General features: G+C 43.6%; 1 protein-coding gene across 1 annotated transcript; it reads left to right on the top strand.

The window, feature by feature from the left end:
• Positions 1-16,879: 16,879 nt before the first annotated feature.
• Positions 16,880-58,675, top strand: LOC126100515 (fatty acid-binding protein, muscle-like). The gene is made up of 3 exons (XM_049911126.1): positions 16,880-17,016; positions 53,221-53,492; positions 58,288-58,675. The coding sequence occupies exons 1-3, from the start codon at positions 16,938-16,940 to the stop codon at positions 58,399-58,401; spliced, it is 465 nt and encodes a 154-aa protein (XP_049767083.1). The 5' UTR covers positions 16,880-16,937; the 3' UTR covers positions 58,402-58,675.
• Positions 58,676-72,089: the final 13,414 nt, after the last annotated feature.

The raw sequence follows: 72,089 nt of genomic DNA, 5'->3' as shown, positions 1-72,089 counted from the left end.
TGCTTTTATCATTTAAAATACATTTACCTTTGGAGAAGTCTATAATGCAGTCCTTCTCGCTCATAATATCTATTCCTAATATGCAATTAGTCACAAGGTTTTGTACAACCAGGAATGGCCATTGTACGGTTCCATTACCTATTTTAACGTTTAGAAAAACTTGCTTCGTAACCCTACATGACTTATTACCTAGTGCAGTAGTTATTTTACAGTTTTGGGCAGGAAACTCAGGCACAGGTTCCAATTCACACATCTTTTTATAAAAATTAAGATAAAACGCTCACAGCTGCACCTGTATCTAGGACAATAGTAGTTGGAATCCCACCTACTACACCAGTAGTGGATGCTAAAACAATTTCATTTGTGTTTAAACGACATTGTGTACTGTCTTGTAAAAGTTCATCTGATATATTGTTATTGTGGTTGTATCTTATAAATAAAACAGGTAGTTTTTGTTTAGAATTACTCGGCATATCATTATTCTGTTGTTCAAGTGTGGTGTCAAATAACTGATTAACATTGAAGCCGCCCCCCAAGAATTCTTCAGCCACGACCTGGGGCAAAGTAGTGACTGTTTCTAGTTTGTTGGATTAGCATTTGTACTAGGTACTGACACAGATTGAGGTTGTGCATCAGGTGTCATTTCTATTATATTCACATTCGGATATTGCCTATTATGATCTCCAAACTTTTGCGGTTGTTGTTGCTGTTGCGCATTATAACTTACCTGTCGGTCGTAAGGTATGCTCCAATTTTGTCCTGGTGGCTGCTGTGGTAAAGCAGAGTTTGAATGAAAGTACTGATCGTTACGAGTCCAACCTTGATGCTGTCTTGGCTCGTAGTTATTATTATTTCTATTTCTGTTTGTGTTTTTGTTATTACCTTTGTATCCGTTGTTACCGTTGTAGTTATTACCGCGGTGCCTTTTGTATGGATTGCCGCATGAAGTGTTATTACTGTTGTAACTATTGTTTGTATTGGAATACGCGTGTTGATTTTGATTTCCGTACTGAGACGGCATGTGAGTTTGCTGTTTTTGTTGTACCGCGTATCCAACTGTGGGCGCGCCAGAATTGTGTTGGCAAGCCTGCATGTTTTGCATACCACTAGTGTAAACATTGTGGCTGCTGTTTTGCCGCGCGAAGCGCTGGTCTTCAAGTAACATGTCAACCGAATCTAAAGCTGTTAAAAAATAATCTGAATCGTCATCCGGGATATGTAGAAGTTTTTCTTTAATGTTGAAAGGCAATTTGGCCTTCAACGCACGGAGTATATCACGCGTTGCGACTGGTTCGTCTAAAAAGTGTCCCATGTTCAAGTATTTTTCAAAATATCTGCGTAAGTTGCCATTTTTACTGTTAAAAGTTTCAGGTTCTAAAATTTGTCTTCTGAGTCGCTCCTGGACGGATTGCGACCAGAATTTGTTCAGAAAAGCACGCTCAAACTCACTGTACGTGGTACATACGTCAGCTTGACTGTATGCCCAGACAGCTGCATCGCCTTGGATGTAACCGACAATATATGAAATCTTTTTCCGGTCACTCCAAGTGCGTGGAAATGCGTTACTAAAAGATTTAAGAAAAATCACCGGATGAATGGTTCGTTTTTCTGGGATAAAAATCTGAAATTGCCTGTGTTTCATTAAGCTTTCGTCTTCCTTTGCATTATGATATGGATTTGTCCCACTGTAATTACTGCTATGTCCAGCTGGCGAGTAATTACGATAATGTTGCTGTGGTTTACCATGATAATAGCTTGTGTTTGTGTTTGCACATCGTGGTATGTGTTGTAGTCGTGGTGCGTTTTGTTCTTGTGTATTTGTCGTGTGCGGAATGTGTGTATCATACTCGAATGTATATTGGTTTCTGAACTGTACATTTTGACTGATATTTTCGTTACATTCAGACTGTGGTCGATCGGTGAATTGTCCCATGGGTGCAGTGACGGATTGTACTGCGTCACTGATCAGCTGTTTGTTATTAGTAATGTATTGCGCTACGGAGTCGTGCACAATTGTTGGTAAATTTTCACGTAAGCATGTATCAAAATGTTTATCTTTGTTCACTACCCAATCATTAAATTCTTTATTAATATTTTCAAAATGAGCTGTGGCATCAGTTTGTAAGATGTCAGTCAGGTGTTGTTCAACATTGTCAAATTTATTCTGTACGTCAGTAATTCGTTTTTCAAGGTTGTCATGTAGTGAAGGATATGTTTGAATTTGTTCAGTAAGAACTTCACACGTGACATTAAGGTTTTTTATTTGTGTCTGTAAAAGTGCTACGTCAGTTGTAGTCTTTTCTTGTCTCGTATTAAGCTGGGAAAATTTAGTACTGAGTTCAGTCATCTGTTTGGTCAGTGTGGCGTCTATAAGTTCCACACGTTTACATAAAGTGTCATTACCTGTCTTGAGTGCTATGAGGTCAGATTTAATTGCGTCATTTTGTGTCTTTAAGGTTGCCATGTTTTCGGCGTTCTGTTTGATTAACATTTGTAACATGTCGGCAATGTTTACCGTTTGCAAGGTCTCTGCCCCCGCCGCGTCATTAGACGTGACGTCATGCATTAACATGGGCTCTGATTGACACTTTGAAATTTTTGTGGTGGACGGCCTATTGTCAAAATTTTCGTCAACACTTGCGTCAATGTTTGATGAATCGTCACTACCGGTTGCTGTCGTAAAGTCATTTTCTAACACTTGTCTCACGTCCGAGTCGGATTGCGTCTGAATAGTACGTCCTTGCTGTTCCATTTTTGCGTATTGTTTTCTAGTTATTACCATGCCACACGTGAAATATGTTTCAAGAAAATATTTGACACTGATTTTAAAATAAAATGCAGTTGAGCATGAATCGCTCGTAGCAACAATGGCTGTCTATTAATTTAAAAATATAAACTGAATTTGAGATTATTGGTAATGGCTGCTGTCCATGTTACTACGTATCGTACAGAAGTCGGCCATATTGTACACTCGTGTATTGGTATTGTTGCATACGTTATTGTTTAGGGAAAAGTACTGAGAATGAAATTTATCACTGAAACTGTTATGCGGAAAAGAAACACTACAGAATTTACTGAAAAGCTAATACACTGAATTATACGTCTGGTCAAGCCTGCCAATGCAAGGATGCTGCGTCTTACCTTATTTTGCTGGAAGCTTCTTTGCGTCTTCCGGCAAAATTTCAGAATTGCAATGTCTTCAAATTTTGTTATCTCTCATACATTGACGTCCAGGTCCAGAAAGTTGATTTTTTACATGAAACAAAGAGAACAATGTAACAAATGACAAAATAACAAGTCCGACACGCAGTCGCCAATATAAAATAAATAAAATAAAATCAAATAAAATATTAATTATTTTAATGTTAATTATTCTGTATGATGGTGATTGTAATTGTAATTGATATTTGCTTATCTGGATAATTATTCGGTATCAGACGCTTGACAATGGCTTTTTCGTAAAGGCAATGTTACTCGTAGTTGACCGTGAAATAAAATTGAAATAATCGGACTTCGTAGTTAAATCGTTTCCAAAGACTGCTGCGGTAGGTGCGGACTCATAATCTAAATCTCAATATTACAATAATTTGCCAGCCATGCCAAAACGTCGTACAGAGGTGATTGTCTACTAAACATAAAAAAGTTACACTGTTAGTTAAATCAGATATATTCAATGAATAAGCCTACAGTTCATAATCCTACTTACTTTTATAAATATAAATTCTTTACAGAATCGAGTGCCTAGTGTGGTTGCAACTCGCAGTAATTTTCTATAACATGAAATATGGCGGTGTGCCAGACAATAAAATAAAATACGTGCTTCTCGCACCACTTCAACCAGAGCTCTCCTTTCTTAATCAAACATACGAGTAACGTAATTGTGCTTTTGTTTTATCAGCGACACAGCGCTGCAGTTGTGTGCCATAGGCTTTATTTATTTGTCACTGATTATTTATTTAATTAATATTTCGCGTTTCCGAGGAAACTCACGCTCGGCATGCAAATGTGCCTTTATAGAGACACGATGTAGAACAGACAGACACCACACAGAATGTTTAGAAGGGGACTCACCAAAATCAAGCAACCTCATGGGAATAAAATACTGTTATATCCACGTTGCCGTTCCTGGATCACGCTAAAGGTACTTTCTAACTAGAAATTGAAACTGCTAAATACATTGTATTGTACAAACAAATTTGTAACACTATCCAGCGAGCTCTGAAGACATAAATAAAGGGAGGTCCACCCTCACATCCTGCTTGCTCTTGTCACCAGCAAATGGCTGCTCTGGAGTAAAACGAGCACGTACTACCACCAGCAGATGGTTGCAGTGTAAAATCGATCAACGTCCGATTAACTAACCGCAACTTCTTACTTCCACTTCCAGAAGGCTGCACAGTTGCAAAACGCAGCAGAATTGTAAATTAATTATTTTCCACATACAAGACATTGAAAAATTCTAACATTTCTGTAACATATGTCTAAAGTGCAACAAACTGCATTTTTTTACACTGAGTTAATATATTAAAAATTGCTGTGAGACTCAAATCAAGTGATGTGACATCATAATATTGCGAAAAATACGCCTAAATTGTAAAATAAAGCGTTAGTTAATTTGTACATATGAAAATATTCGCAAATTAGTGCCCGAAATTCTGAAGTAACTAATCTACAGCTAACATCTGAGAATGTAGGCTCAGTAACTGCATGTCGTAAAACTAACCTAACGAGGGTTACAACAGCAGAAAAAAATACATATTAGCTAAAAGAAATTCGACGCTAACGGCTAACCAGGCAGACTCAAACTGACAAATTAGGCCAACTATTAGCCGGCCAGTGTGGCCGAGCGGTTCTAGGCGCTTCAGTCTGGAACCGTGCGACCGCTACGGTCGCAGGTTCGAATCCTGCCTCGGGCATGGATGTGCGTGATGTCCTTAGGTTAGTTAGGTTTAAGTAGTTCTAAGTTCTAGGGGTCTGATGACCAGATGTTAAGTCCCATAGTGCTCAGAGCCATTTGAACCATTTTTAGGTCAACTATTGACGTAAATCACAACAAAATATTTCTGCATTCAAATTGGTTTGAAGCATCGCTTTATGAGGGAGAAAAATAATACATCCTATTACTCACATAAAAAATACGAACGACGTTACTGAATCAAAAAGTGCAATTACTACAGATGACATACACCTACTATAGCCGGCCGGAGTGGCCGTGCGGATCTAGGCGCTACAGTCTGGAACCGCGTGACCGCCACGGTCGCAGGTTCGAATCCTGCCTCAGGCATGGATGTGCGTGATGTCCTTAGGTTAGTTAGGTTTAAGTAGTTCTAAGTTCTAGGGGACTGATGACCACAGCAGTTAAGTCCCATAGTGCTCAGAGCGATTTGAACCATTTTTGAACTTACTATAGATTTTGTATAATAACCACAGCCTGCATTCAAACTTACAGTAATAAAAACACAACAGAGTAGTAATTAATTATCTTGCATAGCTAATATGTTGCAGTATTCTGAAGCGTCTGAAAAATACATAGGTGATGCAAAAAGCACGATGTTTATATCCACATATCTGCCAAATTAGTGGCCAAAATTCTAAAGTATCCTAATACTAATAACAGCTAACATTTGGAAATGTAGGCGTAATAAATCGATGACATAAAACTGACCTGACCAGTTTTACAACAGCAGAAAAAATTGCGTGAAAGAAAAAATACGACGTGGTTAAATATACACGCTTAATCTTTTGCAACCAATTATGGCTAATCTTGACGTGTCCCACAGAACAGTATTTCCACGTTAAATTGTTCTGAAGAAGTATTTTAGGAGAGATAAAGATAATGCATTATGTTAATCACTGGAACAAAATATAAACGACATTACTGATTGGAAATAACTCCTATTGTTGCAAATGACACAGACTTACAAGAGGCTAAGTAGTTAGGCTAAGCAGTTTGCAATCAGAACTGCAAATAAATTCTCCAAATTCGTTACTGTGAGACTTGGTGTCATGGCGAACCTACGTTTTCTCCTACGTGGGAACGGCAGTGTGAGAGCAAGACGAATACTGGAAAAAATAGCAATGAAGCACTGGAAACGATTTCGAGGAAATGTGAACATCCTGTGGCTATACCATATGAAGTGGAACTAGCCGACGTCCAAATGGATGTTCTAACGGAATAGCTGCCTGAAATTTGGACATAACTCAATATTTGACCGAGATTTTGAAGAAAGTGGAGCTGTGCCTACCAAGTATCAAACTACGACTTCGGTTTGGGAGAAGACTGCCAGGGAAACATCAATGTGATTGTGGACAACGATAGGACGAAATAGACTGCTTAACGTGAGTGGCCTCTAATTGTAAAGATATACACTCCTGGAAATGGAAAAAAGAACACATTGACACCGGTGTGTCAGACCCACCATACTTGCTCCGGACACTGCGAGAGGGCTGTATAAGCAATGATCACACGCACGGCACAGCGGACACACCAGGAACCGCGGTGTTGGCCGTTGAATGGCGCTAGCTGCGCAGCATTTGTGCACCGCCGCCGTCAGTGTCAGCCAGTTTGCCGTGGCATACGGAGCTCCATCGCAGTCTTTAACACTGGTAGCATGCCGCGACAGCGTGGACGTGAACCGTATGTGCAGTTGACGGACTTTGAGCGAGGGCGTGTAGTGGGCATGCGGGAGGCCGGGTGGACGTACCGCCGAATTGCTCAACACGTGGGGCGTGAGGTCTCCACAGTACATCGATGTTGTCGCCAGTGGTCGGCGGAAGGTGCACATGCCCGTCGACCTGGGACCGGACCGCAGCGACGCACGGATGCACGCCAAGACCGTAGGATCCTACGCAGTGCCGTAGGGGACCGCACCGCCACTTCCCAGCAAATTAGGGACACTGTTGCTCCTGGGGTATCGGCGAGGACCATTCGCAACCGTCTCCATGAAGCTGGGCTACGGTCTCGCACACCGTTAGGCCGTCTTCTGCTCACGCCCCAACATCGTGCAGCCCGCCTCCAGTGGTGTCGCGACAGGCGTGAATGGAGGGACGAATGGAGACGTGTCGTCTTCAGCGATGAGAGTCGCTTCTGCCTTGGTGCTAATGATGGTCGTATGCGTGTTTGGCGCCGTGCAGGTGAGCGCCACAATCAGGACTGCATACGACCGAGGCACACAGGGCCAACACCCGGCATCATGGTGTGGGGAGCGATCTCATACAATGGCCGTACACCACTGGTGATCGTCGAGGGGACACTGAATAGTGCACGGTACATCCAAACCGTCATCGAACCCATCGTTCTACCATTCCTAGACCGGCAAGGGAATTTGCTGTTCCAACAGGACAATGCACGTCCGCATGAATCCCGTGCCACCCAACGTGCTCTAGAAGGTGTAAGTCAACTACCCTGGCCAGCAAGATCTCCGGATCTGTCCCCCATTGAGCATGTTTGGGACTGGATGAAGCGTCGTCTCACGCGGTCTGCACGTCCAGCACGAACGCTGGTCCAACTGAGGCGCCAGGTGGAAATGGCATGGCAAGCCGTTCCACAGGACTACATCCAGCATCTCTACGATCGTCTGCATGGGAGAATAGCAGCCTGCATTGCTGCGAAAGGTGGATATACACTGTACTAGGGCCGACATTGTGCATGCTCTGTTGCCTGTGTCTATGTGCCTGTGGTTCTGTCAGTGTGATCATGTGATGTATCTGACCCCAGGAATGTGTCAATAAAGTTTCCTCTTCCTGGGACAATGAATTCACGGTGTTCTTATTTCAATTTCCAGGAGTGTACAATAAACTTATATGTCATATCACAGGTCTTGGTTTAAACAAAGTTAAAGGTAACCGTCTTATAGATTTTTTAATGTGTCCGGACACGCGACTACGAGAAACTTTTACATCTACCTTGGCTAAGGACCTTGGTATTACCAGGCTGGAGGCTGCAACATACGACTATAGAACGAATTGTGCTTTTGACTCTGTGCAAGACTTTTAAGTGTATTATACTCTGACAAATGGTATTTGCAATAAGCTCCACTGTGCTCTTGGCCAATCGCACCCATGTGGTGCCAGTGAACTAATAACTTAAGGCACAGCTACTGTGCGGTGCTTAATAACGTTCTGCTAGTTGTCTACTGGGGTAATAAGAATACCCGAAAATTGACTAGTGTACAAATAATCCTTCTTGCCTTTCAAGAGGGTGAAAAGCTTACAAATTACGCTGTGTCGGCATAAACTTTTAATTCTTTTCCCGTAAACTCCATGGAGATTCTTAACACTGACTCCGACAAAGACCAAAAAAATTTCACAGACATGCTATACTAAAGCAGGGGAAATATATTTCTCTTAATCCAGGACACCTGTTCTCCACAATACAACAAATACAGATGTTGCCGAATTAGGACTGTTTCTCACAAACAATTTTATTCCGTGAGTCCTATGAAACAAGTAAATGTATTGCACAGATTTAAAAGATTTCCCTTTATCGAAATTACGTCTTTATCTGCTGTCCTTGCGGTGTGTGTACGAAAATAAAAACTAGAAATGGAAGAGATCGAAGTTTAAAAGAAGAAAAATAGGGTATATGGCGAAGACAAATGCCATAAAGGAAGAATATAAACTGCATTTGGAAAAAGGAAAAGCTATTGCAGATGTGCAGGTAAGGCTTACATATTGCCTACAGTGAAATCTGACTATAAATGGGTAGTATAAAATACTTGCATTTTCTGTAAACAGCACTGGTAAGTAGTTCAAATGGTTCAAATGGCTCTGAGCACTATGGGACTTAACTTCTAAGGTCAGCAGTCCCCTAGAACTTAGAACTACTTAAACCTAACTAACCTAAGGACATCACACACATCCATGCCCGAGGCAGGATTCGAACCTGCGACCGTAGCGGTCACGCGGTTCCAGACTGAAGCGCCTAGAACCGCACGGCCACATCGGCCGGCCGGTAAGTAGTCATGTGTTGGGGTCCTAGGCGAAAATGATGGATTAGAGCACGTTTCCCACATGAAAGGACACAGGAAAAGCCTGTTTATAAAGATCCGTTCACACATGGATTTGTTTACAAAGAATGGTTACATTGTTCCTAAATGCGCTGGTCTGGATGTTGTGCACCTAACAACGTAACAACCATTTGCAGAGCTTAAAACCAACGGAATAGCAGCTTGTTATGGCTGCGGAGCACCACATATAGACTAACAATTTTTCTGTATGCAGAGATGACAGCAGGCTGATGCGGAGCGCTTCCGAATTACGGTTACAAGCTGCTACTCCGTCAGTTTTAAACTCTGCAAACGGTTGTTATTTGCAACTTATATGTATTCGGACAAAATACCACAGCATTCAAAATCCAAATAAAAAGATGTAATAGAATCTTATGGCTGAGAACCGGTTGGATTGTGAGCTTTAACCCTTCCAAGACTCCGTAAGTTTTGTCCAGACACAGTCTAACAGTATTTACGATGTGCTCAACTCGACTTCGTGTCAATCGCTTTTCATAAACTTTCCAGACCTGCGACTGTATGAAACTTTTTTATGTCTATCTAGGCTAATAAGCGTGGTATTACCAGGCTGGAGACTACAGAATAATCGATCTTTTGTTTCACCTCTGTGCAAGACTCTTTATGTACGACTTGTAGCTTTCTTTACAACTACTCTATTGTGGAATAAAATTGTGTCACTTTGGCAATTAGTGGTAATTCCGCACAGCTATTGCTGCTTAATCACATTATTTTGTCTTTGTTTCCCATGCATTGCGGCGTTGATATCTTCGTCTCTGCAGACTGGCACTGTCATCTTCTTACACTTCAATGTTGAGGTGCCATACCTCGTAATATATGCAACCATTTTGTTTGAGCTTTGCTTGTTGGAAGTCCTAACACGGACGATGTGGTTGGGGGCTTTATATTAAGCGTCAAAATTATGGATTGGTAGAATCTCTAACGACATTTCCAGATGTAATCCACTAATTTTTTACAACACGACGATTTCCACACCTATATATCTATACGATATAGAGAATAGCATCGTTTTAATAGGTTTAGTGGCGTTTGTTTAGCGTTTATAGCCATGGAGGATAGTCATACAAAGTCCTGCGTTAGGCGTTTGGCCTATTATGATAGTTCTTCGGGTCTGCAAGGCGTACGAAATCGATCTTTCGTATGACTTTGTTTATATTACGATAAAACAGACAATTTAGATGCGGTAATATCTAATTTGTGCTCTTAAATTGTTACACGTCTCCGAGTATACGATCAGTAGTTTTTTTTTTCAAGACGCAAAAATGTTCTTGATGACTAGTATCTTTCTTTTCAACTACTCTGTCATGGAACATAATTACGTCACTTCGACAATTAATGGCAATACCCCGCTGTTCTAATCGCGTTATTTCATCTCTGTTTCCTGTGTATTATGGCGTTGATATTGCAAGATAACGTTAATAAAGTAAGAGATCCTGGTTGGCGACGCTAATTGCAAGATAGCGAAAACTATTTATATAAAAGGTGATCCTGCAGGGTACGCTAAATTGCAAGATAACACTTGACAGGGAACGCTAAAATTAAAGTTATCCTGGCAGGGTACCTTAAATGGAATGCTTACGAAATTTTATCCTTCTGACAGGGTCCGCTAAATTGAATGTTTACTCTTTGCAGTTGACCCAAAAATGCATGATATCCTAGTAGAGTCGTACACAATGAAAGTTAACACTTGGATTGGGTATATTAAAGTGATGATTTGATTGAGAAGGCAGAAAAAATTTAGTTTACTGACAACATTTATTTTTCCACACACAAAATACAAAAGAAACAAAGAGGTCTAATTAGACCTAAACAGATTATTTTCGTATATCGTAAACGACTAACAGGTGGCTTAAGACCACGATGGACAAGGATCCTGGGTGGCAGAGGTGAGTTAAATACACTGGCCCTAAAAAAATTTGGATAACGCGATCTTTAATTGTTCTGACGCTGAACAGACTTTGACAGTTCAATCTACATTTGGCTATGTGGGTGCAGCTGAGAGCAAGTGGCGATTGGGGTTTGTACGCCTGGACAAGGCCAGAGCAGCAGTACTTTACCCTGTTTGCGTGGTGCAGCGATGTAACTTGCATCTGGTGAGTCGTGTGCGGCAGTGGCGAGTCGTAAGGCAGCACCTGTGAGTAGATAGCGCCACGAAAGAAATGGAAAATCCCACTTTCTAGCGATCAGGCAGACGGATCGCAATTTACTCTCTACTAGAGCCCTGAAATCACGGAAGATTCCAGTGTGTGACACACCCTTTCGCTGGTCGTACCAAGGACCAATTCGGTTCACTTATACCGCAGAGCGCCCAAGGATGCCGAACGTCGAGACTGGTAAACAAAATCGAATAAGTGTGCCCTCGGCAAACGAGAAGTCCGGTACAGTGAAAACTTCACCACAGGCTCCCCAGTCTAGCTTCTCGCAAGTTGAGTCAGTCTTAGGACAGGTCCCAACCACACCTGCAAGAGCTTCGACCAGAAGTTGCTTCCAGACCAAAATCCAGAGCCAGAGTGCCTCTCAGACCGAGCCAGAGTGCCTCGCACCTCTCCAGATAAAAAATTCCCGTTTTTCCGCACAGTATACGAACGACAACGCGTTCCATTCCGTCTTCAGCCAACCACCGAACCTTAGAGGCGCTAAATTTCCCCTCCTACACTCCAGCACAAACTCACGACCAACCAGCACAAGAGTTAATGAACTGCGTCTCTGAAAAAAAAAGAAGCCGCCAATTGCTGACTTTTTTAAGTTTTCGCGGTAGGAGAAGGTGTTTTTCTCTGAAGTCGCATCGCTTCTCACAGCAACAAGCGAACAGATACAATCTTGCAGATCTTTATCTTACAGGTCTTAATTGCCTGTGCCTTCGAGCAAGTTAGTCCTAGCTATGAAGTGTAATAAAGTTTCTGTCTTTAAAAGTTTCCCAGAGGCCAGAGTTTCCTCTACGACCAAGGCGGCAGATGGAAGTGGGTCACAGGCCCCTGTGCAGTTTCGGCAAACACGAAAACTTGTAAATTTTTATTACGCGTGGTCACAGACAAAGATTGGCGTGGTGCAGTCCACAATGCCCGGTTTACAACCCCAGTGTGTAGAAGCGTCCTTTCAGTCCGTGCCCTCAGCCCAGCTTTCGGCTATTGCCGAAGCAAGTAAAGCGGACATTGTCCTGCTGGAAACCCGTCTCGACTAGGGGGTGCTTTGTCGGCCCCTATGCGACTGTGGGCCTGTCCGCCAGATTTACTGAGTGATGGGTCGCCGCCAGTTGCTTTCAACTTCCAAACATGCCGTTTCTACGAACTAAGAACCATAAAAATACCTCATGCTTTTAGCTCCATCAACGCCTGCTCAGGCTGTTAACTTTCTGGTGTCTCGCACAAGTTGCGTAACGTTATAACAAAATCGTTCTGAAAAATAGGTGAGACAGTAATTTGTACTCTCTCAATATCTTCGTCTCTGCAAACTGGCACTGTCATGCTGCCACGCTGCATTGTTTGGGTACCATACCTTGTAATATTTACAGCCAGTTTGTTTGAAATTTGCTTTCTGAAAATCCAAACATGAATCATGTGGTTGGGTCCTTGACATTAAGCGCATATTTCGGCTGTAGCAGCATCAAGGGCTGGTAGAATCTCTAACATAGTATCCGGCTGTGACCTATGCTTTAGGACACAGGACCTGTGGCTAAGTCGTGTCTCCGCAATATCCTTTCTTTCAGGAGTGCTAATTCTGCAAGATTTGCAGGAGAGCTTCTGTAAAGTTTGGAAGGTAGGAGACGAGATACTGGCAGAAGTAAAATTGTAAGGACGGGGCGTAAGTCGTGCTTGGTGGCTCAGATGGTAGAGCACTTGCCCGCGAAAGGCAAAGGTCTCGAGTTCGAGTCTCGGTCCGGCACACACTTTTAATCTGCCAGGAAGTTTCACACCTACATGTTTGTACGTTACGGAGAAGAACTTTATTTTTATACATGTTGCCCGAGCTATCGACTGTGACGCTGTCTTTCGAAAGGCCACATCTCTCACTGCTACTCCCTTTGGTCGTCTTCAAAAACGATTCAAATGGCTCTGAGCACTATCTGTGGTAATCAGTCCCCTAGAACTTAGAACTACTTAAACCTAAATAACCTAAGGACATCACACACATCCATGACCGGGGCAGGATTCGAACCTGCGACCGTAGCAGTCGCGCGGTTCCGGTTTGGTCGTTTTTCTCGTTTGTTTATATAAAGCGCAGTTCAAGTGATATTTTGTGATAAAGCACCTTATCGCTACGCTTCGTAACACAACAGTGGCGTTGTGCATGTGTTTGGGCAGTGTACATAATTACAGATTTTATTTTTACGGTCTGTAAGTTCCCGAAATGCTGCTGGGCAGACTGAATACACATGTTACGTATTTAATAACTTGTGCAACGTAAACTTTACATTTTTCAATGCATTTTAGAATACTGTGACCACTTATATTCGTAGCAAATACAGTCTGTGAATGTTTGAGAAGCCTTATCACTGCAGTTCTGTTTGCAAACTGCTGTTATTCTACATAGTCTCCTGTAGGCCTGTGTCATTTGAAGTAATAGGAGCTTTTTTCAGTGAGTAGCATCGTTTATATTATTCTAGTGGTCAACACAATGCATTATCTTTCTATGCGCTCCAGTCCGGAGCCGCGCTGCTGCTGCGGTCGCAGGTTCGAATCCTGCCTCGAGCATGGGTGTGTGTGATGTTCTTAGGTTAGTTAGGTTTAAGTAGTTCTAAGTTCTAGGGGACTGATGACCACAGCAGTTGAGTCCCATAGTGCTCAGAGCCATTTGAACCATTATCTTTCTGCTGCCTAAAGTGGTACATCAGAACAATTGAAATGTGGAAGTATTGTTTTGTGGCACACATCAAGAATAGACCTAATGAGTTATAGCACATGAAGCCTATCTGTTTGCCTGCTTAGACAACATGTATTTTTTCTGCTGTTATAAGCCTAGTTAGGTTGATTTTACAACATCGAATTATTGGGTCTACATTCTCAAATGTCAGCGATTATTAACATCGGGGTACATACTGTATAACTTTGGATACTAATTTGCCAAACACTTGTATATGTGCAAATTAACTTGAACTTTATTTTACAATGTATGTGTACTTTTCACAATATTGTAGCATCGCATTATTTCATTTGAGTCTCACAGCAATTTTTAATGTATTAATCTGAATCAGGTTCTGCATAGTCACTGTAAAACATCGCAATTTGTTGTACTGTCTAGAATTTTTTAACATTTTAGAATTTTTAACATTTTAAAATTAGAGCCGGCCGAAGTGGCCGTGCGGTTAAAGGCGCTGCAGTCTGGAACCGCAAGACCGCTACGGTCGCAGGTTCGAATCCTGCCTCGGGCATGGATGTTTGTGATGTCCTTAGGTTAGTTAGGTTTAACTAGTTCTAAGTTCTAGGGGACTAATAACCTCAGCAGTTGAGTCCCATAGTGCTCAGAGCCATTTGAACCATTTTAAAATTATTTATCATCTTACATGTGGAAAATAATTAATTTACGGCTCTGGTGTAGTTTTTAAGTGTGCAGGCATCTACTGATGGCAGTTAGAAGTTGCAGCAAGTCAGTCGTACAGTGCAGCCATTTGCTGGTGGTTTTAGGTACTCGTTTTCTCCTGTACATCCATCTGCTGGTGCGAGGAGCAAACAGGCTGTGAAAGAGGATTTGCCTTATTTACGTTTTCAGAGTTCTTGGAATAGTACTTCAGGTAAAAGATTCATTTTCAACAAATAAGAATTCTTGTTTCATTATTTTTATTTTACAACAAATTTTGGTTTTTTACTGTGTGTAGAGAAATACGCTATCTACTCGTTCCAACATTCCCTGACGAATGGTGTGTAACTTCAAATCGAAGTTACCAATATGAGAACGTTTTGGAAGACAATAACGCAAACACAGTTGCAGAGCGGCGGGGCGCGGAGCTCAAGGTGCATTGTGCCGGATTTGCGGAAGTGTAGCGCACAGTGGGTGGGAGTTCTCGTGTTAGCAAAATATGATATGCATGTGAACAGTAGTCGTGTGACATTTACACGAATGCTGTGTGTATATGTGTGTGTGTGGGGGGGGGGGGGGGAGGGTGCTTCATGCAAAACTTGCACAAATGCAGGGTGGGAGGCCCTTCCTCCTTAACTTAGTCACGTGGCGGAATGTCATGATTCCAGGAACGATCTTGGAGATAAGGAAGTGTTGATGCTGACGTCAGCGAAACATGACTTGTACAGTTGTCTCAGCTGTGATATGACACCAGATGTGTAACCTGATAATGCTTTATCTGATCAGTTCCTGAATTACATTTCTTATTCTAACAGTTCCTCGCCAGTTTTATCCCGTCCGTCCAGTAGTCATTTGACTTCCCCTTACAGCATCATGAGCAAAAGCTGAGGTCACTGTTAATATTGTATACAAGGCTATTGATATATAACATGAACAACAAGGATCCCAGCAGACTACGCCAATGCCTGAAGTAAGTTCTACTTCTGTCAATCACTCTCCATCCAAGACAACATGTTGCGTCCTCCCTGCCAAGAAATCTCAATTTAATCACCAATTTGTATTGATATACCACACTTTTGTTACTAAACGTTGGTGTAGTATTGAGTCAAATATTTCCTGAAAGGTTGGATATACAGCATCCACTTGACTCGCTTGAGCCATGGCTTTCAGGGTGTCATTTGAGAAAAGCTCAAGTTTGGTTTCGTATGCACAATATTTTCGGAATCCAAGATGATTGGCGTATAGAAGGTCATTGTGTTCGAGACAGAAGATGTAGAAGAGAATTTTAAGATATCATGACTAGGAAGAAGGTGTCAGGCAGCTGGTAACAAATAAGAGTAGAGGACAATGCACTGGACACTGATATTTTATATCTAATTGGACAGAATAGCGACTATGCTGTTATTCTTTTCTTGTTAACCAGATATAATAGTTCACAGGATCTGTAAGAGCTGTAGTTCTACTTGCAAGGGAGCGTTAGATTATATGAAATACCAAAGAACGATAGCAGGGTTGGAGCATAGGTATCGCCGAAAATGTCCTCTTAATATTACCTCATTCTGTTTAAAAGTTAATATCTTTAAAAATGCGTCTAGCTGTTTCAGAAACAATTCGAAATCGCCATCTGAAATCCAGTATGCATAAGCATCTGTAAGGGGCAGGTAGGGGGGGTCGAAGGGGGGGGGGGGGGCGATTGGCAGAGGGAGCACTTACCGCCCCCACTCTCATCTTCTGCTCCTGGAATGTGGAGTACAGAGATCTTTTTCTCATTCATTACAGAACTGTCATACACTTCTAGACTTGAACGGGCAACGATCAGTTGTCTGGATATAATGAATTTTGTGTGTCGCATATAAAATTTATTTTCTTAATTGATTATGTCATTTATATAAAAATGGCAATTTTATTGTATTGTGTGCCTTCATTTCTCTTCCTCCTTTCTGGTTCGTGCCCTCTAAAAAAACTACAAATTCTAACCTGAAGTCGTCACTGCACGTGGGCATAGCGAAATGAAGCAAAAGTACACGATTATTAACAGTAACTGGACAAATGAGTAGCAGTAAAGTACCTATATCTCCATACTGTTCATTCTGCCGCCTGCAATTCATCAGAGTGCTTGGGAATCACGAGCGATCAGCGATAGATAATTGATGACAGATCGCGCTGCATGGCGACGAATTGCAACGGCCCTTTATGACGGTAAAGTCGGACACTCCGGCTCAGCACTTCTGAAGTCTACCAATGTGCACTCAAATTATCCCCGCCACTCCGGCGCGAAGCTACTCCACGAAAAAGTGTCAAGGTCAGTGGCCGGAAGTTTGTGGCACCAGTCGCTCTCTCACCGTGTACGCGCGCAGTCGAGTTTTGCAGTTTGTCGCCAAAGTGTACATACTAGAGATGTATCTCGAAGAATTTCTAGGTCGCAGGTACAAATTAGTGAAGAGTGAAAACTTCAATGAGTACATGAAAGCGATCGGTAAACGGCGAAATTGGTTCATTCTCTGCGAAAATGTTACTAACTGCTTACACATCTGTTTTTCAATAACTACTTCTTGCACCTGGATTTTTCATTAATTTTTCCTGGCAAAACTAATCGAGTAAATGGAATGGCTTTTACGAACTCATTCTCATTGCTTTCATAAACAATCACCAACCTGTTTTCATATCTTGAGTAATTTGTCAGTGTCTAGCTTCACTCCAGTATCTGTAGTTCGTGCGGTATTTACTTCTTTTATGTTGCTTCATTTGCATTTTGCACATATTACTTGCTACTGTTAATAAAGTTACAGAAAGATGCCTTAAGAAACGGTAGTAAAAATGTATCTATATTACGGAAAAAAGATAAATTATTTCTATAATTTCTTATGTGTACTGAGACAATTGGATTTACACTAAAAGTTCAGTGTCAAACAGCTGCCGACGGTATTTACAGACAACACTAACTTAATACCACGATACAGCCGGTAACGCACGACGGAATTATATCGTTGAATTCTGCACAGAGGTATGTTCTTCATTCATATTTTCGGGCACAAAACACACATCCTCCTTAAAAAAAACTTAACAGATTATTTACCAAACAGCCAATACGCGCTAGTATTACGTTTCTCGTCCGTGATGTGTAACGTGCACCCAAATACATCGAATCCAAGATGGCCAGGTCGTCAAAGCTGCTGACTTTTAACGAAGTCCACTGACGCGCCGCGTGCGGAGTGTGGCGCTCACGTCGCGTGAGGTCACACTGACGGCACGTATCCCCTCCACGAGGAAGCTTTGTCGCGAGCTATGCTCGAAGAAAACAGCGACTCCTGGGAATTTATTAAAAACACAGCAAAAGTCACTTTCGAAAATGAGGTTTCAGGATTCTAAAGTAGCAGAGCTAAATAAAGTGTAAACATTGACAATTTACAGCGGTAAATGGAGGAAATTAGCAACTGAGGAAGCCAAAGGATGGCTTATTACAAATGACAATCAAGTAGAAACACTGAATTGAAATGTGGTGCTGATAATGAAGGAAGGATTCGACAATTTTCACGATTACTTATGATAAATGTACTGGTATAACTACTGGCACTTTGGAAACACACAGACGAAATTACAAATTTAACATAAATAAAAGTCATCATGAAGACAATCTAAGTGGAATAACAATAAATAGCTATAAAAATATAGATGTAATTGCCATTCACTGTCGCTGGACGCATGGTCGGACGACCCAAGATTTTAAAACAGAAAAGTTAGTCGTTACTCTTGCAGAGAAATTCCACAATTATTTCGTTTCGACAGCAAATGACACCAGAAGACCATAACTCGTAGAGAGCCTATAAAGACAAGGAGTGGTCAGTCGTCTGATGCTTGCTATGCTTTTGCCCGAATGGGCAAGTGATGTACGATTAAGAAACATCGTAAGTTATCGTAATAAAATAAGAGAGATCAGAGCTCGTACGGAAAGATTTCGGTGTTCGATTTTCCTACGCGCTGTTCAAGATACGAACGGTAGAGAAACAGGCTAAGGTGGTTCGATCAATCCTCTGCCAGGCATTTACTTTTGAATTGCAGAGTAATCCTGTAGTTGTAGATAACCAGTAACAACGACAAAAACACTACCCTGGGCTATATTGGTATGCCTTACTGTCATTTATTCCTGACGTGGAATGCAGCTCCAGTGACATCGACCGGAAAGACCTCTACCAGGTAGTTAGCTAAATAGAAAAAAAACTTGACATTAGTTATTATGATGCAGGAATCTTTTTAGGTAGAAAGCTCGGAATCGATAGACAGTAAAGGACAAAAATAAGAATATTTAGTTCTAGTGAAATTAATGCTTTCAAGTATGCGGGGATTCGCATTCGCCTCTTACGCGAACAACTATTTTTTTAATGCCCAGACTGGTTTCACTACCTTAGGGCCAACTTCAATGTGCACTATATTCACTTTCATTCTCTGGCAAAGAGTGTTCTGAATGACCCTCTGTACGTTATTGTACAGCTTGTTGCACTTATTTTTGTAGTTCATGTCACCTGCACTCTCATTTGTTATAGAAATAAACGTACAAGCATGATACAGTACATGCTTTTGAAGAATTGCACTTGCAAGTTACATACTTCTGAAATTCAAAAAACACAATGTCTGTGTTGCTACTGTGTAGATGAGGACAGCATATTACTAAATTAATCGTGGCTAGCTCTACTGGGTAATTCAGGTACTCCTATCGCAGTTGTTTTTTTACGCAACCCGCAATGTTACCGTAGATTGCGGAAACTACGCTCGAGATTTTCATATTCTCTTCCACGTTACCCATAAACTGTTAGTACTACAGAAATAATGAACAGGGCCTTTTTGTATGAAATACAATGTAGTTAGATTTTGTTCTAGGATATGTTTTCGAAAATGGTTCAAATGGCTCGGAGCACTATGGAACTTAACATCTGAGGTCATCAGTCCCCTAGAACTTAGAACTACTTAAACCTAACTAACCTATGGACATCACACACATCCATTCCCCGAGGCAGAATTCGAAACTTCGACTGTAACAACAGCGTGGTTCCGGACTGAAGCGCTTAGAACAGCTCGGCCACAACGGCCGGCGATATGTTTTCGCTAGAGGCCGTAGTTTATGAGTTATTCAAGAAAAACGTACAAAGATGACACTGAAACGCACTCCTGCTCCCACACTCAGCCCCAAGCTGACTCGAAATACAGCTCCAGTTATATCGACCGGAAATACTTGGACCAGGAAATGTTTATGTCACTCCCTCCTATTACTGCACATATATTTCAGAATGCACAAATTATTTCTTACATTCGACCCTTTTTGGTCTGCATTAACTGATCTTACTACGCCACCAGCTTAGTTGAGCATTACAAATCCTAAAATTGACGATTGTGGAAATTTTACCTAACAATTTTGTGTATTTTAAGAGCATAAAATAAACGATTACGTCGTTGTATTCTCCAGGCCTTCTGGCTACGAAACATTGTGCTTGCAAAGATTATACGCTACTGGCCATTAAAATTGCTACGCTAAGAAGAAATGCAAATGATAAACGGGTATTCATTGGACATATTCATTATACTAGAAGTGACATCTGATTACATTTTCACGCAATTTGGGTGCATAGATCCTGAGAAATCAGTACCCAGAACAACAACCTCTGGCCGTCATAACGGCCTTGATATGCCTGGGCATTGAGTCAAACAGAGCTTGGGTGGCGTGTACAGGTAAAGCTGCCCATGCAGCTTCAACACGATACCACAGCTCATCAAGAGTAGTGACTGGCGTATTGTAACGAGCAAGTTGCTCGGCCACCATTGACGTTTTCAGTTGGTGAGAGATCTGGAGAATGAGCTGGCCAGGGCAGCAGTCGAACATTTTCTGTATCCAGAAAGGCCCGTACAGGACCTGTAACATGCAGTCGTGCATTATCCTGCTGAAATACAGGGATTCGCACGGATCGAATGAAGGGCAGAGCCACGGGTCGTAACACATCTGAAATGTAACGTCCACTGTTCAAAGTGCCGTCAATGCAAACAAGAGGTGACCGAGTTGTGTAACCATTGGCACCCCATACCATCACACCGGGTGATACGCCAGTATGGAGATGACGAATACACGCTTCCGATGTGCTTTCACCGCGATGTCACCAGACACGGAAGTGACCATGAAGCAGTAAACAGAACCGGGATTCATTGGAAAAAATGACATTTTGCCATTCGTGCACCCAGGTTCGTCGTTGAGTACACCATCGCAGGCGCTCCTGTCTGTGATGCAGCGTCAAGGGTAACGGGAGCCATGGTCTGCGAGCTGATAGTCCGTGCTGATGCAAACGTTGTCGAACTGTTCGTGCAGATAGTTGTTGTCTTGCAAACGTCCCCATCTGTTGACTCAGGGATCGAGACGTGGCTGCACGATCCGTTATAGCCATGCGGATAAGATGCCTGTCATCTCGACTGCTAGTGATACGAGGCCGTTGGGATCCAGCACGGCGTTCCGTATTACCCTGCTGAACCCACCGATTCCATATTCTGCTAACAGTCACTGGATCTCGACCAACGCGAGCAGCAATGTCGCGATACGATAAACCGCAATCGCGATAGGCTGCAATCCGACCTTTATCAAAGTCGGAAACGTGATGGTACGCATTTCTCCTCCTTACACGAGGCATCACAACAACGTTTCACCAGACAACGCCGGTCAACTGCTGTTTGTGTACGAGAAATCGGTTGGAAACTTTCCTCATGTCAGCACGTTGTAGGTGACGCCACCGGCGGCAACCTTGTGTGAATGCTCTGAAAAGCTAATCATTTGCATATCACAGCATCTTCTTCCTGTCGGTTAAATTTAACGTCTGTAACACGTCATCTTTGTGGTGTAGCAATTTTAATAATGGCCAGTAGTGTATTTGGATCGAACTGTCAGATTGTACGTAATGTTTAGAGAATTCGTTTTTCGTTCATTAACCTCTCGAGCAGCTCTAAATTAATATTGTTAACAAAGCGTAATAGCCCAATCAACAGAGACCAAAAAAGTTCAGATATCCGGAGTATTTCGTATAGGTGGAGAGCCACGAACAACATACTAGAAATGCTCACTGCTGTGGGAAGACTGTGAGTTGGTTGGTGCTGCGTTTTTGCGTCACTTTTGTACGTTGGCCTCCAGAGGAAACGTATCCCAGTACAAAATTTAACTCCGTTAAATTTTCTACAAAAAAGATTCTGTTCATTTTTTCCTGTGAGACTAATAGTTTGCGCATGCGAGCGAGAGAACGTGAGCCGGCCGGTGTGGCCGAGCAGTTCTAGGCGCTTCAGTCTGGAACCCCGCGACCGCTACGGTCGTAGGTTCGAATCCTGCCTCGGGCATGGATGTGTGTGATATCCTTAGGTTAGTTAGGTTTAAGTAATTCTAAGTTCTAGGGGACTGATGACCTCAGATGTTAAGTCCCAGAGTGCTCAGATCCATTTGAACCATTTTTGTTAGAGAACGTGAAAATCTCGCGCCAGGCCCATAAAGCCCAGCTGCAACATTTCGGGCTGCTTAAAACGACAGTGGTGGGGGCAGCTGAATCAGCCTGTGTAATAATGTAAAGTATATCCTACACAGCTTACTTGAAAATGAGAAATGAATGAAAGTACCTACTGAGGTGCTTTATCACGTTTGGCCATTAAAAAGATCAGTTGTGCCTCTTGATGTTTTCGCGGCGTATTTAATCCATTAAATTTCCGAAGTGCAGCCGTATAAACTATATTTCTTCTTTTTGTAACATTTCGGCCGGCTGGAGTGGCCGAGCGGATCTAGGCGCTACAGTCTGGAACCGCGCGACTGCTACGGTCGCAAGTTCGAATCCTGCCTCGGGTATGGATGTGTGTGATGTCCTTAGGTTAGTTAGGTTTAAGTAGTTCTAAGTTCTAGGGGCCTGATGATCTCAGGTATTAAGTCCCATAGTGCTCAGAGCGATTTTGTAACATTTCAGCCGTATGCTTTCCCGCCATCTTCAAAGTGAACCGACTGAAGCTAGCACGCTACACTTTATCGAAAGCTGACTCATACGGAATTGCAGGCATTGGAAACACTGCGAGAAACACATACATGCTCGAACTTAAATGCCAGTTCTAGGCAACCCGGCAGTGACGCTGTTGTATTTGATCACGAACGACTCTTGTACAATGTCCAATGTACGTTATGTCAGTCGTGGTCACAACAGTGTTCTCTATAGTTGGGAATGCATTATGTCGAAGCTTAGTGCATTCAAATGTAGGCAAATTGTTGGGGCTCGTATGGTGGGTGTTTCCGTAATCAGGATTGCCGAAGTGTCTGATGTTCCAAGAGGCACTGTATCGAAGATTCATACCTCATACAGGGAGAGCGGAATCACACACTCCATTGAGTCACAGCGCGGACGATTGTGGGCGTTCAGTGACTATGATAGACGGTCGTGTGACAAAAAATTAGATAACAGACAGTAGCTGCGAAAGTCAGTACAGTATTGAATGTCGCACTCGCGAACCCTGTCAGTATCAAAACAACACGAAAGGAGCTCCACAATCTGGGAATTACAGGGCGTGCTGGAATTTCAAAGTCACACATCGGTGACGTAAGTGCCCATAACAGTAAAACGCGGTGCCGAAGCCATAAAACCTGGACTGTGCATCAACGAAAGAAAGCTATTTGGCCGAATGAGCCTTGTTTCACACTGTTTCCAGCTTCTAGCCGAGTTTATACCTGGCGCACGCCGTCCCAAGTCATCAACGCAGACTGCTTGCTTCCAAGAGAGAAACATGGCAGGAGCTGGGTGATGATTTGGGCAGCCATATCGTTGTATTCCATGGGCCCCAAGGTTTCTCGGTAAGGTTGCATTACTGCCAAGCATTATGTGACCATTTTGGCTGATCAGGTCTATCCAATGGTGCAATGTTTGTTCCCCTATGGTAATACTGTTTTCGAAGACGACAGCTCGCATTATCCAGGACTAGTTTAGTGAGCACGAGAGTGAATTTCCACAACTCTCCTGGCCACCACAGTCACAAAATCTCAGTATTACCCATTCTTCGTGGTCCATCGCCATCATTGTTTCCTGAACATGCGACTACCGTGCAGGAAGAATGGTCTAAGATTCGCTTGAAAACCATCCCGAACCTCTATATACGGAGAGAATTCAATAGTGGTTGCAATAAAGAAGGCTTTATTACTCTGCTTGCCATTAAAATTGCTGCACCACGAAGATGACGTGCTACAGACGCGAAATTTAACCGACAGGAAGAAGATGCTGTGATATTCAAATGATTAGCTTTTCAGAGCATTCACACAAGGTTAGCGCCGGTGGCGACACCTACAACGTTCTGACATGAGGAAAGTTTCCAACCGATTTCTCATACACAAATAGCAGTTGACCGGCGTTGCCTGCTGAAACGTTGTTGTGATGCCTCGTGTAAGGAGGAGAAATGCGTACCATCACGTTTCCGACTTTGATAAAGGTCGGATTGTAGCCTATCGCGATTGCGGTTTATCGTATCGCGACATTGCTGCTCGCGTTGGTCGAGGTCCAATGACTGTTAACAGGATATGGAATCGGTGGGTTCAGGAGGGTAATACGGAACGCCGTGCTGGATCCCAACGCCCTCGTATCACTAGCAGTCGAGATAAAATAAATGTCATGTGACGAGGGCCTCCCGTCGGGTAAACCGGTCGCCTGGTGCAAGTCTTTCGATTTGACGCCACTTCGGCGACTTGCGTATCGATGGGGATGAAATGATGATGATTAGGACAACACAACACCCAGTCCCTGAGCAGAGAAAATCTCCGACCCAGCCGGGAATCGAACTCGGGCCCTTAGGATTGACAGTCTATTGCGCTGACCACTCAGCTACCGGGGGCGGACAGCAGTCGAGATGACAGGCATCTTATCTGCATGGCTGTAACGGATCATGAAACCGCGTCTCGATTCCTGAGTCAACAGATGCGGAAGTTTTCAAGACAACAATCATCTGCACGAACAGTTCGACGACGTTTGCAGCAGCATGGACCGTCAGCTCGGAGACCATGGGTGAGGGTACCCTTGACGCTGCATCACAGACAGCAGCGCCTGCGATGGTGTACTCGACGACGAACCTGGGTGCACGAATATCAAAACGTAATTTTTTCGGATGAATTCAGGTTCTGTTTAGCATCATGATGGTCGCATCCGTGTTTCGCGACAACTCGGTGAACGCACATTGGAAGCGTGTATTCGTCATCGCCATACTGGCGTTATCAGCCGACGTGATGGTATGCGGTGCCATTGGTTACACGTCACGGTCACCTCTTGTTCGCATTGACGGCACTTTGAACAGTGGTCGTTACATTTCAGATGTGTTACGACCCGTGGCTATACCCTTCATCCGATCCCTGCGAAACCCTGCATTTCAGCAGGATAATGCACGACCGCATGTTGCAGGTCCTGTACGGGCCTTTCTGGATACCGAAAATGTTCGACTGCTGCCCTGGCCAGCTCATTCTCCAGACCTCTCACCAATTGAAAACGTCTGGTCAGTGGTGGCTAAGCAACTGGCTCGTCACAATACGCCAGTCACTACTCTTGATGAACTGTGGTATCGTGTTGAAGATGCATGGGCAGCTGTAACTGTACACGCCATCCAAGCTCTGTTGACTCAATGTCCAGGCGTATCAAGGCCGTTATTGCGGCCAGAGGTGGCTGTTCTGGGTACTGATTTCTCAGTATCTATGAACCCAAATTGCGTGAAAACGTAATCACATGTCATTTCTAGTCTAATATATTTGTCCAATGAGTACACGTTTATCATCTGCATTTCTTCTTGGTGTAGCAATTTTAATGGCCACTACTGTAGTTCTTGTTTTACGACGCGTTTCGCCTGTATTTAAAGGTATCTTCAGACAATCGACCTACGGGTAAATAATCATCTCATGAAATGAGGAGCCAAACGTATAAAATTACACCCAGGCAAGAATGGGCCAAGTGGACGTATAACTCTGAAATACGGATCAAGGCCGATACTCGCAAATTTTAACTCTATGAAGATTTTCAGTAGTGTGATTGCACACTACCATAATGCTAACACAGTAGAACTCTCATATAGTAAGATGAAAAGTGACTTTTTAAACATACAGGTTAATTCAACAGCAGAAAAAAATTATCGTATGGAGACGACGTCCTTTATGCACAAAATAGTGCTTGTTTACATCTGTCATATATGAACAACCTTACGTAATAACACTCGTCTGACTAGAAAAGCTGTCGTTAAAAATAGGTTGGGTCCTGGGAAAACCAAGTGATTTTGTGTTCTCCATCGAAGACAGCAGCGCTTCAGCGTTCTGTCAAAGATGGCTTGATGCTCCAAAATGCTGATGTTTATTGGATCCCTTGCGAGTCCAGCCCTTCGTATATCACGCATGCGACTCATACGGTCCAGGAAGGATACCTGGAACACTGTGGATGCACACGCCTCTTTCAGCCCAATAAATTGGATGTGGCAGAGCACTGTATCGATACTTGCTACTATATTCGGTGTGAAAATGACGAAATTCTACCGTCGATCTCATTTTTTGGGACACGATGGTGAAAGAAGCAGTTAAAGTTTGTTTGGAGAAGAATTTATTCAACAAAGATAGCGTCTTCAGTCTAGACAAATCGTCCAAACCAACGCTTTCTTTAACAAACTCGCGAAGAGCTCGCTGCAATGCACTTAATTATGACACATCGATATCCCAGCATGTATCGACCGCGAATTCACAGATTCAATTGATGCATACTCTTTGCTGCCGATCACCGTTTCGCGCGCTTGTATTTTGTGTGGCTTCAAACGACGAAACTAGTGCTGCAGCATTCTATAGCTTTAGTCAGCTCACTCTGAAGACGGCCGAAATATTATAAAGAAAAGACATAAATATTATGCGGCTGCACTCCCGAAATTATATGGACGAATTAAAAAGATCAATTGTTTGTCTCGAATGAAAAACAGCCCACAGTTGCACAAACTATGTTTATTTTAAACCTTGACCATGGTTTCTGCTATAATAATATAGCCTTCTTCAGAAGTCATACACACTAATAAATGACAAGTGTCTTAGCCGAGCGACATTTTTCATTTATTAGTGTGTATGACTTCTGAAGAAGGATATATTATTGTAGCAGTAACCATGCTCAAGGTTTAAAATAAACATAATTTGTGCTACTGTGGGCTGCTTTTCATTCGAGACAATTTCGTAACTGTTGCTGTTGACGCTGCCATGATGAAAATAATCAATTGTTTGCTTGATATGTGCACCGGAATTCCCATACTTGAGGAGCAATATTTAGCTTTCTGCATTTTTTGTAGCTGTTTAGAGCATAGCAGGCATCGTAAGTGCACGTATGTAAAGACCGTCTGGCAAGCGGAATAACTACTCACGAAGGGAAGAATGTTCACTCCACCAAAGTGACAGTCTCTGTTTTAGTCTGACGAGAAGTGAAATCGAAGCTTGATTGGAGTCTCCAGCATCAAAGGTGACACCTTGGATCTTTTATTTTGTTTTCTCGTGATTTAAACGCGAGAAGAGTGCCTGTAGCTTCTTCACCCAAGGAGGGGTGGTCCGCCTCCGTTGGAATTGGGGAAGACCCACTACTGCCCAATAGCCGTTTTATACAGTTGCTACGAAGTCAAAGAACCTTCATCATAGATTTAAGCTAAGTCAAAACCTAACTGAAAAGAAAAGCAGCACGAACCAAACATTAGTATATGGGGAGCAAGATGAGAAACTTTCAAAGATTTTTGAAATTAAAATTTTTCCAACCGATCTAAGAGAAAACCTTGGAGGTTTTGGACTTAACGAAAATCAGTAAGCGGACTGAAATCGTTTATTCAGATCCACTGCGACCATGCTAACACCGAAACTAAAGATGACAGATAAAAGCCGTAGCTAATCCTGAAAATATTGCAAAATAATTTATTCCTTCAATCATTGCGCCAACACCGAAATAGCAGGTATTAAGACATGTGGTCATGGAGAAGAGCAACTACAGGTGCTTAATAGTGGAGTAGCTTCTAGAACGGATGAGATACCTGTAAGATTCTACAGTTATTATGTAGAAGAACTCACTTCCCTTCTAGCAGTAGGCCGGTGGAGTAGTTAAGGGTGTTTATCGACTGAAAACAAAAGGAAGGTCATTCCCGTTCTCAAAAAGGGTCGAAGCACAGGGTGACGTCAGTTTGTTAGAGAATTATGGAATATGTTTTCAGCTCACATATACTGACGTTTTTGAAGAACGGAAATCTCATCTACGAAAATCAACACGGGTTCCTAAAAAGAGATCTTGCGAAGCTCATCTGGTTCTGTTCGTCCATGAGATCCAAAGCGCCATAACATCAACACCCGTGTTGCTGCAGTGACTAGATAGGCTTTTGCTACAGTTCTGTTCTGCCGACTAGTGAAAAAAAAAAACAAAAAAAAAAAAATACGAGGGCGAGTATCTGACCACATACAGCATAGTTCAATGCGTCGCTCTTAAAAACATAGTAATTTCAGGAGTGCCCCTAGGAAGTATGATAGGACCATCACTGTTAACTGAATAGAAGATGAGGCAGCTAAGACAGGCTACCCCAGGTACATGCAGAATGGATAAATATATCGAGGTGTGGTTTTCGATAAGCTTTAGCGAACAGTATGGCGAATTTCCTGACTGTGGCAAGGATTTTTATCGTTTATTGGCGCCAGATTATGAAACCGATTTTGTGTGTTTCTAATGGAACTATATGGGGCTACTCTTTCCTTAGCGTTTCAAAGAAGCTTCAAAAAGAACTTCATCAACATTACAAACGCGGGATTTGATCAAACAGTAGCAAGGTAACTGTGCCGCAAACCTCTTTCCTATTGTGAGGGTAAGAGGGGTCCACAAACATCTGCCCTATTATGCTAAATGTAAGCAAATTCGTAACTCTGGTATACTTCTTGTGTTTACTTGTGCGCTTGAAGCCCATTAGTCTGTATTCTACTGTTGTACCAATCAGAGACTTGCTATTAAAACTATTGAGAAATTCGCAATATGTATGACACTCTTAAAAGTCAGTATTGTTTATGGAGAATTTTGCCAAACTATTACAGCAGCGGTGAGGTTGTATGCTGAAGAGTATCCACATCGAACCATGCACTCGTAAGCTGTCTTCGTAAACATATAAAAAGTTCTAGAAATTGGAAGTGCGGAGAATAAAATATGCCAAGGAAAAAGATGAGTGAAAATAACATTTTAGCAGCAGTAACATACGACGCAAATGTCGCTAAGAGGCATCTCGAAAATACGAGATAATGGAGGTAGAGAGTAAAAATTGACACACGCTCTTTAAATGAGATGGGGTTTTATTGAATCAAAAATGTGTACAAAAGCAATAATTAGCATAACAATTTATTTACAACAAATACTCAAGATGTTAAAAAACTTCCTGGCAGATTAAAACTGTGTGCCCGACCGAGACTCGAACTCGGGACCTTTGCCTTTCGCGGGCACTTGCCCGCGAAAGGCAAAGGTCCCGAGTTCGAGTCTCGGTCGGGCACACAGTTTTAATCTGCCAGGAAGTTTCATATCAGCGCACACTCCGCTGCAGAGTGAAAATCTCATTCTGGAAACATCCCCCAGGCTGTGGCTAAGCCATGTCTCCGCAATATCCTTTCTTTCAGGAGTGCTAGTTCTGCAGGTTCGCAGGAGAGCTTCTGTAAAGTTTGGAAGGTAGGAGACGAGGTACTGGCAGAAGTAAAGCTGTGAGTACCGGGCGTGAGTCGTGCTTCGGTAGCTCAGATGGTAGAGCACTTGCCCGCGAAAGGCAAAGGTCCCGAGTTCGAGTCTCGGTCGGGCACACAGTTTTAATCTGCCAGGAAGTTTCATATCAGCGCACACTCCGCTGCAGAGTGAAAATCTCATTCTGGAAACATCCCCCAGGCTGTGGCTAAGCCATGTCTCCGCAATATCCTTTCTTTCAGGAGTGCTAGTTCTGCAGGTTCGCAGGAGAGCTTCTGTAAAGTTTGGAAGGTAGGAGACGAGGTACTGGCAGAAGTAAAGCTGTGAGTACCGGGCGTGAGTCGTGCTTCGGTAGCTCAGATGGTAGAGCACTTGCCCGCGAAAGGCAAAGGTCCCGAGTTCGAGTCTCGGTCGGGCACACAGTTTTAATCTGCCAGGAAGTTTCATATCAGCGCACACTCCGCTGCAGAGTGAAAATCTCATTCTGGAAACATCCCCCAGGCTGTGGCTAAGCCATGTCTCCGCAATATCCTTTCTTTCAGGAGTGCTAGTTCTGCAGGTTCGCAGGAGAGCTTCTGTAAAGTTTGGAAGGTAGGAGACGAGGTACTGGCAGAAGTAAAGCTGTGAGTACCGTGCGTGAGTCGTGCTTCGGTAGCTCAGTTGGTAGAGCACTTGCCCGCGAAAGGCAAAGGTCCCGAGTTTGAGTCTCGGTCGGGCGAACAGTTTTAATCTGCCAGGAAGTTTCATATCAGCGCACACTCCGCTGCAGAGTGAAAATCTCATTCTGGAAACATCCCCCAGGCTGTGGCTAAGCCATGTCTCCGCAATATCCTTTCTTTCAGGAGTGCTAGTTCTGCAGGTTCGCAGGAGAGCTTCTGTAAAGTTTGGAAGGTAGGAGACGAGGTACTGGCAGAAGTAAAGCTGTGAGTACCGGGCGTGAGTCGTGCTTCGGTAGCTCAGTTGGTAGAGCACTTGCCCGCGAAAGGCAAAGGTCCCGAGTTCGAGTCTCGGTCGGGCACACAGTTTTAATCTGCCAGGAAGTTTCATATCAGCGCACACTCCGCTGCAGAGTGAAAATCTCATTCTGGACTCAAGATGTTGTCCATCATTCAACAGTACCTGTAGTAGAGGTGTGAGCAGCACTGTAAAGCATATCAATAGATCTGGTGAGAAGCTATCGTCGGATTTTGTCTTTTAGCATTTCTAATTAGGTCAGACGGTCGCGGTGGACTTGAAACTTCAGGTAACCCCACAATGAATAATCGCACGGATTGAGGCCTAGGGACCTGGGAGTCCAAGTATGACGGAAATGGTGGCTTAGCATACGACCCTTACCAAACGATGTGTGCAAGGGGTCTTTCACACGTGTAGCAAAGGGGTTTGGAGTGCCATCCTGCAGGTGTTTATCAGCCAGACTAGGGATGATGCGATCCTGTAACATACCGGCGTACCTCGTACCTGTCATGCTGCCAGTTTGAAAAGCAACATACCGCACATCTTCGAAGAAAAAGGATCGGACTACGACTGGCGTGGTATATCCACACCAGACCGTGATTTTTTCATCATGCAGTGGGGTTCCACGATAGTTCTAAGATAGGTAGCTTATATTCTGCAGTTGTGCGTATTGACACACCCTCGGAGTGTGAAATGGGCTTTGGTCAGTCCGCAACACGTTAGACAACCATTCGTAATCTTCCCCCATTTTTCGAAGTGCCTACACCACAAGTGCTCTCGGAGTCACAAATTCGGTGGCGAAATGTTCATAATGATGCTGGATGTGGTATGGATAGCATTGGAGGGTACACCTTACTTCTCTGGTGTGATGTGCGACTTCACCATGTACATATAAACCCGCTAATGTTTCCACTTCCTTCCGAACTGTCCGAGCAGCTGCAGCACTTGTGTCTGGTCGCCTACTACTTTGACGATCGTCTAAACAACCCGTGGCTTCGATCTTTATGATCATCTTCTTCACAGCAACACCTGAGTCGTAAGGCTGCAATAGCGGATTCTCCTTTCTGATAGTAAAACTTCTCTATCTGCGCCTTTTCCAACATACCGCTATCGCTGGCGAATCTGATTCCCTTTCTTTTTTTCCTTTATTGTGATTTCATTCCCCTGCCCCATATAGGCAGGGGAGGGCTGGCAGTGGCACAATCCGCCGTTCTTCAGCCCAGTGACATTACAATCAAAAAAGAGGCAACTATACATATAAACTAGCGAAGACATGCACTACGGGACATAAGAACATAATAGGCGGAAAAAAGGTTAAAATAAACACTGGCATGGAGACGTTCATTGTGGGAGAAAAGTCGACAAAGTTAAAAAAACACAGTGGGCGATTCGTGGGGCATATAAAATACTGAAACGTCTCTGTGAAATCGTTTCATAAGACGGTTGTCGAATTCGGTACAACTTATTCGCTTTACTACCTGGTTTTAGCTCAATTCATGAACTCTTCCAGAAAGACTGAGCACTCGAACAAGGCATACTGAATATTATATGAGTGTTTTAATGTGGGGTTTCTGTTTTGTTTAGTGGGAAACGCTGAGTTGGTCATCGTCTGCAGGGAGCAGACGATGTTGCTTCTCGTTCAAGGAGAGCACAGGATGACCAACTTAGGTTTCGAATACCTGAACAGAGAGGTTTACCCATCTTAGTCGAAGGTTGTTTTTGTGTGTGAGGTTGGTGACGGAGGGCTACCCCTCTGGTAGCTTCCGCTGCACGGAGAGCTAGGTAATCTCTAAAGAGAAGGCGGCGCTCTTCGGTGAACGCTTGGTGAGTACGAATCGTAGCTCTTAAGGGGGGTTTCAGGTGATACGAAGCAGGTTGAATTAGGACTTCGTTATGTTTAACTGTTGAAATACTTAAGAACTTCAGCTGAACTGAAACGTGTGAAGCGAGTTATTTTTCCGGATGTACCATAATTATATTGCTTTAAATAGGCAATTTTTGGGTGGTTGATCTAAAAGTGTGGAAGTTACTTTGTGAATTTTAAACAACGATGAAGTAGAATTTCAAACAGTATATCTGATTAGGAAAAACTGGTTAGGATCACTTCAACCGTACGTGAGTGTAACACTGTGTCGAAGCGAGTATGATTTGTAATCTTATATTTTGTGGAAGTTGCTTTTGTCTTTGTGTGTCGATTTTGTACCACGTGTTTCGTAATCAATGACTCTTCTGGTCCACCACGGCACCGCAATAGGTTTTATTTTAACAGTTTGCTTGTTTAATGAGCTATAATTTCTGCAAGAATATCTGTTCTTTCGTGCGCTTTATACAAAGCAGCTGAACAGTTTGATTCGGAATGCACCACGTGCTCTATTTCGGCCGTTTTCAAGCAGCAGACGCAGTTAGTATGTTTAATAATTATCGCACAACCTCGTGCATTGATTAAACCCCTGTCCAGAATAGTGCATGCGTAGAAACGTAGTGCGAATCTCACTGAGATATTTTTATGGTATGAATGCAAAGGAGATGATAGTATCATTATCTCCCACCCCCGTTTTGTGTGTTTCTTCTTGCTGTAGTTAAATTGTGCTCTGTTTCATTCTCACGTAATTCTTACTTAAATATTTGTAGTCAGGCAACAGTTATGTGTAGTTAGGATGTGCAACAAAATACTTAGATACAATAAATAATCTGTGTGAAAGATAAATTCTGTAGTGTTGATCTTGCCCACGTACTCTGATTTCCAATCCTGAATTAATCAAGTTGCTTCATGAACGACATGGAGTGCTATTTATCTGGCTACTTAAAGAAATTTGCATACTTGTAATTAAATTTTTAAAGTAATTAAACTAATAATTTTCCAGCTCCGTTTTGTTCTAAATGGTTAGGAAGGGCTTAGGCTGTTGGCGACCCTGAATTTCTGAATTTTATCATTATTTGTGTGAGAGTAGCAGCTAAAAATGCGAAATAAGGTATATGGCTCGATGGCAAACGTCGTAAAGATAGTAATACGTTACAATACACTGAAGTTACACACACAAATGTTGGCCACGGTATTATAACAGTCCAGAACAAAGACACTTTAAAACTAGTGTAAAAGACGGAGTCCACACGAAAGAATAAAAACTGTCGGGAGGGACCTGCCAAGGGGGAGGAGGCCTGGGAGAAGGAAAAGAGGATGGTGCAGCATGGGAGAGAGGCTGGAGGGGGTGGGATGAAAAGAAGAGATGGGTCGGGAGGGGGGAGGGGGTCTCCGAGGGGCAGGAGACGGGTGGGGTGTGAGACGGAGAGCGAAAGCAAGTTAGGAGGCAGCGGAGAGACACAGAAGGGGTGTACTGGGAAGGGGGGCGGGAGGTGGAGTAGGAAGGAAATCTGCTCAGGGGAAGGGAGGAGGAGGGGAGAGGGAGCCCTGAGGAGTGGTAGAGGGGGAGGTAAAGTTAGGGTTAGTAGGTGGGGTAGATATCAGGCGAAGCTGTTAGAAGTTGCGTTGCGAAAGGAGGTGTAGACTCTCTCTCTCACTGCAGGTCACTTTATACACGATTCTTATGCGGTGCCTTTTAAGCGTTGCTGTCCAGTGCCATCTATTGGTCAGTTTGTGCACTCGTTTTTGTTTTCAATAAAATCCCATGGTATATCAAGTATAAGCACCAATTTTTTCACATACATTAATTTTCATATGTTAACGGACATTTGGTCACCCTCAGTGTCTTAGCTGGCTCATCCTGCATATAAATGATCTAGTGGAAGACGTCGGAAGTTCTATGACGCAGTTTACTGACGAAGCACCTGTCTATAAAGCATGGAAAGAAGGAAGATTGCAGTTAATCGTCCCGTCGACAGCGCGGTCATTAGAGAGGGAGTCCAATTACGAAAGAATGGGGAAGGAAATCGGCTGTCCTCTTTTCAAAGAGTTTCTGTTTCGTAGAACGCTAGCGGATCCACAACCGCACCTACTCATGCACTTCCTCGTCCTTCTGAAACTGATTTCCACGCATGTCACATGCGGGGGCGGGCATTATCGCACAACGGGATGATTCCGTCCGACAGCATACCTGGGCATTTTGACTTCATGGCGCATCTCAGGTTCTGCAAAATATCTTCATAGCGCTGCGCACTGATTGTTGTTCAAAGGGCTCCTTTAGCTTACCGTCTTCTCACATGACATCCTAAGAACTATGGACGAAGAGCAAAAGGGAGACAATATTTCTAGATTTCCGGAAAGCAAGTGACACGGTGCACCAATGCAAGCTGTTAACAAAGATGCGAGCATATGGGATAAGTTCACAGATATGTGAGTGGCTCAAGACTTATTAAGTAATAGAATCCTCGACGGCTAGTGTTCATCAGAGACAAGAGCATCGTCAGGATTGCCCCAGGGAAGTGTTACATGATCGCAGTTGTTCTCAATACACATAAATGATATGGCGAACAGGGTGGGCTCTATCTTGCAGATGATGCCGTGTTTACGACGAGGTGTCGAGGTTGAGTGACTGTAGGAAGATACAAAACGACATAAAAAAATTTCCAGTTGGTGCGATGAATGGCGAATGTGTAGAAAGATCCAACTTGTAATGTTCAGACACTGTATTACTAGTGACCTGCTTGACACAGTCAACTCTGCAAAGTGATATGAGAAGGATTGAGCATGTGAGAACTGTGGTAGCGAAGACGAATGGTCGACTTCGGTTTATTGGGACAATTTTAGGAAGGAGAGATTCACCTGTAAAGGAGACGGTATATAGGACGCTGGTGTCACGTTCGAACAACACGTAAGTGTTACGGAGATGCTTCCGGAACTCAAATGGGAATCCCTGGAGGGAAGACGACATTCTGTTCGAGAAACACTATTGAGAAGATTTAGTGAACAGCGAATTGATGCTGACTGCCGAACGAATCTACTGCCGCCAACATCACAACGTCCATTGCGCGTAAGGACCATGGAAATAAGATAGGAGAAATTAGGGCTCATACGGAGGCATTTATCTACATCTACATCCATACTCCGCAAGCCACCTGACGGTGTGTGACGGAGGGTACTTTGAGTACCTCTATCGGTTCTCCCTTCTATTCCAGTCTCGTATTGTTCGTGGAAAGAAAGATTGTCGGTATGCCTCTGTGTGGGCTCTAATCTCTCTGATTTTATCCTCATGGTCTCTTCGCGAGATGTACGTAGGAGGGAGCAATATACTGCTTGACTCCTCGGTGAAGGTATGTTCTCGAAACTTCAACAAAAGCCCGTACCGAGCTACTGAGCGTCTCTCCTGCAAAGTCTTCCACTGGAGTTTATCTATCATTTCCATAACGCTTTCGCGATTACTAAATCATCCTGTAACAAAGCGCGCTGCTCTCCGTTGGATCTTCTCTATCTCTTCTATCAACCCTATCTGGTACGGATCCCAAACTGCTGAGCAATATTCAAGCAGTGGGCGAACAAGTGTACTGTAACCTACTTCCTTTGGTTTCGGATTGCATTTCCTTAGGATTCTTCCAATGAATCTCAGTCTGGCGTCTGCTTTACCTACGATCAACTTTATATGATCAGTCCATTTTAAATCACTCCTAATGCCTATTCCCAGATAATTTATGGAATTAACTGCTTCCAGTTGCTGACCTGCTATATTGTAGCTAAATGATAAAGGATCTTTCTTTCTATGTATTCGCAGCACGTTACACTTGTCTACATTGAGATTCAATTGCCATTCCCTGCACCATGCATCAATTCGCTGCAGATCCTCCTGCATTTCAGTACAATTTTCCAATGTTACAACATCTCGATATACTACAGCATCATCCGCAAAAAGCCTCAGTGAACTTCCGATGTCATCCACAAGGTCATTTATGTATATTGTGAATAGCAACGGTCCTACGAGACTCCCCTGCGGCACACCTGAAATCACTCTTACTCCGGAAGACTTCCCTCCGTTGAGAATGACATGCTGCGTTCTGTTATCTAGGAACTCTTCAATCCAATCACACAATTGGTCTGATAGTCCATATGCTCTTACTTTGTTCATGAAACGACTGTGGGGAAATGTATCGAACGCCTTGCGGAAGTCAAGAAACACGGCATCTACCTGGGAACCCGTGTCTATGGCCCTCTGAGTCTCGTGGACGAATAGCGCGAGCTGGGTTTCATACGATCGTCTTTTTCGAAACCCATGCTGATTCCTACAGAGTAGATTTCTAGTTTCCAGAACAGTCATTATACTCGAACATAATACGTATTCCAAAATTCTACAACTGATCGACGTTAGAGATATAAGTCTATAGTTCTGCACATCTGTTCGACGTCCCTTCATGAAAACGAGGATGACCTGTGCCCTTTTCCAATCCTATGGAACGCTACGCTCTTCTAGAGACCTACGGTACACCGCTGCAAGAAGGGGGGCAAGTTCCTTCGCGTACTCTGTGTAAAATCGAACTGGTATCCCAGTGGAACAGGAAAGGAAATGACAAGTAGTAGTACAGTGTTCTCTCCGTCACGTGCCGTACGGTGGTTTGCGGAATATCTGTCTCATATGTAGATGTACAGGGTGATTAAAGTTAAACTTTCAAAACGCTGTAGAAATAACACCACTGGTCAGAATGAAGTCAAATTATAACGGAATATTACCGGCGAAGGAGGAAACGTGTGGAAACGTATGGCAGAAGAAAAAAATTGTGTGAAAATTTATCAATAGATGGCGCTGTATGTGTCAGAATACATAAATCAGACTGTTCCAACCGAGCCCCAGGGAGCTGGAGCGCTCCGTAGCGCTCACTGTGGCAGCTCGGAGCCAGCGTGGAGGGGGAAAACGAACTCACTGCCCCTGGCCGTATGCAGCCGCAACCGACGCAATATCCGTATTCAATGACAGCTATGACTAGGCGCCGGAGCCCTGTACCTCTATTGGAAGATTCCTTTCTATTCATTGAGAGGGATGGTCGTCCGCAGTGTCTTGTATGTCATAAACTATTTAATTCTGCGAAGAGGTACAATACACAACGACATTATACGCGTCTTCACGCAGCGCACTACGATCAGGTAGAAGGCGTTTCACGCAGAGAACTTGTAGCCAGGCTTAATAACGACATACCAGGAGACGTAAGTTTAAAAACGGTTTCGTAATACGGAAAGTATCAAAATATGCAACATAGTTCGTGTTCTGTAACGCGTGTATAATTTTCAGGTGAATGAGAGCGGAGAAAACACTACTGAATCTGCAGTTCGAGCAAGCTGCAGGGTCGCTCACATCATTGCGACGAGCGGCAAGCCGTTTTCGGTGGGACAACTTGTGGTGTCACCGCCAGACACCACACTTGCTAGGTGGTAGCTTAAATCGGCCGCGGTCCATTAGTACGTGTCGGACCCGCGTGTCGCCACTGTCAGTACTTGCAGACCTAGCGCCACCACATGGCAGGTCTAGAGAGGCGGACTAGCACTCGCCCCAGTTGTACGGACGACATTGCTAGCGACTAGACGTACGAAGCCTTCCTCTCATTTGCCGAGAGACAGTTAGAATAGCCTTCAGCTAAGTTAATGGCTACGACCTAGCAAGGCGCCATTTGTAACATTGCATGTATCTTAATGAGTCTCACTTGTATCATCAAGATTGCTGTATACCAAAGGATGCATAAAAGTTAAGTGTTCTAGTAGCTACGTTCTTTTCTTTATCGCATTCACTAATTATCCCGTTCCAGAAATCATGCCAGTCGGCGTGTGTGTACGCGTGCCTTTCTATCGGCTACCCGTCACTGTGGACTGGCTGCCTTGACAGTCCACAACACAACTCGTAAAATCGTGCATGGTAGCAGTTGCAGTATGTTTGTTTCCAAGGGAGGTGCAGGCAATCGATGGGGTTTGCCTGTCGAAGCAGACAATGTCTCGTCGAATCCTGGACATGGCAGCGGATTATGAAACACAGATCAGGAAAAAGGCGGAGAGCTTTGTTGAATTTTCGCTAGCGCTTGACGAAAGCACCGGCATTACCAGTCAACATGGCGGCGAGTGAGTGACGTGCGTTAGCTTGGCTCGCAAGTTTACGTGAAATCTGGAGGTGTTTTAAGCAGTTAGGCTAGTCTACATATACTAAAGCCGTATATCTACTGCCGAGTGTCGTATTTTACATCACATACTGAGCACCAATTACACGGAATCGTACTAAAAATGGAAAATCGCCGAACAACGCGCAGTGCAGCCAACGGCCAGGCCGGAGACAGCGCAGGCGTGGAGTCTACACCGGGAGCTGCGGCCGCTCCGCCCGGCATCGCTGACATCGCCGCACTCGTGAAGGCTGAGGTGAGTGCCGCGCTGCAGGCTAAGGAGACGCTCGGGCTCGTTGTTCAAACCATCACTGATGCTGTCACTGCAGCAGTGACGGACAAAATACAGAAAACTCTGGAGGCGAATGCGAGCGAGATCCGTGCACTGGACACATCTTTAAAAGCAAGTGAGGAGAAAGCACGACTGCTCGAACAGAAATTGATCGAGAAGACGGACGAGCTCGAACAATATCAGAGACGCAATAATCTCAGACTGTTCGGCATTCCAGAGAGCAGCAGAGAGAACACAGATGAGCTTGTGATAAACCTTGTCCAAGAAAAGCTAGGCGTGCAGGTGACTCTGAGTGACATTGACAGAAGTCATAGAGTGGGTCGTAGGTCGCCAGGTTCTACAAAACCAAGGCCTATAATTGTGAAATTTATGTCGTATAGGAAGAGATCTGAAATCTTCAGAGCAAAGAAGAATCTCGCGAAGTCGGGTCTGACAGTACGCGAGGATCTGACCTCTGAAAGACTAAACATTTTGAAGAGCGCGATTTCGAAATTTGGGCTACATAACGTATGGACAAATGACGGCAGGATAATGGTTAAGACCGAAAACGGAAAGAAAACAATTTGCAGTGTTAATGAACTCGAAAGCCTGTGCTTTAGAAGCTAAATCATGTCTAATCTTGCTGCCACTAACCTGTATGTTTATATTGTTTACACTGTCAACCATATCGTAACTAATGTATCATCAAATTGTTCGTTTCTCTAAATAACTATTTTTTTTATCTCTAATTATTTTTTCTCGTGTAATATTTGTTATTATTTGTATTATCAACTCTTCGTTTCTCCACATAACTATTTTCATTTTTAATTGTTTTTCTCATGTAATTTTGTTAATTATTGCATTAGGTAGTCTCACTTCCATCCTTAATTAGCAACCCACCATCATACTTTAGTTTTTATCCTCATAAGTGCAATTAATATCACACTATTTCATAACGTGCAGATTACTCCCGTTGTATTTAGCGAAATTCCTTCCCCTGCCAGCCCACTGCTACTTCCATAACCGTTGCAGACCTCGCTGACCTTGGCCGCAGATCCCGTTGTCTCCCCGGGGACCTACCCCCTCCCGGCCGCTTTCACTGCACAGAACTGGGAGGACACTCCCTCACCCGCCTCTTCTTCACACGCTTTCCGCATTCCTCATGCCAGACCCTCTTGTCACCGCCAACCACGACCCGCAAACATCGGTCGGCAGCCTCCTCGGGCAATCAACACCCGAACGCACCAAGCTGCATATTGCACATGCAAATGTCCAGTCTCTGCCAGCTCACTTCGACGAGTTCAAATATATATTTCAAACTGCTGATATACACGTAATACTTTTGTCAGAAACTTGGCTCAAACCAAGTATTCCTACAACTTCCATAAACCTAGATGGCTATATCTTTCTCAGGCACGACAGATGCAACAGACGAGGGGGCGGAGTAGGGGCGTACATACGCTCTGATTTGTCACCTACAGTACTACACACATCCGACAACAATGTAGATAAACAAGTGGAATATATGTTCATAGAGATCAAATCACTTAACAGAAAGTGCTTAATATGTGTCCTTTACAAACCTCCTAAAGTAGGTGGGTTCGCCTGCTTCGAAACTGCCCTCTCTAGTCTCGAATCGTCATATGAACATGTAATTATAGCTGGTGACACTAACATTAATTTTCTGTGCAATAGTCCTTCCACTGGGAAATTTAAGAGGATGCTTTCTTCCTCAAATATGACGCTACTTCAGCTGGCACCTACTCATCACACGACTACCAGTCACACGTTCATAGATATATTCGCAACGAAATCTCCGAACAGAATAATCCGCACCTCTCAAATATCTGCGCCTGGCATGTCTGCCCATGACATCATTTCCATGACGTATTCACTAGAATGTCCTAGAAAGAAACAAAAACTGTCTACATACCGAGACCTCAAACGCATAAATTTGCCTGAACTCGAAACTGAGGCACAAAAAATAGTTTGGGGGATGACCTCTACTCCCCTCATGGACATAAACGACAAACTCCACGATTTCACAAACAAAATTACTCAGCTATATGACAAATATGCTCCAATAAAGACCAGAAAAGTAAAAAGGCAACCTGCACCTTGGCTGACTGATGAACTAAAACAGCTCATGAATCTCAGAGATGCTGCACATCGAGCATACAAGATACACCCTACACCTGAAAATCACGCTGTATACAAGCAGAAACGAAACAAAGTCAGTCAAGCGGTGAGAAACGCTAAGCTCAGGCATGCCCGTACATTAGCTGACAATAGATGTAGACCAGCTATCCTGTGGAAAAATCTCCGTAGTCTCGGTTTAGGCAAAATAAAAGTTGCAGAAAATCCCATGGTCCCAGCTGAAGAACTAAACCGATTCTTCACATTACCTGCAACCAAAATTGATCCGCAAAAAAAACAGAGAATCATTGATTACTTCATTGGGATGAACGACTGTAGCAAAGAAAAATTCTATCTACAGCACGTCACTTGCAGTACTGTCAAGAAAGCCATAATGCGGATTAGATCAGCATCTACTGGACATGATGGTATCACTATCCAGATGGTAAAACTTATTATTGACCAACTACTGCCCTCTATAACAGACATTTTCAACGATTCATTAATCACAAGTGTTTTCCCTGAGGCCTGGAAACTGGGACAAATTAAGCCACTGCCTAAAAAGGACATCGCCACAGCAGCCTCTGACTACCGCCCCATCTGCCTTCTTCCTGCACTATCAAAGGCCTTAGAATATATAGTTCATGACCAGCTCACCAACTACCTAACTACTAACAACCTACTAGACGAATACCAATCAGGTTTCCGTAAACATCGAAGCACAACATCCGCTCTGATAAAGGTGACAGATGACCTGAAACTTGCCATGGACAGACAAGAAGCGACTATTATTTGCTTCTTAGATTTCAGCAAAGCATTTGATACTGTCGACTTCGACATCTTACTAGCCAAACTTAGCGGTCTAAATTTCTCACAAAGCGCAATGCAATGGTTTCGCTCATACATTATGTCTCGTCAGCAACGCGTCCTGTCTGGGGATATAAAATCACAATGGCGGCAGGTAGTGTCAGGCGTTCCCCAAGGCTCAGTATTAGGTCCTATACTCTTCTCTCTTTATGTCAATGATGTGTCATCGGTCCTGACCTATTGCAAATACCATATGTATGCTGATGACCTTCAGTTGTATCTAAGTGCGAAACCAAGCAATCTCAAGAAAGCTATTGAAAATTTCAATACTGACCTCGATGCGCTGTCAAACTGGGCACAGGACATAGGTCTAAAACTAAACCCATCTAAAACCCAAGCGGTACTTGTTGGTCACTCTAAGCTCATTAGCCCAAAACATCGGGAATCCGTACCACCTCTTATCCTAAATGGAACAAATATTAACTTCTCGCCATCAGCAAAGAGTTTGGGAGTAATAATTGATGAAAATCTAAATTGGACAGAGCACGTAACTGCAGTGTGCAAAAAAGCATCAGGATCCCTTCATGTCCTACAAAAATATAAAAAACTCTTCCCTTTCGATCTGAAAAAGAAATTAGTACAAACGCTTATACTCCCAATCATTGACTACAGCGATATTATCCTACAAGGCCTCTCTCAGGAAAATTCCCGACGTCTAGAACTGGTCACGAATGCCTGCGTCCGATATATCTGTGACGTTCGACTTTTTGATCACATTTCACCAGCATATGCAAAATTGTCCTGGCTGCGTGCAGACAAACGCAGAGATTTCCATACACTCTGTCTCATCTACTGCCTTATAAATGTACACTGTCCCTCATATCTCTCCTCTTCCCTAACACTCATGTCGGAACAACATGACAGAAACACACGTTCCCATCATAATAAAATCCTCTCCGTTCCACTGCATCGCTCAGTCACCTTCTCCAAGTCCTTTACAGTAGCGGGAACCCGACTCTGGAATAACCTCCCTCGTTATGTTAGAGAACTTAAAAACATGACCGGCTTCAAAAAACAGTTAATGACGTATCTACTTAAGCAACAGTAATGCCTTCCTCTGTACATGAGTGCACTTCACCTCATTACTTCCCTCTCTCCCCCTCCTTAAACCTCCCTTACCCAAAACTCGCTATACTAGTAAACATCTACTTTACACACCAATATATTAATGTACATCTGCACAAACCTTCATTATTATTGCCACTCTTTCTCATGTTTGTCATTATTATTTGATTTTTTTTTTACTGTTATTATTATTGCTTTCACCATAATCTGTATGTATAGCACCTGATGTAAAAATACTGCCAGCATTTACTTTATTAGGTCTTAGTCATATTCATCATTATTATTTGATTTTTTGTTTTACTGTTATTATTATTGCTTTTATCATAATCTGTATGTATAACAACTGTTGTAAAAATACTTCCGCATTTACTTTATTAGGTCTTAGTCACTACTCTTTATTCATATTGTCACTAGAGTAAGCTAATTTTCTCATTTAAACTATGTTCATGATGTAACTCTGATGTGTGAAATGCTGCATGTGTGAAACACTGGTCCGATGTAAGAGAGGGCCTGATGGCCCTAATCTGATCAGGTTAAATAAATAAATAAATAAATAAAATAAATATCGGACTGTGCTCTGCTTGCAGTCTTTGTGCGTGGTGTCGACATGGAGCTGAAAGTAACTGAAGAACTCTTGGATGTGGTACCACTCGATGACACCGCAACAGGACGTGACATTTTTGAAGCGTTTTTGAATCAGTGGACAATATGAATTTGCCGTGGGATAAGCTCCATTCTGTAGCTACAGACGCTGCACCACAAATGATCGGGCGTCACCAAGGTTTTGCTTCTCGTTTGAAAAATAAACTCAGGGACGAATTCGGGAAAGACATTTTGACTCTTTATTGTTTTATTCACCAAGAGGCACTGTGTGCTGAAGCAGTAGAGCTAGGTGGCGTAATGAAAGATGTCGTGAAGTGAGTGAATTTTGTGCGTCGTCATGGTATGAATCATCGCCAATTCAAAGGATTCCTGAAAGATATGGAAGCCTAGTATGGGGATATGCCTTACCACAGTACAGTTCGTTCGCCGAGTCGAGGAAAAGTTCTTGATGTTTTCTTTGCCATTCACGAGGAAATATCCCTTTTTCTCGAAATGCAAGGGGAAGAAATGCGTTGTAAGGAACGATCGTTTCTTCAGGATGCAACAATGAAGGCCATCTCCGCTGAGAACATTTTGACGCCTGATATTTCCGATCTTGTAATGAAAAGAAAGTGTCAAGCTACAGAGGCCCAATAAATTTAGTATGCAATTTCTTGTAAAACAGTTGCTTATTTATTTCCTGAACATGGTATTTCCTGGTGTAGCATGTCACCACATCTTAGCAGCTAAGAGTATGAGGTTGTCGATCTTGTAAGACGCAGCTGGCACGTCAAAACGCTTGCCTTGCCGCCTGCCTCAGCCAGCCGTGCCACGTGCCGGCATTCCGGCCCACTTGAATGGTCACAGCGAGCGACGCGGCTCCATGGAGCAGGGAGCGCTCCACGGCTCACAACGGAGCCGACGAGCTGGAACAGCCTGACATAAATTAATATACTTGTCATGCGCACGACCCACTGAAGCTGTGTGTAAACACGCCGGGTACACGGTTTTTCCTCCTTTCGCGTCTGCGACGGTCGCAACTGTTTCAACGCAGGATCGCGTTCTGCTTGTAAAGCCGTATTACAAGAATGATTGTGCACACGTTGCTCTGCAGAAGTTCCGGACACTGAAGGGTTTGACTGTTGTGGGTCTGGAAACAATGAAATTTGAAAAGACGGGTTCTTTTGCTGTGCAACCAGGTAGAAGGAGGAAACGAATTGATTCGTTAGTGGAAGAAGTGGCCACAGAAATGAAGGGGGAGACGAATGGTGGTGTGCAAACGTGTAGTGCACGGAGAATTGCCCGAACGTTGGACATACCCGTGAGCACGGTGCGTAAAATCCTACGAAGCATCCTTCATTGCTATCCATTCAAAATTACCCATGTGCACGAGTTGCTTCCTGCTGACATGCCAACTAGAGAGACCTTTGCTTTAGAATTTCTGGCTTGCATGCAACTGGACAATGATTTGCCACGGAAGATTTTTGGACAGACGAAGCCCACTTCCATCTGACGGGGTATGTGAATACACAGAATTGCCGAATATGGGCAACGGAAAGTCCACACGCATATCAACCAGTACCACTTCATCCTGAAAAGGTCACTGTGTGGGACGGGTTTACGGCATCATTTATCATAGGACCATTTTTTTTTCGAAGAGACAGGTGCTTCCAGTCTGTTACCTGTACCGTCACTGGCAGGTGCTACGAGTGTCTTTTACGCAACCACGTCATTCCAGCTCTCCAACACCGTGGATCTGTGGATGAGATCATTTTTATGCAAGATGGTGCACCTCGGCACATTGCAAATCCAGTTAAGCAGCTGCTGAAGCGCCATTTCGGAAATGCTAGAATTATCAGCCACCAATTCCCTATAGCCTGGCCGTCCCGATCACCTGATCTTAAAGCGTGTGACTTCTGGATGTGGGGCCATCTGAAAGACATTGCCGCGCGGGATTAGCCTAGCGGTCTCAGGCGCTGCAGTCATGGACTGTGCGGCTGGTCCCGGCGGAGGTTCGAGTCCTCCCTCGGGCATGAGTTTATGTGTTTTTCCTTAGGATAATTTAGCTAAAGTAGTGTGTAAGCCTAGGGACTGATGACCTTAGCAGTTAAGTCCCTTAAGATTTCACACACATTTGAACATTTTGAAAGACATTGTGTTCAGTGTTCCGACTGCAAACTTATCTGCATTGAAGGCACGCATTGCGCAACACATTCTGAACGTTTCCCCGGAAACACTTCGATCAGTTGTGGAACATACTGTTTCTCGATTTCAACTTGTTGCAGAAACCGATGGACAGCATATTGAACATGTTTTGCGCCACTCACAGGGAAATTAATAACCCGATTTCATTCTGATTGATGATTTTTATGCGGTTTTTTTGTCTCAGAACAATTAAAAACCTATTTTTCCCATCCGATGTGGTAAGACCTTGCCATGGTGGATGGGCATACGCAACTAACAGTATCACACCTGTACACCCATGGATACTGAGTAGTACAGTTTGTTTAACGTCAAACGTACACCTTAGGCATTGTTGTATGATTAATTTGTGATTTCTAGTCGACCACTATTAAATTATGATGCTTACAGAGCCATCTATTGCTACATTTTGTAAGTATTTATTTTTCTTCTACCTTACGTTTCCCTCCTTCACCGATAATATTCCGTTGTACTTTGACGTCATTCTGACCAGTGGTGTTATTTCCACAGCGGTTTGAAAGTTTAATTTTAATTATAATCACCCTGTAGATGCAGAAGATAGAGGTCACGATAACACCCGTCCCCACACGGCTAATCAGACGAAATCTCCGCTTCAGCGATTTGGTTAGAAAATACTGCAGTATTCTCCGTACATCCCGCATCTTTCACCGTTTGATATTCACATCTTTGGCGACCTTAGGAAAGACATAGTGTGCGAGCTAACATCCCAAAAACGTTCGGGCTCATATGCAGTTCCTCTTCGTCGAAATGTCTTAGCTCAAACTCGTCTAGGGGCTGAAACGCACGTGTCACACTACATGCCCTAAATTAGACACTTGTGACCCTTTGGTTAAATTGTCTGGCTGATGGCAAGTTGGCGAAATACAAAGTTAATATAACATATAATAACAATAATAATAATATCGGGAACTAAATTATCGACCCATAAATGATATAGGCTACACAGCTGAGATTTTGTTAGAATAATGTATATTCAGAAAGCAAACTAATAGCGAAAGTGGCCGTATTTAGAGTTACTGTTACACTCGAACGCATATCCACTTGACACAGTTCGGTCATTCAGTCTCTTCGGGAATTACAAGTGCAATACTCCACCTCGTTACCTACGCGAAGAATTAGAGTTCACACCAGGCGCGCGGCTGCTGACCGCTCAGTAACTAAGTCCCACGATATCGCAAAACATGAAATTTTCTAAGTCGTTTCACTTCCTAGCTACCTAAAGACCGACCGTCCGTTTTCACGTCTCCACCAGCACTGTCCCTCTGCCCATCTCCGGCCACGTCCCCTGCGTGCCAAACATCGTCGATCAACTGACTAGGGATGCCGGCACGGTAGCTCAGCGTGTTCGGTCAGAGGGTTACGTGCCCTCTGTAATAAAAAAAAACTGAGTCAATCGGTCAACAACGAACATAAATGGATGTCTTACGACGGCCGCCCCGAGCAGATGTAACGAACAAAAGCAAACAAAATGAGATTAAAAAAAAAAAAGGCGTGCTCGGTCAGTGGGTTAGCTACCGTCTGTAATAAAAAACTGAGTTAACGGATAAACAAAGAACCTGAACGGCTGTCATCGGACGTCCGCCACTAACAAATTCATCGACCAACATAGAGCAAAATGAGAATTAAAAAAAAAGAAAAAAAAGGGTAGTTCCCTTCCCTGAAGCCGTGCCTATCTCGCCACAGGTGGCCCGCAGACCCGCATCTCAATCGACACATCTGATTGGCTACAGCTTATTCTACATTATTTTACATTTTAACATATTTAAATAATCAAAGCTTGACCACTTTCACACTCTAAATAAAGTAACAATACTATCCGTTACATAATAAACGTTACATTCTTTTACATAAAACCAATATAATTTCCTTCTTAACTTTGAATGCCACGGCCAGTAGCCTTGCACCAATGTGCTTTCTCATAAATAAAAAAAGAACAAAAGTAGCTATTACGCACTATACTTTACAACAAATATTCTATTACCTAATGATTCAATAGAGTTCATGCTGTCATCGTTCAATGTGTTTTTTGTGGAGGAAATGATGATCTGATGGTTAACTGAGAATAATGATAATTTAAATTTACTACATCTTTTAAACAATAAAGTTACAGAGTTGATATTTACAACATTTTGTAAGTAGGCTGTTTAGGTTTTCTTATTGGCAACGTTACGTAGCGCTCTGTATGAAAATCACTGGCTGTGCTGTGTGCAGTCTGTGGCTAGTTTGCATTGTTGTCTGCCGTTGTAGTGTTGGGCAGCGGCAGCTGGATGTGAACAGCGCGTAGCGTTGCGCAGTTGGAGGTGAGCCGCCAGCAGTGGTGGATGTGGGAAATGAGATGGCGGAACTTTGAGTACAGAATGGATATTATGAACTGCTATGTATATTATGCTTTTTCAACACTATTAAGGTAAATACATTGTTTGTTCTCTATTAAAATCTTTCATTTGCTAACTATGCCTATCAGTAGTTAGTGCCTTCAGTAGTTTGAATCTTTTATTTAGCTGGCAGTAGTGGTGCTCGCTGTATTGCAGTAGTTCGAGTAACGAAGATTTTTGGTGAGGTAAGTGATTTGTGAAAGGTATAGGTTAATGTTAGTCAGGGCCATTGTTTTGTAGGGATTATTGAAAGTCAGATTGCGTTGCGCTAAAAATATTGTGTGTCAGTTTAAGCACAGTCTTGTATAAATTTTTCTAAGGGGACGTTTCAATTTTTCATTTTAATGATGCACTTCTATATGTAATATCGATCGTTAAAGTCGACCAAAGCGTTCAGATATTAGTATTCAGGTCTTTGTTACTAAACTTGTTAATTTCACTTTAACAGCAAATCCTACAGCATTATAGATGTGATCGATATTCAAGTTTTATTTGGATAACCATGAAAATTTATGAAGGATGGTACATTAAAATTACTGTGGCTTCATTCCCTGAATTACTACAGAATTAAATAGTTTTCATAAATGTTTCCCTTTATGGCCGGTCTTAGGTCTCCCTGGCCACAAACACCTTCTACGGGGTTTCCCAATAACGTAGGTTCTCGTCTGTCTCACTCGCACACTACAGCGCCTAGGCCTCTTTCAGCACAATAGACGCCCGTGAATTTCCGAAACTCGCGAATCTGAGCTCTTTGTGGAACACGGGACGACAGGGCTCGTTTCAAAATTACTGAAAACTGACTCTTTCGGTCATATATTTAAATGAGAGGGAAAAGCTCGTTAACTCACACATGGACGTCGGTGTCGGTTGGACGAGGAAGTGCGAAAGTAGCTGCGGTTGTGGATCAGTTCAAATGGTTCAAATGGCTCTGAGCACTATGGGACTTAACATCTGAGGTCATCAGTCCCCTAAACTTAAAACTACTTAAACCTAACTAACCTAAGGACATCACACACATCCACGCCCGAGGCAGGATTCGAACCTGCGACCGTAGCAGTCGCGCGGTTCCGGACTGAAGCGCCTAGAACCGCTCGGTCACCACGGCCGGCTGTGGATCAGTCAGCTGATGACTGCCTTCTACGGAACTGGAATTAATCTTCTCGTCTCCTAGTGGGATAAATGTCATAGCGCATGTGGTAATCATTTCTGGGTAGAACCATTCCATGGTCCCGCTTTGGAGGGGTTTGCCTTTTCATTTGCGTGTCCCTTATACACTCCTGGAAATGGAAAAAAGAACACATCGACACCGGTGTGTCCGACCCACCATACTTGCTCCGGACACTGCGAGAGGGCTGTACAAGTAATGATCACACGCACGGCACAGCGGACACACCAGGAACCGCAGTGTTGGCCGTCGAATGGCGCTAGCTGCGCAGCATTTGTGCACCGCCGCCGTCAGTGTCAGCCCGTTTGCCGTGGCATACGGAGCTCCATCGCAGTCTTTAACACTGGTAGCATGCCGCGACAGCGTGGACTTGAACCGTATGTGCAGTTGACGGACTTTGAGCGAGGGCGTATAGTGGGCATGCGGGAGGCCGGGTGGACGTACCGCCGAATTGCTCAACACGTGGGGCGTGAGGTCTCCACAGTACATCGATGTTGTCGCCAGTGGTCGGCGGAAGGTGCACGTGCCCGTCGACCTGGGACCGGACCGCAGCGACGCACGGATGCACGCCAAGACCGTAGGATCCTACGCAGTGCCGTAGGGGACCGCACCGCCACTTCCCAGCAAATTAGGGACACTGTTGCTCCTGGGGTATCGGCGAGGACCATTCGCAACCGTCTCCATGAAGCTGGGCTACGGTCCCGCACACCTTTTAGGCCGTCTTCCGCTCACGCCCCAACATCGTGCAGCCCGCCTCCAGTGGTGTCACGACAGGCGTGAATGGAGGGACGAATGGAGACGTGTCGTCTTCAGCGATGAGAGTCGCTTCTGCCTTGGTGCCAATGATGGTCGTATGCGTGTTTGGCGCCGTGCAGGTGAGCGCCACAATCAGGACTGCATACGACCGAGGCACACAGGGCCAACACCCGGCATCATGGTGTGGGGAGCGATCTCCTACACTGGCCGTACACCACTGGTGATCGTCGAGGGGACACTGAATAGTGCACGGTACATCCAAACCGTCATCGAACCCATCGTTCTACCATTCCTAGACCGGCAAGGGAACTTGCTGTTCCAACAGGACAATGCACGTCCGCATGTATCCCGTGCCACCCAACGTGCTCTAGAAGGTGTAAGTCAACTACCCTGGCCAGCAAGATCTCCGGATCTGTCCCCCATTGAGCATGTTTGGGACTGGATGAAGCGTCGTCTCACGCGGTCTGCACGTCCAGCATGAACGCTGGTCCAACTGAGGCGCCAGGTGGAAATGGCATGGCAAGCCGTTCCACAGGACTACATCCAGCATCTCTACGATCGTCTCCATGGGAGAACAGCAGCCTGCATTGCTGCGAAAGGTGGATATACACTGTACTAGTGCCGACATTGAGCATGCTCTGTTGCCTGTGTCTATGTGCCTGTGGTTCTGTCAGTGTGATCATGTGATGTATCTGACCCCAGGAATGTGTCAATAAAGTTTCCCATTCCTGGGACAATGAATTCACGGTGTTCTTATTTCAATTTCCAGGAGTGTAGTAGAGGAACAGAAGATCCAACGAAGAGCTGTACCTTCGGACATTCGATAGTTTCGTCGGCACGAGAGCGTTACGGAGATGCTCAACAAACTCAAGTGGCAAACATTATCAGAGAGGCGATTTGCATCAAGGAGAAGTTTGCTGTTGAAATTCCGAGAGCGTGCATTCGAAAAAGAGTGGGCAACAGTCTTCCTTACTGCACACCTCGTAATATAATATGGGTTGTGGAATACAGTTGTGTAGATGCAGATGGTGGACGTTACTCACTGAATTCACTTAGTACAGTCAACCTGGGATCTCGTTTGCGCTAGCTGTACTACACGTAAGCTCTGCTGACAAACTCCGGCGAGAGAATCGATAGTTCGTGTTGAGAGCGCGCCTAGCGCACTCTTCCCGCGCATTTTTGAGAGGACACGCAAGGACTGATTACGTGTTAACAGATGTCAGTCACGAGGCGCTTGTTGGCCAGTTAACAACGTGCCCTCCTGGGTCAAGGAACTTTGACGCTCAGTGGCTGCGAAACGGAAAAACCAGACAAGAGTTAGCAGGAATCGCGCTCCGAGCGTTCCGTGCAAACTTAATTAAGTATATCGATTGTTCATCCATCCAGAGAATCGAGAATCCCGACGGTTCTTCAATTGTTAGCAATATCGGTACTAGCAAGATATCTGCTGGGGAGTTCCAAGACTTTCAACAATGCATTAAGTTTTAGCTCTCATTTTTTGTGTAATTTCTCATTCACTGCTGTATTTTTTTTAATTTTTTTATTAATTTCGCAGTTGGTTTGATTTCATGTGCTCCTGTTCCTTTTGTAGTCTCGCCAAATGTTTAGCCTCACCGCTTGTAACTACGGACATACATAGACTTGAATCATAGAACTCTATGACAAGGAGTCAGTGTACAATTCCGCCTGACAATTTTTGTATTCAGATTTTGTGTGAACTTCAATTGAAAGATTGTGTGGATCATCTCCGAATCCTACTGATTGCCTTTCTCAATGGTGACGTTCACAGGTGTCCTCAGTGTTTTCAATAGAGCCTCCCAGGTTCTTCTTAAGAATGCTTCGTGATCTGAAATCTGCAACCCATCACAGCATCGTATTGTGACTTCGAGTTGTGGGAATGGTTGCCAACAAAATGTCCGTCGTGTTGCAACAACAGACTCAGCATTGAGAACAAGATACTGAACGGAAACACACTATGCTGTGCCTACTACTGTTGCATTGCTACTGAAATGGTGGACAGTTTCGAAGCGAATGATACATGCGCTGTCTGACTCCTACCACTGACAATGGTTTAACAGCCAGTGCATGTAAGACAGTCCATTTCCCATTAGTCACCCTTTGCATGTTGCGCATTGGTGAGCTAGAGAGCGAGCTAACGTCTTATCGAATTACGAGGTGCATACAAGTTCTAAGGCCTCCGATTTTTTTCTAATTAACTACTCGCCCGAAATCGATGAAACTGGCGTTACTTCTTGACGTAATCGCCCTGCAGACGTACACATTTTTCACAACGCTGACGCCATGATTCCATGGCAGCGGCGAAGGCTTCTTTAGGAGTCTGTTTTGACCACTGGAAAATCGCTGAGGCAATAGCAGCACGGCTGGTGAATGTGCGGCCACGGAGAGTGTCTTTCATTGTTGAGAAAAGCCAAAAGTCGCTAGGAGCCAGGTCGGGTGAGTAGGGAGCATGAGGAATCACTTCAAAGCTGTTATCACGAAGAAACTGCTGCGTAACGTTAGCTCGATGTGCGGGTGCGTTGTCTTGGTGAAACAGCACATGCGCAGCCCTTCCCGGACGTTTTTGTTGCAGTGCAGGAAGGAATTCGTTCTTCAAAACATTTTCGTAGGATGCACCTGTTACTGTAGTGCCCTTTGGAACGCAATGGGTAAGGATTATGCCCTCGCTGTCCCAGAACATGGACACCATCATTTTTTCAGCACTGGCGGTTACCCGAAATTTTTTTGGTGGTGGTGAATATGTGTGCTTCCATTGAGCTGACTGGCGCTTCGTTTCTGGATTGAAAAATGGCATCCACGTCTCATCCATTGTCACAACCGACGAAAAGAAAGTCCCATTCATGCTGTCGCTGCACGTCAACATTGCTTGGCAACATGCCACACGGGCAGCCGTGTGGTCGTCCGTCAGCATTCGTGGCACCCACCTGGATGACACTTTTCGCATTTTCAGGTCGTCATGCAGGATTGTGTGCACAGAACCGACAGAAATGCTAACTCGGGAGGCGATCTGTTCAACAGTCATTCGGCAATCCCCCAAAACAATTCTCTCCACTTTCTCGATCATGTCGTCAGACCGGCTTGTGCGAGCCTGAGGTTGTTTTGGTTTGTTGTCACACGATGTTCTGCCTTCATTAAACTGTCGCACCCACGAACGCACTTTCGACACATCCATAACTCCATCACCACATGTCTCCTTCAACTGTCGATGAATTTCGATTGGTTTCACACCACGCAAATTCAGAAAACGAATGATTGCACGCTGTTCAAGTAAGGAAAACGTCGCCATTTTAAGTATTTAAAACAGTTCTCATTTTCGCCGCTGGCGGTAAAATTCCATCTGCCGTACGGTGCTGCCATCTCTGGGACGTATTGACAATGAACGCGGCCTCATTTTAAAACAATGCGCATTTTTCTATCTCTTTCCAGTCTGGAGAAAAAAAATCGGAGGCCTTAGAACTTGAATGCACCTCGTACAACTACTCATTCTCGCTTTATGTGTGCAGTACAATATGGGTTTACGTTTCAGGCATTTGCTGCCTGATGCGGATGGTGGCTAACAACGTGCGCCCGGCCATGATCCTGACGAGGGCCGGCCACTGGTTCACGATAACGTCGCTGACGGGCGTCTTCACGACGACCACCAGGTTCCGGCTGAATGACGAGAGGTACGCGTCCACGCACGACGGCCGCCGAGTCGCGCGCGTCTTCACGCTGGAGGGCAGCACACTCACCTGCGTCGAGAGGGGCCACAAACTCGTCACGACAGTGTTCGACTTCACGGCGGAAGAGCTCAAGATGGTGAGCAAAGTGCAAGCACTTCAAGGTTCCCCGTCGATAGGACAAAAGTATGTTTCTAAACAGAGTGAAAGCCAAGCGTGATTAAAATGAATGACAGAAAGCCACAGCACAATTCTACGTAAATAAGAGTCGGCTATGGAGTACATTAAACATTTATACTTTTCCGTGAAGACTCCATGAACACGATTATAACATGACTCACAATTTCACTAAATTAGAAAATATCGAAATGAGTGGCAAAAGCGCTGTTATCGTAGAATCGCAGAGAAACATTGGGTATGGGAGTGGTAGACAGTGATCGTTGAAAAAGAAAGAGAACACGCAAGGGATCATGGAACATAAATGAATACAGAAACCTACATCTACATTAAAACTCTGCGAGCCACCTGATGGTGTGCGGCAGAAGGATCTTCTGGTACCAGTAACTGATCCCCCTGTTATCTGTTCCACTCGGGAATGGCATTTGGGAAGAATAATTGTCAGTAAAGGTCCGTATTAGCTACATTTTCTCGAATTTTGTCACTTTGGTCATTTCGCGAGATGTGTGGGTGGAAGTAATATGCTGTGTGACTTTTTCCGGGAAGCACTCTCTCAAAATTTCTGTATTAAATCTCTCCGTATGATCTACACGAAAATGGATATCTAGAGAGATTCTGTCAATCGATGGTACACAGTAGCAGAATATCTGATGTTTAAAGATTGGCGCCGGCCGATGTGGCCGAGCGGTTCTAGGCGCTTCAGTCTGGAACCGCGCGATCGCTGCGGTCCCAGGTTCGAATCCTGCCTCGGGCATGGATGTGTGTCATGTCCTTAGGTCAGTTAGGTTTAAGTAGTTCTAAGTCCTACAGGACTGATGACCTCAGATGTTAAGTCCCATATTGCTCAGAGCCATTTGAACCAAAGATTGTCAGCTTCCTTTAAGTTCTCAGATATGTTAAATTATGCACTTCACAAAATGAAAAATGCAGTATTCTACGAATAGAATAATAATGGGTCATGTTGGAATCAGTCACCTCATACAAACAGCTGAGTGTAATGGAGTGAAATGGAACGATCACATAGAACCATTCGTAGGAAAAGCATGTGGCAGTGTTCGGTTCATCAGCAGAATACTAGGGAAATACAAGAGGTCTACAAAGGAGATTGTTTACAAAACACTCCTTCGAGTGTCAAAAAATATTTCTAAAGTGACCTGTACCAAACAGGTCTAACAGATTACTGAACGATATATGGAGAGAAGGGCAGCACGAGTGGTCCCAATTTGCTTGACCTATCCAAATCTGACACGTAGACAATGGAAAAAGCTTGAAGATAGACGGAAACCATTTAGTGGAAACCTACATATTAAGTTTCAAGAACCGGTAATAACTGATGAATGTAGGAATAAATTACAACTTTCTCCGTATCGCTCCCATGTGGATCGCAAAGATAAGAACAAACTAATTATACTGTGCACAAACGCGTTGAAGCAATCATTCATTCTCAGCTCGTAAAAAGCGAAAACGTATGTGCGATAGTAGAATGGGGGGATGATGTCTGAAATATTCCTGGATGTGCAGCGAAAGAATAGGGTCTGCGTTTTAGCAGTGTGTATTTATTCAAAAGATTCTGCCCTCTCCTCCCCCACCCCCACACGCCTCACGTCTGATGCACTTGTTAGATCACTCTTGCAGCGTTTCGATTCCATTAAAAAAGTATCGTGCTTTACATGCTCAAACCAGCTCTCCGCGGCATGTTCGACATCTTCAGTTTCAAAAAACTTTTTAGGTGTTTCTTCAGGTCAGCAAACAGGCTACACGTCAGGTGAGGGATGGGCGGGGGGACCAGCTGGAAATGCAGTGCCTACAGTTTGGTGGCCACAGCTAGGGAGGTGTGAAAAGGTAAAGTGTGCTGCACCAAAAGGATCTCTTTGATGAAACCTCTACGAAGCTTCATTTCTTGTTCCCTTTGAACCTAAACCACATAGTTCTGCAAATATGCAGACGGTGGAAAACTTTTATTTTAGCATTTATCATCTTAGAATTCAAGCTTGGTGATGAATAAGGAACATTCGATCTATGTTCCATTCTAATTATGATTTTAGAATCACATGAAGGCATGCGCACTACACACCATCACACACAGGTTTTGGGACTGTCTGCTTGGTTTGTTGTTTTGAGACATCAGGAAGCGTTTCTTGCTGTGTTTGTAAATATAACGAGTCCCACATATTTAAGTGCTGTTTGGAGGACATTTTGGAATCACAGTTGCAGAGTTCTGTGGTGAGTAACATTCAGTGTAATTTTAAAAACAATTACATACCTTATGGATGGTTAAGCCCTACTTATCGGTAGTGCTCCATCTTGTACCTTGAAACGGAAGCTCTTATACCACGGAACACATGATATTTCAAGTGAATTGAGTTACTATCACGTAATAGTAATTTACCTGACTTGAAAATGTCAATTTTTGTTAGTTCCCAATAGTTTATGTTTCAAAATGTTTTTAACTCTTAACTGGTTTTTGTCAACTTCTTTCTAATTTCAGTTCAGTTTCTGATTGTTGATATGTGGTGCAGCAGGAAGATAATACGCTATCCATTATATACAGTACTGACAAGTATTCTCGATCGCAACGCTGCCAAATTTGAAGAGAAGATCTGTTCGTACATTCACTATGTGATCAAAAGTATCCGGACACATCACTGAAAATGACTCACAAATTCGTGCCGCCCTCCATCGGTAACACTGGAACTCAGTATTGTGTCGGCCCACCCTTAGCCTTGATGACAGCTCGCGCTCTCGCAGGCATACGTTGAATAAGATGTAGGTTTCTGGGGGAATGGCAGCCCATTCTTCACGGAGTTCTGCACTCAGAGAGATATCATTGTCGGTCGGTGAGGCCTGGAACGAAGTAGGTGTTCCAAAACATCCCAAAGGTGTTCTATAGGATTCAGGTTAGGACTCTGTGCAGGCCACTCCATTACAGGGATTTTATTGTCATGTAACTACTCCGCCACAGACCGTGCATTATGAACAGATGCTCGATCGTGTTGAAAGATGCAATCGCCATCCTCGAATTGCTCTTCAACAGTTGGAAGTAAAAAGGTTCAAATGGCTCTAAGCAGAATGGGACTTTATATTTGAGTCATCAGTCCCCTAGACTTAGAACTACTTAAACCTAACTAACCTAAGGATATCACACATCCATGCCCGAGGCAGGATTCGAACGTGCGACCGTAGCAGCAGCGTGGTTCCGGATGAAGCGCCTAGAACTGCTCTGCCACAGCGGCAGGCGAAGCAAGAAGGTGCTTAAAACATCAACGTAGACGTGTGCTGTGATAGTGTCACATAAAACAACAAGGGGTGCAAGCCCCCTCCATGAAAAACACGACTACACCATAACACCACCACCTCCGAATTTTACTGCTGGCACTATACACGCTGGCAGATGACGTTCATCGGACATTCACCATGCCCACACCCTACCATCGGATCGCCACATTGTGTACCGTAATTCGTCACTCCACAAAGGTATTTCCACTGGTCCAATGTTTTCGCTCTTTACACCATGGGAAGCGTCGTTTGGCATTTACTGGCGTGATGTGTAGCTTACGAGCAGCTGCTCGACCGTGAAATCCAAGTTTTCTCACCTCCCGCCTTTCATAGTGCTTGCAGGGGTTCCTGATGCAGTTTGGAATTCCTGTGTGATGATCTGGATTGATGTCTGCCTATTACTCATTTCGACCCTCTTCAACAGACGAGGTCGGCCTCTACGCTTTTGTGCTGTACGTGTCGCTTCACGCTTCCACTTCACTATCACATCGGAAACGTGGACCTAAGGATATTTAGGAGTGTGGAAATCTCACGTACAGACGTATGACGCAAGTGACACCCAATCACCTGACCACCTTCGAAGTCTGTGAGTTCCGCGGAGCGCCCCATTCTGCTCTCTGACGATGTCTTATGACAACTGAGGTCGCTGATATGGAGTACCTGGCAGTAAGTGCCAGCACAATCTACCTAATATGGAAAACGTATATTTTAGAGGGTGTCCGGATGCCTTTGATCACATAGTGTACATGACCGTGTTGCACCTTGGAACAGCTTTTCACATTTGGAAAAACATTCCTTTTCTAGGCTAACATTCGTAATTTCAGAAAAAAGACTGCAGAATACATAAAATGAGTGCTATCATTTCAGAATTAAATAAGAAACTATATTAAGCTTCTATTATAGGGCTGGTTATAGGTGAAAGTCTGAAAAGTGTTTCAGAGTTGAAGAGTGTGTCCTATTCAGTTTCCACACTGACCTGCGTCCTTGTTCACATCAAAACATAGGGACGCGATTTATTTTTGTAAACTACCTCAAATGGAGTTATTTCCAATAAAATTACTCAAGATTTGTGAGCAAATCATAGCGTAAGGTACTGCCATGTTTCTGGCATATTGCTGAAATGGACTATTTTACGCTATTATATCGTCACAAATCCATTCTACTTTTATTGAAACTGACATTGAATGATACGCTTCCCAGCATATATTAAGTCTCTCACGAAGGTTTATAGTAGAAAGTAAAAAATTAGATTTGTTGATGTTAGTAAACATCTACTCATTTATAGACATCACAATTTTCGTACGTTTTTTTCGGAAAAACTGTCAATGCATTTGAAGAAATGTACCGTCACTGATTCACATTCAATATTTCGTCCTTTATTGTGACTGTTGCTTTGTCCTCTGTTTTTATTGTTGCAGTGGTACAATCTGATAGCAAAATTGTTTATGTTAATAGTACGATTACGTTAATATTATTTCCAGACTATAACGGTGGACGATGTTGTCTGCACAAGGATATTTGAAGCTATACGTGGCATGGAATTGGAGGGCTTCATGTCTGCACCTCACCAAGTTCCGCATGTCGGGAAGAAGTGAACGGTGGCGCAGTTTCGAAGGGTTTGCTTATGCTAGAAACTACTTCTGGTATTCATTCTTATTAACTTCGGATTTTAAAAAAAGGTTTGTCGAACTTGTATGTAAAAGTGTGTGTTGGCAACTGTCTGTTCTCCATGAACCAAAGTCTCACACAATTTTTCATCTGAGCGTAATTTTAATTTTTATATCTTACGTAATAATTGTTTATTTGTTTTGTATTCTATTTTCCTTCTGATCTGCAGTGCAATCTGCATTGTCAGTATTATATAGCACAATGTACAATGTAAGAATTATAATTAAACAGAAAAAAATACTTTTGTTTTTCCTTCATAGAATATTAGCTTACAAACACAGCATTGTCCGGGTATTCGTTTTGTCAATTTTCTGTTACAGACGAAAAACAAAAAATTAATTATGTTCGTAGTGTAATACGGAAAAAATGATAACACATTTGCAATTATGAGACTGTCGAATATGCATAACGTAAAAATGTGTAAGTTCTGTATCTCCCAAGGTTTACGTAGGCTGTGAGCAGCTGCATCACGTGTATGGCAACGCTTCTTCATAGCTCTTTAGACGGTTGTAGTTTTTGCCTAAGGCCCTTGGCGCTTCACAGTTGAGAGCTGTCAGAGATTTCCTGAGTATGACATGATTGCTGGTGAGTCCCTTTAGTAAAGAATAAATGCATTAAAACTTAACGATGATGCAGCATGTTTCGTTCATCTCAATATGTAATGTATCTTGAACTATCTCGCGCACAATGATCCATCTGTGTAGATACACTCCTGGAAATGGAAAAAAGAACACATTGACACCGGTGTGTCAGACCCACCATACTTGCTCCGGACACTGCGAGAGGGCTGTACAAGCAATGATCACACGCACGGCACAGCGGACACACCAGGAACCGCGGTGTTGGCCGTCGAATGGCGCTAGCTGCGCAGCATTTGTGCACCGCCGCCGTCAGTGTCAGCCAGTTTGCCGTGGCATACGGAGCTCCATCGCAGTCTTTAACACTGGTAGCATGCCGCGACAGCGTGGACGTGAACCGTATGTGCAGTTGACGGACTTTGAGCGAGGGCGTATAGTGGGCATGCGGGAGGCCGGGTGGACGTACCGCCGAATTGCTCAACACGTGGGGCGTGAGGTCTCCACAGTACATCGATGTTGTCGCCAGTGGTCGGCGGAAGGTGCACGTGCCCGTCGACCTGGGACCGGACCGCAGCGACGCACGGATGCACGCCAAGACCGTAGGATCCTACGCAGTGCCGTAGGGGACCGCACCGCCACTTCCCAGCAAATTAGGGACACTGTTGCTCCTGGGGTATCGGCGAGGACCATTCGCAACCGTCTCCATGAAGCTGGGCTACGGTCCCGCACACCTTTTAGGCCGTCTTCCGCTCACGCCCCAACATCGTGCAGCCCGCCTCCAGTGGTGTCGCGACAGGCGTGAATGGAGGGACAAATGGAGACGTGTCGTCTTCAGCGATGAGAGTCGCTTCTGCCTTGGTGCCAATGATGGTCGTATGCGTGTTTGGCGCCGTGCAGGTGAGCGCCACAATCAGGACTGCATACGACCGAGGCACACAGGGCCAACACCCGGCATCATGGTGTGGGGAGCGATCTCCTACACTGGCCGTACACCACTGGTGATCGTCGAGGGGACACTGAATAGTGCACGGTACATCCAAACCGTCATCGAACCCATCGTTCTACCATTCCTAGACCGGCAAGGGAACTTGCTGTTCCAACAGGACAATGCACATCCGCATGTATCCCTTGCCCCCCTACGTGCTCTAGAAGGTGTAAGTCAACTACCCTGGCCAGCAAGATCTCCGGATCTGTTCCCCATTGAGCATGTTTGGGACTGGATGAAGCGTCGTCTCACGCGGTCTGCACGTCCAGCACGAACGCTGGTCCAACTGAGGCGCCAGGTGGAAATGGCATGGCAAGCCGTTCCACAGGACTACATCCAGCATCTCTACGATCGTCTCCATGGGAGAATAGCAGCCTGCATTGCTGCGAAAGGTGGATATACACTGTACTAGTGCCGACATTGTGCATGTTCTGTTGCCTGTGTCTATGTGCCTGTGGTTCTGTCAGTGTGATCATGTGATGTATCTGACCCCAGGAATGTGTCAATAAAGTTTCCCCTTCCTGGGACAATGAATTCACGGTGTTCTTATTTCAATTTCCAGGAGTGTATATTCAGCGCCATATGAACCATGGACTTCGTCGTTGGTGGGGAGGCTTGCGTGCCTCACCGATACAGATGGCTGTACCGTAGGTGCAACCACAACGGAGGGGTATCTGTTGAGAGGCCAGACAATCGTGTGGTTCCTGAAGAGGGGCCCCAGGCTTTTCAGTAGTTGCAGGGGAACAGTCTGGTTGATTGACTGATCTGGCCTTGTAGCACTAACCAAAACGGCCTTTCTGTGCTGGTACTGCGAACGGCTGAAAGCAAGGGGAAACTACAGCCGTAATCTTTCCCGAGGGCATGCAGCTTTACTGTATGCTTAAATGATGATGGCGTCCTCTTGGGTAAAATATTGCGAAGGTAAAATAGTCCCCCATTCGGATCTCCGGGCGGGGACTACTCAAGAGGACGTCGTTATCAGGAGAAAGAAAACGCGTTCTACGGATCGGAGCGTGGAATTTCAGATCCCTTAATCGAACAGGTAGGTTAGAAAATTTAAAAAGGGAAATGGATAGGTTAAAGTTAGGTATAGTGGGAATAGTGAAGTTCGGTGTCAGGAAGAACAAGATTTTGGTCAGGTGAATACCGCATTATAAATACAAAATCAATAGGGATAATGCAGGAGTAGGTTTAATAATGAATAAAAAAAATAGGAGTGCGGGTAAGCTACTACAAACAGCATAGTGAACGCAATATTGTGGCCAAGATAGACACGAAGCCCACGCCTAACACAGTAGTACATGTTTATATGCCAACTAGCTCTGCAGATAATGAAGAAATTGATGAAATGTATGATGAGATAAAAGAAATTATTCAGATAGTGAAGGGAGACGAAAATTTAATAGTCATGGGTGACTGGAATTCGAGAGTAGGAAAAGGGAGAGAAGGAAACATATTAGTTGAATATGGATTGGGGGTAACAAATGAAAGAGGAAGCCGTCTGGTAGAATTTTTCACGGAGCATAACTTAATCATAGCGAAGACTTGGTTCAAGAATCATAAAAGAAGGTTGTATACATGGAAGACTCCTGGAGATACTAGTAGGTATCATATAGATCATATAATGGTAAGACAGAGATTTAGGAACCAGGTTTTACGATGTAAGACATTTCCCAGGGCAGATGTGGACTCTGACCACAATCTATTGGTTATGAACTGTAGATTAAAACTGAAGAAACTGCAGAAATATGGGAATTTAAGGAGATGGGACCTGAATAAACTGAGTTAACCAGAGGTTGTACAGAGTTTCAGGGAGAGCAAAAGGGAACAATTGTCACGAAAGGGGGAAAGAAATACAGTAGAAGAAGAATGGGTAGCTCTGAGGGATGAAGTAGTGAAGGCAGCAGAGGATCAAATAGGTAAAAAGACGAGGGATAGTAGAAGTCCTTGGGTAACAGAAGAAATATTTAATTTAACTGATGAAAGGAGAAAATATAAAAATGCAGTAAATGAAGCAGGCAGAAAGGAATACAAACGCCTCAAAAATGAGATCGACAGGAAGTGCAAAATGGCTAAGCAGGGATGGCTAGAGGACAAATGTAAGGTTGTAGAGGCACATATCACTAGGGGTAAGATAGATACTGCCTACAGGAAAATTAAAGAGAGCTTTGGTGAAAAGAGAACCACTTGCATAAATATCAAGAGTTCAGATGGAAACCCAGTTCTAAGCAAAGAAGGGAAAGCAGAAGGTGGAAGTAGTATATAGAGGGTCTGTACAAGGACGATGTTCTGGAGGACAAATTATGGAAGTGGAAGAGGATGTAGATGAAGATGAAATGGGAGATACGATACTACGTGAAGAGTTTGACAGAGCACTGAAAGACCTGAGTCGAAACAAGGCCCCGGGAGTAGACAACATTCCATTAGAACTACTGACGACCTTGGGAGAGCATTCCTGACAGAACTCTACCATCTGGTGAACAGGATGTATGAGACAGGCGAAATACCCTCAGACTACAAGAAAAATATAATATTTGCAATCCCAAAGAAAGCAGGTATTGACAGATGTGAAAATTACTGAATTATCACAGCTGCAAAATACTAACGCGAATTCTTTACAGACGAATGCAAAAACTGGTAGAAGACGACATCGGGGAAGATCAGTTGGGATTCTGTAGAAATATTGGAACACGTGAGGCAATACTGACTCTACGACTTATCTTAGAAGAAACATTAAGGAAAGTCAAACCTACATTTCTAGCATTTGTAGACTTAGAGAAAGCTTTTGACAATATTGACTGGAATACTCTCTTACATATTCTAAAGGTGGCAGGAGTAAAATACAGGGATCGAAACGCTATTTACAGTTTGTATAGAAACCAGATGGTAGTTATAAGAGTCGACGGAAATGAAAGGGAAGCAGTAGTTGGGATGGGAGTGAGACAGGGTTGTAGCCTCTCCGCGATATTATTCAATCTGTATATTGAGCAAGCAGTAAAGGAAACAAAAGAAAAATTCGGAGTAGGTATTAAAATCCATGGAGAAGAAATAAAAACTTTGAGGTTCCCCGTGACATTGTAATTCTGTCAGAGACGGCAAATGACCTGGAAGAGCAGTTGAACGCAATGGACAGTGTCTTGAAAGGAGGGTATAAGATGAACATCAACAAAAGCAAAACGAGGATAGTGGAAAGTAGTCGAATTAAGTCGGTTGATGCTGAGGGAATTAGATTAGGAAATGAGACAAAGTAGTAAAGGAATTTTGCTATTTGGGGAGCAAAATAACTTATGATGGCCGAAGTAGGGAGGATATAAAATGCAGAGTGGCAATGGCAAGGAAACCATTTCTGAAGAAGAGAAATTTGTTAACATCGAGTGTAGATTTAAGTGTCAGGAAGTCGTTTCTGAAAGTATTTGTATGGAGTGTATCCATGTATGGAAGTGAAACATGGACGATAAATAGTCTGGACAAGAAGAGAATAGAAGGTTTCGAAATGTGGTGCTAGAGAACAATGCTGAAGATTAGATGGGTAGATCACATAACTAATGAGGAGGTATTGAATAGAATTGGGGAGAAGTTTGTGGCACAACTTGACTAGAAGAAGATACCGGTTGGTAGGACATCTTCTGAGGCATCAAGGGATCACAAATTTAGCATTGGAGGGCAGCGTGGAGGGTAAAAATCGTAGAGTGAGACAAAGAGATGAGTACACTAAGCAGATTCAGAAGGATGTAGGTTGCAGTGGGTACTGGGAGATGAAGAAGCTTGCACAGGATAGAGTAGCATGGAGAGCCGCATCAAACCAGTCTCAGGAGTGAAGACCACAACAACACAATGCTGATGTACGAACGATCGAACACCGCCCGAACAGGCCATGAAGGCCCAACGGTACCGATCGGCCGCCGTATCGTTCTCAGCCCTTAGGCGTCACTGGATGCGGATGCGGAGGGGCATGTGCTCAGCACAACCGCTCTCTCGGCCGCTGTCTGTTTTCGTGACCGGTGCTGCTGCTTCGCAATCAAAGAACTCCTGAAGTGGCATCACAAGGGCTGAGTGAACCCCGATAGCTAACAGCACTCGGTAGGCCCGGATGGTGACCCATCCAGGCGCCAACCAAGCCTGACAGTGCTTAACTTGGGTGATCTGACAGGAACTGGTGTCACCACAGCCACGAGCCCATTGGCGCCGTATGCAGATACTGTATGTGGAATATGTTGCGAATAGAGTTAATAACAAAGAAGTAATAAATTTAAACGTCTTGCATTATGTGGCAGTTTTACGCGCGTATCAAGTGTTTATGACGTCATATATTCTGAACTATATGTCGTACTGTCGTAACTTATTTTTTTTAACGCTAGGTGTCTTCGTGGGCATATTGAAAACAACTCACCAAAGTTTCATCAGATGAATGGTTTAGGAACGCATAGGGGATAGAGGACAGACATACCAAAAACATTCCTTTTTATTTATATATAACACATTGTGTATGGTCTATAATGGTCAAATTGCTTAAACGCTGACAAGAAATAAGTATGTCAATGTTCACTTAAAATACTTTTCGTGAAGCAACTCAGAAAACATATTGTTCAGAACTTGGTGTTGGCCGACCGCTGTGGCGGAAAGGTTCTAGGTGCTTCAGTCCGGAACCGCGCTGCTGCTACGGTCGCAGGTTCGAATCCTGCCTCGGGCATGTATGTGTGTGAAGTCCTTAGGTTAGTTAGGTTTAAGTAGTTCTAAGTCTATGGGACTGATGACCTCAGATGTTAAGTCCCATAGTGCTTAGAGCCATTTGAACCATAACTTGGTATTATTTATGTTCATAAACTATGTCGTAATCTTACCTCACAAACGATGTTCCAGATGTTGTCCAGCAAAAGATGAATTATTGGACGGCCGAGACATTCAGAAGGAAACTACTCAAAACATACTGCGACCTATAAATATATCTTCGCAAATGTCTAAAAACTGTTGAAATATGTGCGATCATTTATAAACAAAATTAGTTTATATTATTTCTGGCTAACGGTGCAACTCAGTTTGATATTAGAGAAACTGGGTAGCAAAAATTCGCCACTTTGACATCAGATTATTTTTTCAAGCATTGACGCTGCTTTCTCAGAAAAGATATTCCACTGTTGCGTTTTCGACAGCCTTGTATTGTTTATAGAGCTTACCGTTTCTAATTTCATAAAAAGCATTTCATTAAATTCGGCCACATCACTGTCTCTGGTGGTATATGTTTTAATTCTATATACAGGGTATTAGAGGTGTAAGTGTAGATAATTCTATTAATGACTAAGGACGCTGTAATGAAAAACATTACGTCACTATTTATTTCATTTGTAGACTAATAATTATAGCTTTTATGAGAACTATGTTGTTAGGTTTATCAGTACCTGTAAGTAAGCGTGGCACAAACCAGCGATTTATGATTATTTTGCCCTAGGCAGCAGGTAACGTACTGAAGTGTGGATGCGTGAACCAAAATGGGTTGTCAGTACTGACAGGCTTAGTAAACTTCGTGCTGCAGCTCTGACTGAGCAGATAGCGTCAGGTAATAAATTATCTGATCTGTTTGTGGGAAGACTGTTACATGCAGAAAAAAAACAACTAACGCATTGAGGTGGGTACATGTTAAAGTTCACAATCACCCTAAGTGGGTGAAATAGAGGACGAAAATTTTTATGAAAATGGCTTGTGATATTAAAACATTTTTGTAGCTAAATTTATGATAGTTGGTATTTGAGTTTCAGACCAGAAATAAAGATATATGCGTTAGAGGACGACCGTTTTTACGGGAATACGACCACAAGACTCAAAAGACAGGATTAATAAAAAAACCTGCTACTATTTATATCCGAATCCCGCTCCAGCTACTGCCAGGTCTGGGTGCTGACGAGTCCTCTCCATTTGGCTCGGTGCTCCCACCACTATTCTTCCTCCACTTGCTGCCAGGTCACACCTCTCCTTTCTACAGATACTCACATTTTCCACCGTGTTCTTGGGCGCCCGCTAAGTCTTTTCCCATCCATCTAGCTCTTCCATAATTTTGGGGAGTCTCTGCCCAGGCATCCTCTTAACATGCCCATACCATCTTTATCTCTTTTTTTTCAATTTCTTCTCTCATTCTTACTTGTTTAAGGTCCTTTCTAGTCTCTACATTCCTTACTCTGTCCATTCTTGTTTTTCCCTTAACTGCTCTGAGAAATTTCATTTTCCCTGCTTGCAGTCTGCTCCAGTCCCTTTCTGTCATTGTCCATGTTTCTCCTTACTTCAGTTACCAAATTGCTTTTGGTTAGAAGTACATTCGGAAAAGACAGCACTTCTGTGGCCTTAATTAGCGTGATGAGTTTAGAATCGGCTGCAATTTATTAACTAAATTGAAGAAAGCTACTTAATAGTCACCACGACAAATCGGTTTTGTCAGAATTGCATAGAAAAAGAAACGGATCTGTAATACATTAATTTTTCAGTAGGCCTTATATATGTTTATAAAATTATTTTTATTGTAATTACTAAGTAAATGCAAGTGAAGCAGCGGGCACTGAGCTAGTTTTTACGTATACATTCAACAAACAAATGAAATTTCAACGAATGAAACCTCCTTGTTCACAACACACTGTTGGTCCCTAAAACTGTAACATCAGTAAGGATAGTAATTAACGTATTTTTTTAATCGTCCATAAATAGTATTGTGGGAATAAATTATGATATATTAGGTTGCTGCATGAGTTTATACCATTTTTCCACAACTTTGATACACACGACAGATACACATAATAGAGATTTACTCATCAATAATACATTCTTCTGCACAGTTTACAACAGTCTGTCAACGCTGGGGTAACTTTTCAATTTCGCGATTGTATAAATCATGCAGTTTCGAGGCGAAGAACTCGAGCCATGTTCGGAGTGTATTTTCATCCGGAAAGAAAGTGCTTGAAGGCTATTCGACAGAGAACAGAAAAGGTGCAAATTTTGGAACACAAGGTCATGTGAATGAGTTGGGTGCCGACTGACTTCCCAACCCACTTCACGAGTGGCGTTTTTGTTAGTCTAGCAGAATGCAGGCGGCCGTTTGCGTGGAGCAGCATCACTTCACGTGGTCTTCCAGCTCGCTGTTCTGCAAGAAGTCTCATCATTATTGTGCCAAGGCGTGCTTGCTGATCATGCTGCTGCTGGAGCTTCATGGTCACCAGGTCGGGGCTCAGACAGTCGGACTTTTACTATAAAAATGGGGAGCCAAGGGGGAACTAGAGTCCGATTGGTCCAGAAGCGCCTCACTTTTCTTAAGCATTCTTTTTTGTTCTGAGACGAAGGTGGGAGAGAAGGGCAGGGGGAAGAGGTGACCTTGAATGTACCACATACAATTGCCGCATGCCCTGGGCGTCCCCTCAGCCCTAACATGATATCCATATCGTACCGCCGAAATTCTGATTTCAAAGCTAGGATGCTCTACTATTAATGAACTGAAAAGAAAGAAGAAAGAAATGTTGGTATCAGAAACGAGCTACACGTATTCTGTGCAACAGAAAACTTAAATGAAGATGAAGTGGAAAAACATCTGTTAGGAATGGATCTTGGAAGATTGCTAAAAGTAAAGAAATGAGAACTATAAGAGAAACGAATTGCTGGAAGAACAAGGAAAGATCGAAACTGTAACAGGTAACAAACAGAAGGGCTGTACAATAAACACCTACACTAGGAGTGAAGACACCATTTATTTTTCTTAACCCTGGTAACGTAACTTTCTAAAATAGTGAAATACGGTTCTATGTCATTTAAACATAATTTATTACCTGCAAGTCATTTCTTTAAGTGTGGGAGAAAGAATAATTCGCCACTGAGCTAGGCCATTTGAACAGAGGGATACAGCGGCAATTCCAAACGAAATTCCTGCTGTTTGTGGCGACAACCCCAGGTGAATGTGCTGGCGCGTTGTATTGAAATAGCATATTCTTGCTAACTAAATGAGATCCTGTTTCCTTCAATGTCTTGTGGAAGAAGTGCTTGCGATGGTACCTGAAGGTTTTCTGCTGAGTAGCTGCTCTCTAAACATAATCACACACGAGCAAACCACTTGCAACTTTACCTGATGTTGCTCGCTCCTTAGATAATTGGACTCTGCACGGCTCTGTTTAAAAAGAATAGCTCAATACGTATTCTGTTCATCATAAGAATAAGCCCGATGTAAACAAACACAAACGCGATGATTGGTCAGAAGCCGTAGCACTCGTACATTGTTGTTGTTACGCTTCTTAGAAGTAGGTCCTACTTATGTATTAGACATATACTACTAAGTAAAGTTAAATGAAACTTTAAGATTTTGTAACGTATTAACAGCCATCAACTTCTCTCTTAATCACGCTTTAGCTATGTAGTTTTTATTTCAAAAGTCATGTACAGACACATTCTCTGTACTATTGTACTGTGATTGTCGCGCTGCTAATACGCAGTATGAAAATGGCTGAGGCTACTTCTTGCTCCGTAGTGAAACACGCGTCTCGAACACGGTCAAAAAATGTCGAGAAATAGATTGTTCTCAATGTTTTTCATTAATTTACAGAAAAACTTTTGAAGATTTCCAAGGGATTGTATTTGATACACATTTTATGTATAGCGGAATCGTTAGGGTAGTAGATTGATAATCTGACGCAGTTCATGGATCGCTGGTTGAAACCTCGCCTTGTTCATTCCTTTTTCGTTCAATTTGAGATACCTACATCTCGTAATTGTAAAATTCATGATCTTTTTGTATGAATAAGGCTCATCTTCTTGTTTCTAATTATATACAGCAAACGAAATTCCTGTTTTCATTACAAATACAAATTCTTAATTATCGATATTTTATGAAAGATTGTTAATAAAGGTTGCTTAAATTGAGAAAACATAGCAATTTAATTTTTAGAGTTTCATACCACAGATGTAGTCCCAGACGAACCAGAGTGATAATTGTCATACGAACATGACAAACAAACATTTTCACAATATCAAGCACACAATAGAAATGCTGTATTTTTTAAATTTGTCACTGTACCATTACAATATGAACCCAACAGAACTGATATCGAGCCAAGTTAAGGGATTCGGTCCGAGAAATAACACGGCTGTTAAGCTGCCACACGTACTGGGAGTAACGCACGCAGCTTTTTCACACGTCACTGCCGAACGCTGGCGGGATACAGAACGGCTCGTCATAAAAGAACAGGAGAAAATGCGGCGCCTGAGTGGCTGCGTGCATTCTGTTGTTGACCGACTCGTTATCAACGTAGCAGATGACACTTCCAGAACTGAAATATATTTTTCTCAGATTCGGATTAGGAAGGAGCCAAGAGATTATCGGACGACTGACTGTAACTAATACCTTCAGTGCCTTCAGTATTCAACAGTATGGTGAAATCCCTGTAGTATGCTTTTGCATCACCCATAGCTCGCCCCGAAAAATCACCCTGTGCATAAGTTAGGAATGTACATCATTTTTGTTTGTAATTAGAATACTATGTTAGGTGCGACCGAGAGCATATTATGCTTTCCGTTTGGTCACCTAAGAAGCGTGTGGTAGTGTTGGAGCTTTGGCGAACATTATTTCATTCTCTTTAAAAAGTACATGACGTTCGAAGCTATACTGTTTCTCTGCTCGTCTCATTTTAAGTCTGAACTGCAACTGCTCACATGCCGGCCGCGGTGGTCTAGCGGTTCTGGCGCTGCCGTCCGGAACCGCGGGGCTGCTACGGTCGCAGGTTCGAATCCTGCCTCGGGCATGGGTGTGTGTGTGTCCTTAGGTCAGTTAGGTTTAAGTAGTTCTAAGTTCTAGGGGACTTATGACCTAAGATGTTGAGTCCCATAGTGCTCAGAGCCATTTTTGAACCAACTGCTCACATCATTACTGGTTGTATTGTATTGAATGAATTGTATTGTATGTTAACCGGGGGCCTAGAAACGACTGAGAGGCTCCGTCCCCGCCGCAGCCGCAGTGGTCCACAACCCCACGACGACTACCGCAGTCCACTTCACCCCTCCGCCGCCCCACACCGAACCACTCTTTCAGGGTTATTGTGCGGTTCGACCCCCGGTGGGTCCCCCCAGGGAATGTATCACACGAGATGAGTGTAACCCGTATGTTTGCTTGGTAGAGTAATGGTGGTGTACGCGTATGTGGAGAACTTGTTTGCGCAGCAATCGCCGACATAGTATAGCTGAGGCGCAATAAGGCAAACCAGCCCACATTCGCCGAGGCAGATGGAAAATCGCCTAAAAACCATCCACAGACTGGCCGGCCCACCGGACCTCGACACAATTCCGCCTGGCGGATTCGTGCCAGAGACCAGGTGCTCCTTCCCAATCCGGAAAGCCGTGCGTTAGATCGAACGGCTAACCGGGTGGGCTTCATTACAGGTTAGTTGGACCAGCTGGTTAGTCGGTGCTGTCCAAGTTCAATGCGCCGGTAAATATGTTGGCCCGCATTATTGCTCAGTCTTTGAGCGTGTAACGCAGCATAAAACATATCATTATGAACGTGCTTAACTGTACTGTGCACTGCTTGCTTCTGCTCCATGTGAAACGAAATCCAATGACATTCAAGCAAATGCTGAAGAATAAATGTCGTTAATGTTTGCATCAGGTTTAATCTTATGAGGAACAGAGTACAGTCGTAGGCTGAAGCCATGCATGTCTACCTTCACGCTTAGCAGCTAACTCGCTGCAAATAATGATCTATACCTGTGACCCTGCAGTCAGATAGTCTGTGCATTGGCTAGAATTGCGAATTAATGAAATACACAGGAATAATAAATAAAAGATAAATGAGTAATTAATGAGAAGGTTCTATTCTAACGTAGGAAGGTGGTCCTAGAATATTCAATTAAAATACGGACAGAAAATAACCTTATCAAATGCAATGAAGTCGCATTGAGATCTTTTTGAGACTGGTAGTAGAATCGCCAAACTAAATAGACATCGTCTTGAGGAACAAATTAAGGCTAAGACCCCACACGCGGGAAAGTCATCCAAAGCACTACAGAGCGCCTGCCAATAGGCCACCCCTTCAGCAGCAAACGTGACTCTGTGCGCTGACGGACTGTAGGTGGAACGTCTCACAGTGTTGTCTGTTTGATCGCGACTGGATGCCAGAATTGCCAGTGGCGAAGTGCTCAACAGTAGGTCGCTCACGTGTTCTGCAAGCGTTCTCCTTTATAGATGAACTATCAGAGAAACCTGGCATTGCCCAGATATTTATTCAGCTCTGTGCATACAGCGCAACATCAGAACTGTGTGTCGTACAATGATATAAGTTTGTCAGTACATTCAGAGGCATATGTCAGTACTTTTTGCACAACGTATTGTGAATGGAGTTACTAGCAACGAAGTAATAAATTTCAACACCATGCACGATGCGGCACTTTTTCACACATCTCATTGTTCATGACGTCATGTCTCCTAAACTGTGTCGTACAAGGATATAATGTTGCAGCTACATTCGGTGGTACATGTGCATTCGGTTTGCAGAAAGTGAGTACCAAAGAAGTAAAAAATTACAATTTCATTCCTCATGCTATTCTTTTACTGCTTTACAAATACACTAAGTACACTTTACACACTTTTCACACTTTCTTTTCGATTCATATTTGGCACTGCACTACTCTGATTGCTCACACTTCGCTGTTTGTCTTTACTCACTCACTGCACTACTTTATCAATTCCTCCCTTCGTCACTGATACGAAACTGACGTTCGGACTCACAACGGATCTTGCTTTAAACAGCCCTTCCAATGCGCAGCCTCACCAGTGATGAACTCCAGAACATACCAAAAAGGCTTAGGATGGTCCACAGTGTTCCAGAACATTCCACAACATTCGAGAGTATTCTGAAATGTTCCACAATGATCTGGGATGTTCCAGGATATTCGAGAACCTTCTGGAATCTTCCCGAATGTTGTAGACTGTTCCCGAACGTTCCATACTGTCTCGGATCAGTGTGGAACATTCTGTAACAATCTGGAATGCTGTGGAATGCTCTAGAATACTCTTCAAAGTTCTGGAATGTCTTCGAATA

The sequence above is a fragment of the Schistocerca cancellata genome, chromosome 9 (assembly GCF_023864275.1).
Source record: "Schistocerca cancellata isolate TAMUIC-IGC-003103 chromosome 9, iqSchCanc2.1, whole genome shotgun sequence".
Lineage (NCBI taxonomy): Eukaryota > Metazoa > Arthropoda > Insecta > Orthoptera > Acrididae > Schistocerca > Schistocerca cancellata.
Note: the sequence above shows the minus strand (reverse complement) of the source record. Positions and strands in the feature narration are given on the sequence as shown.

Coding starts and splice junctions, on each gene's coding strand:
- LOC126100515 (XM_049911126.1), top strand. CDS start 16,938: ATGTATCTCGAAGAATTTCTAGGTCGCAGGTACAAATTAGTGAAGAGT. Junction 17,017..53,220: donor TGAGTACATGAAAGCGATCG/GTAAACGGCGAA, acceptor TTTACGTTTCAG/GCATTTGCTGCCTGATGCGG. Junction 53,493..58,287: donor CGGCGGAAGAGCTCAAGATG/GTGAGCAAAGTG, acceptor TATTATTTCCAG/ACTATAACGGTGGACGATGT.